The following is a 72,089-nucleotide window of genomic DNA, read 5'->3' on the forward strand; positions in this document are numbered from 1 at the left end:
TCACTCTTCATACATTCCTCATTACTTATCATGATGAAGTACACAATCTGAGCTGATAATTACCTCATATTTATTGAGAAAATAGACACTGTTAGATAGATATGTTTCAGTCTTCCTGAGACTAATTCTATAAACATATCGGTGCTTTTATTTTTTGTTCTTTACTATTTGTGTGAGAGGCATTCCTTACCTTTTTAATGATCATTTTTTCTATACGGAGACTGAATTCCCATTTTCTTTATCAAGAATTTACAATTCCATTATCCTTTTTGATCCTTTATCAATAATCTCATCTTCTTGAAGACAACATATTTTAGCATAGAAAAATACAATATAATTGCACTTCTTTACAAATAGAAAAAAAGAAGTCTCCCTGATGTCCAATAATATTACTAGAACACATCTCGATTTTCACTGTTCAGAATCATTCTCCTGGATATATACTAAGCTTTTAGCTATTATCTCTAGTTTTCTTACTCTCTCTCACACAGACTCTTTTCACTCTTTTAGTGTCTTTGTATGGATGTTATGCAAATTCTTTCTGCTATGCATATTTGTAAGAATCGGATTTTGTTGACTAACTATTCTTAAGAGTCTCTGTTTGAAGTGGAATTGAGCCAGATTAGTCTTCATGCCAAGGGTTGTTCTCTCCAGGTCTAGGCCAACCCTTCTGTTTTACTCTTTCATTAATACTTGGCATATCTGAGAGGTCATATCTCTTATGCTTCTATGAACTTACCAGGTTTAAGAAGTTCTACTGCCAACTATGAGTTCCCGCCATTTCTTCAAGGGGCAATGCCCCTCAAGTGGCACTGCCCTGCTTTACAAAGTAACACATTGTCTTTTAGAAAATGTTTTTTCATTTGTTTGTTAGCTGGTGTTTCCTCTGTTCTTTTCCTCTGAGGTCCCCTAAGCACTTTTTGCACCTGCTCTCTTCCCCCTAATCATAGAAATTTCCACTCAGCGTGATTTCTTCTTATAGAAGACAGTTTCAGAGAACTGACATTATAACCCTCTGCAATGTCTGTGATATTTGATATTTTATTCCACTTTTTTGTGGGACTTGCTGCATAATCTGATTTTCTGAATTTATTTGGCAACACATAAATAAGTTATAATGTGAGGTTTCCTCAGACTCCCATTTTTTTCTAAAAACTACATCTGTATATATACACCTATATATACACACACCTATATATATATATACAACTATATCTATATCTATATATGCCTATATATAGATATAGATATACATAGTTGTTTTGATGTCATTGGGTTGTTTGCGGGGAAAAAAATTGGGAGAAATCAGAACTAGTTGGCCACTGTTTTCAGTGGTAATGCATTTAGTATAAATTTGGACACAATCTTGCATGAGAACAGCCCAGCACTTATAAAACTTTGGAAAAGACTGTTTTGCTTTGTTGCTGTTGTTGTTGTTTCACCTAGAGAATGAGCCAAGGCTAAGAAATTTCTGTGTTTTTTTTTTAACTTTTTGAAAAATTCTTTTAAGAATGTACTTTTTCTTCCTGTTTTGCCTTTACAGTTAGTGTCCCATTTTCTGAAGGGTCTTAGTTCCAGCCCCTCTCTTTTGATAGGTCAAGGTAATGAGCCCTGTCACTGCAGTCCGTGAAACCCAAATCTCCTGGATATAGGGCCTAACAAGTGCCTCCAGGACAATGAAAATTGTAATATTGGCAAACTCCTATGTGTTTCAACTTTGCCTTTATTTTTGACCCTTAATGATATCCCTACTTTTGTGTAAGTTTGTGTATTTATTAGAGAAATGTTATTGCTGTTGTTTGAGCTTTGTGAACTATTTTTTAGCCATGTGTTGATATAATTCTCCATATTACCTAAATGAAAATCTCCATATCCTTTGAAGTCTATTTTAATCTGAATTATTCAATCTCAGTCACTGGAAATGTGACATTGTACTTTCACAATTATTAATGATTTCCATTATGTTAAATCAAATACTTAAGATATCCTCCATCCTCTTAATTGCAACTCTCTTTTTGCTAGGTGGCAGGGAGTAGGGAGAGAGCTTTATGATTTTTCTAATAAACTCATGGCCTATCCTCAGTTTCATATTAAAAATCTTCTTTAACCTAGAACTTTTAGAGCTAAGAGATAAATCACATCATTTTCTCCTTTTATTTTGTCTTTGTATACTGTTTCTAGTGGTAATCACTCATTTTCCACAATTAAAAATAACTTACTTTAATCTATATATTTGCTATATTTTCTAAAATTCTCAGAAATAATATATATTTTGTGTAGAAGGACAATATCATTTTTACAGTTTTTAAATATTTAATAAATGCCATTTTTATATTCTACCTCTAATTTTGTGCCTTTCCTTTAAGAATCTATAAATACATTACTTCTTTTATTTTCTTCAAATTTTATTATGTGCTTGCTATTGTCTGCAAAAATAAGCCAATATGGCAGTTGTTTTACCTTAAATATAAGAAAATGTATGACCAAGTCTATTGGCTCAGTGTTTTGTTCTGCTCCACTTTGGTCTCTACTGCAAGTATCTATATATTTCCCTATAGTCATTCCGTGTTTCATTTACACATGTAAGAGCAAACATAACCTAATCTCTGAGCGGCCTTAGATGCGTTCAGAATTGGAAAGGAAAACTTTTAACTAAATAGGTAAACACAACACAGGTCCTCCTCCACTTACAACGGAGTTATGTCTTGATAAAACCATCTTAAGTTGAAAATGTATTTAATGCACCTAACCTATATTCCAGCTTAGTCTAGCCTAACTTGAACATGCTCAGAACACTGACATCAGCCTACAATTGGGTAGAATAATCTAAAACAAAGCCTATTTTATAATAAAGTGTTGAATATGTGATGTAATGTATTGAATACTGTACTGAAAGTGAAAAACAGAATCACTGTATGCCTGCTTGAAGTACCAATTCTACTGAATATTTATCACTTTCCCAGCATTGTAAAGTTGAAAAATCGTAAGTTGAACCATCATAAGTCAGGGAATAGCTGTACTATTTAAAGCATATTTTGATTGTTCTTTCCCATGCTATTCTGCTTATTAAATATGTTGAAACTTGTCCTGAAGGATAAATTAACCTTATAACAGATAACAAGTTCTTTAAAGGCTATGTGTGCCCAACGAAATAAAATTAAATCATTTACTTGAGTGCAAATGGATTGTAGTTAACTTAATGTACTTAGCTTAGCTACCTGCTATGATATAGTGATCTGACACTTCCCAAAATTCAGCAATCATATAACTATCTAAATAAGAGAAACTCAAATGTGTCACATTTTTAAGGTTTGGTATTTATTCACACATAATTTATTGCCAGGGCCCTTATATCAGATTAAGTTTATTTTATGAAAAAGAAGTACATAGAAGTCTTCTCAGGAATTATATAAACACTGGAAAAGACAAATTAAAAAGGCAATGGTGTGCTCAATATTTAGCTTCCACTTATAAGTGAGACCATGTGGTATTTGGCTGTTTCTGCATTAGCTCACTCAAAATAATGGCCCCCATCTCCATCCATGTTGCTGCAAAGGACATGATTTCATTATTTTTTTTGGCTGCATAGTATTCTATGGTGTATATGTACCACATTTTCTTCATTTATTTCCCCATTGATGGGCTCCTAGGTTGATTCCATGTCTTTGCTATTATGAACAGTGCAACAATAATCATACCAGTGTATGTCTATTTTTGGAATAATGATCTATTTTCCCTTGGGTATATAATCAGCAAGGGGACTGTTGAGTCAAATGGTAGCTCTCTTTTAAGTTCATTGTGAAACCTCAATGCTTTCCACAGTAGCTGGATGAATTTACATTTTCACCAAAAGTGTATAAACGTCCGCCTTCCTCTAATGCCTTGCCATCATCTGTTGTTGTTTTTTTTAACTTTTTAATAGTAGCCATTCAGACTTGTGTAAGCTGATATCTCATTGTGGTTTTGACTTACATTTCTCTGATATGGTGACACTGAGCATTATTTCATATGTTTGTTGGCTTCTTATATGTCTTCTTTTGAGAAGTGTCTGTTCAAGTCTTTTGCTCATTTTTAATAAGGTTATTTGTTTTTTGCTTGTTTATTTGTTTAAGATTCCTATAGATTCTGAATGTATTAATGTGTTCTCACACTGCTTTAAAGAACTACATGAGACTGGGTAAATTATGAAGAAATTGACTCATAGTTCTGCAGGACATACAGGAAGCATGGCTAGGAGACCTTAGGAAACTTACAAGCGAGGTGGAAGGCAAAGAGGAAACAAATATGCCTGACCATGGCAGAACAGGAAAGAGAGAATAAAGGGAGAAGAGTTACATACTTTTAAATCGTCAGATCTCGTAAGAGCTCACTCGATATCATGAGTACAGCAAGGAGGCAATCCATCCCATTATCCAATCACCTTCTACCAGGTCCCTCCTCCAATTTGACATGAGATTTGGGTAGGGACACAAATTCAAACTATATTAATGAATATTAGGAGTTTGTAGAATGCGTAGTTTGTGAACAACCTCTTCCATTCTGTAGGTTGCCTGTTTATTCTGTCAATAATAATAGTCTGTTTATTTTTTGCTGTGCAGAAGCTCTTTAGTTTAATTAGATCCCACTTCTCTATTTTTGTTTTTATTGAAATTGCTTTGGGGACAGCCAAAAATTCTTTGCCAAGGCCAATACTGAGAAGAGTATTTACTAGGTTGTCTTTCAGGATTTTTAGCGGTTAAGGTCTTATATTAAATCTTTCATCCATCTTAAGTTAATTTTTGTATATTGCAAAAGTCCCATTTCATTTGTCTGCATATGTCTAACCAGTTATCCCAGCACATTTATTTGAATAGGGAGTCTTTTCCCCTCTGCTTCTTTTTGTTGGCCTTGTTGAAGATCAGATGGTTGTAAGTCTGCATCTTTATTTCTGCATTTTCTATTCTGTTGCATTGATCCATGTGTCTGTACCATGCTGTTTTGGTTACAGCCCTAAAGTATAGTTTGAAGTCAGGTAGTGTGATACCTCTGATTTTGTTCTTTTTTTCTTAAGATTGCTTTAGCTATTTGGGTTCTTCTTTGGTGCCATATGAATTTTTAAATAGTTTGTTCTAGTTTAGTGAAGAATAATGTTGGTACTTTGATAGAAATAACATTGAATCTATAAATTGCTTTTGGCAGTAAGACCATTTTTTAACATATTGATTTTTCCAATCCATGAGCCTTGAATATTTTTCCATTTATTTGTGTCATCTCTGATTTCATTCAGCAGAGTTTTGTAGTTATACTTACAGAGATCTTTTACCTTCTTGTTTAGCTGTGTTCCTAGGTGTTTCATTTTATTTGTGGGTCCTGAATGTGGGATTATGTTCTTGATTTGACTCTCAGACTTGACATTGTTGATGTGTAAAAACATTACTGATTTTTGTACATTGCTGATGTACTCTGAAACCTTACTAAAATCATTTATCACTTCTAGTAGCCTTTTGGCAGAATTTTTAGGGTTTTCTAGATATAGAATCATAGTGTTAGGAAAAAGAGATAGTTTGACATTTTATTTTCCTATCTATATGCCTTTTATTTCTTTCTTTTGCCTGATTGCTCTTGCTAGTATTTACAGTACTATGCTGAACAAGAGTGGTGAGAGTGGGCATCCTTGTCTTGTTCCAGTTCTCAAAGGGAATGCTTCCAGCTTTTGCCTGTTCAGTATGATGTTGGCTGTGAGTTTGTCATATACTGCTCTTATTATTTTGAGGCATGTTGCTTTGATGTCTACTCTTTCAAGGGATTTTATCATGCATGGATGTTGGATTTTATCAAAAGCTTTTTCTGTGGCTATTGAGATGATCATGTGGTTTATGCTTTTGATTCTGTTTATGTGGTGGATCACATTTATTAATTTGTGTATGTTGAAGCAGCCTTGCATCCCTAGAATAAAGCCTACTTGACTGTGGTATGTTATTAACTTTTTGATGGGCTGCTGGATTCAGTTTGCTAGCATTATTATGTTGAGGATTTTTACGTCTATGTTCATCAGGGGCATTGGCCACCTGAAGTTTCCTTTCCTCATTATGTCTCTGCCAGATTTTGGTATTAGGCTGATGTTGGCTTCACAGAATGAGTTAGGGAGGAGTCCCTCTACCTCATTTTTTTAGAATAGTTTCAGTAAGATTAATATCTAGTAGAATTTAGCTCTTTACTCATCTGGTCCAGAGCATTTTTCAGTTGGTAGGTTTTGTGTTGCTGATTCAATTTAGAGCTCCATATTGGTCTATTCAGGGTTTCAATCTCTTCTTGATTCAATCTTGAGAGACTGTATGTTTCCAGGAATTTATTAATTTCCTCTAGATTTTCCAATTTGTGTTCATAGAGTTATTCATAGTATTATCTGAGGGTCTTTTATATTTCTGTGGGATCAGTTGTAATGACATCTTTGTCATTTCTGATTGTACTTCTTTGAATATTCTCTCTCTTTTTCTTTGTTAAACTAGCTAGCAGTCAATCAATCTTGTTTATACTTTCAAAGAACCAGTGCTTCAATTCATTGATCTTTTTATGGATTTTTGCATCTCGATTTCACTTAGTTCTTCGTTCATTTTAGTTATTTTTTTTCTTCTGCTGACTTGGGGGTTGGGTGGTTCTTTTTTATTTCCTAGTTCTTTTAGGTGCAAAGTTCGATTTTGAAATTGAGATTTTTTCAAACTTTTTGATGATGGTGTTTATGGCTATACACTCTTAACACTGCTTTAACTGTATCCCAGAGATTTTTGTATTTTGTGTCCCTATTTTTATTAATTTCAAAGAATTTTTTGAATTTCTGCCTTCATTTTGATGTTCACACAGGAGTCATTCAGGAACAAGTTGTTTAATTTCAATGTATTTTTGTAGTTTCAAGAAATCTTCTTGATATAGATTTCTATTTTTATTGCACTGTGGTCCAAGTGTGTTTTGGGTATGATTTCCATTTGTTTGAATTCACTGAGACTTGCCTTATGATTGAGCATGTGGTTGATCTTAGAAAATGTTCCATTTGCAGATGAGAAGAATGTACATTCTGTAATTTTTGGGTAGAGTGTTCTATAGGTATCTATTTTGTCCAACTGGCCAAATGTTATGTTTAAACCTAGAGTTTCTGTGTTAGTTTTCTGCCTTGATGATCTGTCTAATGCTGTCAGTGGCATGTTGAAATCAGCCATTATTAGTGTTTGATTGTCTAAGTCTTATCATAAGCCAAGAAGAACTTGTTTTACAAATCTGAGTGCTGCAATATCAGATACATATATATGTAGTATAGTTAGGTCTTCTTGTTGGATTGTGCCATTCATCATGATGTAGTGATCCTCTTTGTCCTTCTTAATTTTTATTGGGTTAAAATCTGTTTTATTTGTTATAATAGCACAATCTTATTTTCTATAACTCAACTTGATTTCTCACTATGAGTCTATTCTTAAGAATAAAAAGTAAAATAGTCAACATTTACTAGATTTAAACATGCTTCTTCATTTGCCACCATTATGGTATCTTTTGAAATTTCAACTCTTCAGCAGTGGTGGTGGAAGTAGAAAGAGCGGTCCTTTATTTTTATTTTTATACATTTATCTTTCTGGTCAAATTATTTTCTAATGCTTTCGTCCTATTCTTCAGACACAGTATCTTTACCTTTGTAATTTCGTAGATGGTCTTGTATGCCTTGGGACAGCAACCAGATATTTGTCACAAGAGTCATGCTGCCGCTTAGGAGTGGTGCTGTGAAAATAACAGTGCTTGTCTGCCTGTGGACCTGTAGCTTATTTTTTATCCTCTTTATTCGCCCATGATTCTCTATTCCTTAATGTGAAGAAATATATTAATATTATGGGAAATTTGTCTTTTCCTAGACCACTGTTCTTAATCCTAGACATGCCCAATCCCTTATGATAGCAAAACCTAGAAAAGGCATGTATACTGCACTTGTTCTTTCTGTTAAGTGTGTCATACACTTACAAGAAGCTAACAGGACTTAATCATTTTTGATATATTGGAAGAGAGAAGAGAAGAATGGGACAGAAATTAGATTGCTTAATTGAGGGTATCATTTGAACTCCAAAGCCCTCCTTCTCCTCCTGAGATTGCAGAACATGTGATGAACATTCTCTGCATCTAATAGCAAAAGCTCTGTCCTTTGAAGTAATTACTAACAATGATGTAAATATGTTAAGAGGAATGGAGGAGAGGAGAAAATAAATAGTATAAAATTGCCAAATCCTTAAAAAATGTGCATAAACATGTTAGAGATATGGGAGAAACTAACAGAATAAACAAGGGGGCTAAGAAATTTTGCATGAGGGAAGTAGGATTTGGTGTTAGGTGTGAGAAAAAATTAAGATATATAAGAAATTAATAAAATTTAATAGAAAACAAGCCCAAGTAGCCCAATTTTTAAATAGAAAAAATGTTTTTTTCAAAGAAGATATACAAATAGCCAATGGGTATATGAAAAGATGCTCAACATCACTAATCACTGGGGACACGCAAATCAAAACCTCAAGGAGATAGCACCCCATACATGTTAAGCTGGCTATTATTAAAAAGCCAAAGAAGTGTTGTTGAGGCTTGGATGTGGCCAGGACATTGAGAAAAGAGAACCTTTAAATGCTGCTGGTGGTATTGTAAATTAATCTAGCCATTATTAAAACAAAACAAACCAGAAAGGAGGTTTCTGAAAAATTAAAAAATAGAACTACCACATGATCTAGATTCCACTTCTGGGTATAAATCCAAAGGAAATAAAATCACTCTCTCAAAGAGATAACTGCATTTCCATGCTCATTGCAGCATTACTCATTTTAGTGAATTTTCTAGAAAGAGATAATATAGACATTTGATCAGTCTGGCTTTTTGAACAGCCATAACTCTTTAAACATTTCTTTAGCCATCTCCATTTTACCTTCCATCTCTTCCCCTCCATCATTGACATTTTAGAAAACTTATGAATAAGAATATATTGACATTTGAGATGACTTACAAATAAGCATACTTATTTTATTCTTATATCTCTATTATGACATACTTTTAATGACTCAACATGGAACTCCATGCTCTAACATCAACTAAAGCAATCATTCAGAAAAAAATTGTATAAACAATAACAAGTGAAATATTTTAGAATAAAATAATTTTGTTTTGGAAAAAATAAAAATTTATAAAAAAATTTGTATGTAGTTTCAACTTTTACTCAAGGTTATAATTAATTCAAGTGGTACTATATTTCATATTCTTATAGAGTACAACCCAGAGGCTTGCTAATTATTTCCATCCATACCACAGAAGTTCTGATTTGGACTGCACAGTTCTTTTTGATGTTTTAAGCAAGTGTATTTTACATCCAGATTTATGAATTCTGTAGGAAAATAAGAAGCTCTAAAAATTCTGGACCAACATTTCCTCTTCAATATTTGTCACAATAAATTGGAGTTCATTAGAGGTAATCTACATCTTGTTGCCAATATTCCCACCTAATCTATTTTTCAATTCAATGTTCAAAAGAGTGACACTTAATTTTATTTTATACCTGGTTTCTATGGTCATTTTAATTTAATATGGGTATATTTATAGAGATATATAAGTCTCATATATATATTTTAAAAAGAAAAGTATTGTCATGGTAGTGCTGAATTCATACAAATGTTTCTTTGGAAATATTTTGGCATTCAAACTTTTTATCCATCATCTTAAATTAAGAATTGGGCTCCTATTAAATGATGGGTTCTATGCAGCCCCACAGCCTGATCACCTAGGCCAACCTGATCCGTGTAGTTGGAAATACCATTGATTGCTCTTTTGTTGAGCAGTATGGATGGGTTCACATGCATACCCTCTCACACAGCATAGCTAATATTAACATATAGACCAGTAGAAAAAGCCCTACCAACTCATTAGCTTCAGGTAGTCTAGTTTCAGGGAGAGAATTACAAATGTCGATTACCACAATAGTGATAACATAAGCAGTAGAAATATAAGATTTCATTTTAGATATCTATGTGTACAAGGTAAAGACTTGCAAAAGAAAATGAATTTTGCTGTCAGAGGTTTTCCTTTCTCTTTTTCTTTTTTTCTTCCTACTGTAAGTGAAAATGACATTAGGTCTTCTGAATCAGAACACATATAACCTTTGTTTTGTTTGTTTCTCTTTTTTCTTTAGAATATTTCATTTCAAAATTAATTTGTCAATTTTAAAGCAACGAAATGGGCCTACATAATGCTGCATTCTTTCTTACAATAAACAATTTAAAGTTAATTGATCTTTTAAAAAATCTAATTTAGGCACAATCTCTTGGAATTACTAGGAGATATAATAAATAGAAATACAAATAAGAATTTGTCTTTTTGAATTTGTGGTTTTTTTTGTAGACTTACAATCTAATTTCTTTTTTCTTTTTTTAGAAAGATGAGGTCTCTCTATGTTGCCCAGGATGGTTTCAACCTTCTGGGCTCAAGCAACGCTCCCAAACAGCTGAAACTAAAGGTTCTAATTTCTTTTTGACGGCAATATTGCCTTCTGTACTTACCTCTCCTCCATTTCAATCCTCACCATCAGCTCTACTTTTAGAAATGCAAACAGCTTTACAGCAACTAATATAAAGCTAGGTACTCAGTGGACACTCCATAATATTTGTTGATGATTATAAATTTGTCTTGACCAGATTGCTCAGATAATTGCTTTAAATCTCCTGTGGCAGTCAAGTTACACTGTGTGAAATTTGGCATGTCAATTAGAAACATCCTCAGATTTGCATATAGGCAGATGATGCTTTCATCAAATTAATTTAGGTCCTTCTATAAAAGACCATGACAATATTTTGAGATCCAAAATGACTAAGTATTTTAGTCATTTTGTACTAAGGACTAAAGTATTTCAATATGTTAGTGATCCTAACTATGCCATAAGCCCTTATTATGTTACATCTGTATCTGGAGTACTTTAAATATTTTCATATTTGAGAATATTAAATCAATAAATTTATGATTCCATCTGTCAGGTCTACAAGGCCTAAAATAACCTTCTAACTTCTACCAGTTATTTTATCAAAAATAGACTACCAAAGTTGGTCTATATTAATGAGATAAGTGAGTACAAAGTGTAAAGTCATACACAATTCAGTTTTCCTTCAGTGAATTTTGTTCATTCTTTAAACATATACATTATATATTTACTTTAAGATACTCCATATCTTCTGGGGATTTTTGTAGCAAATAATATAATCTGTGACATTAGGCTTTCTTATTCCTCTTAGAGACATGTTTACAATCTCTGTTCTGTTTTCCTTTTTTTGAAAACCCAAAGAGGATATTCAAGAAGGTGTAATTGCACTTTTGAAAAGCCAAGGAAACAACTGGGTATAAAGGTAATAAAATAAACATTTAAAAAACATGACTATGTCCAGACTCTCTTGATTTCACTTGCTCTTTTATTATTGTCAAACTGTCAAATATGGGATAATTTTACAAACCTTTATTAATGCTCATAGAGTGCCGTTAATCGAAATCTATTTTTTTCCCTAAGAATCCTTCAGATGTCTCCACTACCTAACTCCAAAAATTACAAGTAATTTCATGAGTTTTATTTCTCTTCTTTATTGGTTTTCTGTTGGTAAATGAGGGACTGGAGGAAGGCCACCTCGGAGATATACTTTTCCCGAGAGAACAAACCTTCTCTAGAGGTCAAATTAATTCTGTTATCAAAGCAGCCCAGCCACTGAGCAGGAATATCTGTACACTGAAACCTCACAGATTCTAAGAGGGCCATTTCAGAAGTCTAGTCACACTGAAATCATTCCTCATTCTGTCCTGAATGCAAAGGAGTACAGACCAGATCTGCATTATCCACTGGAGTGCACTCAGAGAGCCAGAATGTGCTGCTTCTGAATGAACTCATGTTTGTGCAGTACTGCATGCATTGTAAATATCAAAATATATTTGAGTATGTAAACTACCATAGAATTTGTCTGTTTATATAGCTAGCATTAATAGATTCCATGATTACATTTCCCAAAAAAACTTCATATATAGATATATCTATATATGTATGTGTATATATATATATGTATATGAAATATATATATTTCAATCTGTATTGCCTGTGTCAAAAATTTGAAAACCTTTATCTGGAAACTGGGGAAAAATATTTTCTTTATCTGACATTGCCTTTATTTGAAAGTTACTTGTTTTTAAAATATTTTTATTCTTCACTTTTTTTCTGATCTCTCTCTTTAAAAGGAAATTACTAATCTTTGTAGAATTGCAATAATGTTTAGTTTTACTGAAAAGTATTAAAACAACATCATATTAGCTGTATTTTAATCTTATATCATTGCAAACATCGGACTACTTTGATCTCTGTTTTTATTTCTATCATTCTGGTTGAGAGGGATATGTTCTAACTTTCTTGTAATTTTCTTATGAACATTCAAGGAATATCTTTCATTTGCTCTGCATTTCTCCATTAGATGCTGACTCAATTACCTGTGTCTTCCTACAGTTGTTTTTAGTTTTTGTTCATTGTAGATATAAAATCTAACAATGACATAATTCTATTTCTTTTGTAACATCCTAAAGGAAGTACTGGTCACAGCTCCACAGTCTCTTAAAAATATTAAGAGTAAATTAAAATAAAATGAAATGATACATTCATTTTATTCTACCCGTTGGTTCTTTCTGAAGCTATTACTCATCAGATATTTAATTCATGTTCATTATATGCAGCAGTTAAAGGTGATGGACTCTGGAAATGAACAAATTAGGAGTAGAGATTGCCCCCAAAACATATGGACATACTTTATTTATAAAATTAAAGGACTTATGTCCATTTTTATGCATTAGGTTCACAGAGTGAAGAGACCCGAGATCTGCCACTAATTGGATTTGTGTTTCCAGACCTTAGTATCCTCTCTAAAATGAGAGAATTGACTGGAGCATAAAGTCCATTTGCACAAGTTAATTTTTTCTATTCCTGTTATCAATATCATCCATCCACATTCTCCTTGATACTTATCTACATAGAATTTACAAAACTCATCAAATTAATTCTTAAATTAAGAATACCAATACATCATTATAGTACATATGTTTTAATGTATTTCTTGTACTAAATTACTTCTATGATTGACAGCAAAATGCTCTGTCACCAAATGCTGTCAATTCTCCCTCAAACATGTCTCTCAAATTCAGCCTTTCCTCTAAACCAACTGTCACTGCCTAGGTCTAGGTCGTCATCATTTCTCCCTTGGACTATTACAATAATAGCCTCATAACTCTCTTAACTGACTCCCCGTTCCTCCTTTACTCTAGCTCATCCCCCATATAACTGTCACAGTTATCTTTCTAAAAGTAAAATGGCTCATGCCACCTAGCTGCTGAAGAACTTTATTATATACAATATAAACTTCAAATTCTATACATTAGCACAATCTTCCCTTAACCTATTTGCCCGTTCTCATTTTATGTTCACACCTTTCCCTCTCAGCTCCCAACTTAACTGCTCGTAGTGAACTAACCTTTGAATTTTCTTGATGTTCTATCCCTTTTGGCAACCCTCTGCCTTACTTGTGCCTGTATATGGTAGAGAATAACTACTGTTTGATTGAACAAATAAATACATTAACATGCTGTTGTTTTCACTTGGTGTATGTATCCTTTAACAGAGTATGTATTACACTGTTTTCTCTCTCAATTTTCCCCAGCAAAAGAGGTTATTTTCTGTGCTTTCACAATATTTATACATTATCTTCAATGGTACTGTTTAGCATATATTGTTATTTATCTGTTTATGTACAAATCAGAAATTGCTATGGCAGATAGAATATTTTATTACTACTTTTTATTTTCACCACTTGCGAGCACAGGAAGAACTCAATAAATGTGGTTGAATCAGTAAATATATATAAATACTATAATAAATACTTTATCACATTATAACTCACACAGTAGTTTCCCATTTATAAGAAAATATAATAAATGGCTATTTCAAATATGGAATTAAAATATTTAATTTAAGGACCTTATTCTATAATGACTAATCTATTATAAAGGACAAATAGAATCAGTGCCTGCATGATATGAGAAAAAATAAATGCATGTAAATGTCTGTAAGAAACTTGTATTAAAGTAGGTCAAAACTGATTATTCTGATAATTACAGCATCAAAGTTTTCCCAGCGTTAACACTTAAGATTATCTACATAAATTTAAAATATATTTATAAAAATGTGTATTTACTTAATAAGTTTAAAAATTATAAAATTTTGACATTAGACCATTATTTTAAATAGAATAAAGGTAGGATATATTTTTTCTAGACAAGATTTAAAATTAAAGTAGCCACATCCAACATGAAATTTATCAAAATGGAATTATTTATAAAATTATTCGAGTTCATGGTTTTGAAGATGTCTTGTGTTTTAACAAAAGCTTTAGTAACTAATTCTCAATTTTACTATCTATGGCCATTTAAAAGAAATTTATCATGGTACCTCAATAGGTCACGAGTTCCTTTATAACTTATACTTAAATTATTCTTTAATTCAGAATGAAAAGTCTTTTTGAAATTATGAGTTTTACCCAAAAGAAAAAAAGGACATTTGACTAACGTTGTTTATATTAATAGTTCCTTAGCTTCTGCGTCTTGTGGCCATGAAATCATACAAATGTCAGAAATCGTATTTTACAGAGTATTTTATATAATAAAGAGTTTTATTACTTAAAAAGTCAACAAATCTTAACCTTTTAAAAAATATCCTGATATGATTTGTGGATTAAGTTTTTGTTAAAGATTACTATATATTTGGCTTTAAAGTCAAATTATTCATGCATAGCAAACTGAATAAGTCTAATAGTAGCAGCACTTTTTTAATGATTTGGGGTGTGTATGGTTTTGTTCTGCACATATTGTTACCAAGTTCAATAAGTGTTAGTAAAAATGAAAAAGAAAAATTATAGTTAATAATCTTCTGCTCACTGAATGTAATAAGCCTTTGGTGAGGGCTATGCTACATGCTGTGAGGATGACCCTCAAGTAGCTTTCAGCACAGAAAGTGAATGAAAAATAAATGTAATGCAGAGACATCAAACCACATTTTAATAAGGATTCAAATGAGAGATTATATCTAATTGGAGAGAAAGAAAGAGTTTCAGAATTAGGGGGCAAAGAAAGACCTACGAGATAAAAAGATTTCTTGAAATAAATGTGAAGAAAGAGATCATGCTAAATATAAGTAGCAGGATTAATGAGAACATGGAATGCAAATGTCTTCTTAAAGTGCCTACACTGATATAGTTTACCTACGCAGTCACTAAAGGGAAGAATTTTAAAAATCAGTGTTTTCAGTAACACTGGCTCATGCAAAGGGTATGTTCAGTTATCTAATCAAAGATATATCAAAAATGACCGTAGAACATAGGACAGGATTTCAGTTTCTTTCATTGCCTGTAAGAAAGTGAATAAGAGACATCTTCATGTATTGGTTTAGTTTGATAATGAAGTCCTTACATTTGGAATTCCTGTTGATGCTTGAATTTCTCACACTACATTAGTACCCCCTTATTCACAAAGAATATATTCCAAGATGGGGATGCCTAAAACTGTGGATACTACAAAACCCTGTATACACTATACACACATACACGTAATTTTAATTTATAAATTATACACAATAATATACTAACACCAATAACTAATAAAATTGAACAATTATAAAAATATAATTAGTTACTTAAAATGTATATATTGTTTGCTTTTGAAATATTTTGTTTAATATTTTAGGACAACAGTTGACCCATGTAAGTGAAATCATTAATAAGGGGAGAACTGCTGTTAAGTATTTGATAAGCAATCTGTTCCCTGGGGCAATTAGGTTGGATGGCATTGTATCACAATTTACTCATCTTTTATGGTATTGACTTCCTTTTCAAAACCAATATTGGAGGTATTGTTGGAGATGTTGTTCACTCTATTTTTGGGAGAGGAGAGGACTTCTTGGTAAAGAAGACAAAGGAAGTCAAGGTAATAAGGCAGGAGGAATGGAGAAATCATTTTAGTTCCTTTTCCACTTTGCCTTTAGAAACCGGATACAAGAAAAATGTGAGAAAGCAAGTAATAAATATTAGTAATAATAATAGGTGTCAGCAATTAGTTATGTGTCATCTCTCTCTCCCTCCGGTATGTTAGAAGAATAAGAAAGAATTCTCTAATAGACACAACAGTTCAATTAAGACATGGATGGCTTTGAGAACTATGGAGGTTTAATTCTCTGAAATGTGCAGTCAGAGGCTCAATAACCACATGGTAAGGATGATATGGGAGGAAGTCAAGCATTAGTTAGGTGGGCTTCATGTGTATGAACTGGCCGGTCTCAGAAGACCCCATCCTCAGAAAGGTCCTATGATTAGTTTCATGCTTTGCAGTCACTGCCTTGAATTTTTAGGGCAAGAAACTTCACTTTCATTTACAGGGGGGCATAGAAATTCTGCAGCCCAGTGCAGAGTATCAGACCACTAATATGACTAGTAGACACTTAAATATCCTTTTGATGCTGAATTCCTTTGCTACTTGGTGTTTATTTGGCAATCTAGAGTGAGAAACAGCCTTTGAATAATAATTTTAAATGAGATCTTATAGGGATTAGCAGCAAGAAATATGAAAAGATAATTAAATCAACCTGTGCTTATCGAGTTAATTATATTAACTAAATAGAGGAGTGTGACTTGGGCAAATAGGATAGTCCTAAATTCTTACATTAGAGTTAAAGACATAAATGAGATTGTTGTGGAGGAAACTAGGCAGAATAGCCAATTCATTACTGCTATGACATCAGTATAAATTGAAACATCCAAATAGGCAATTGATGATTCTAATTGTAATAACAATACAGCACATTATGGCATAGGTGAAGCAAGCAATTACTTGTGCAAATGCTGGAGGCGAGGTAGGCTGTTAGCCATGTACATGGCCCACCTGAAACAGTTAATTGTATTAGCTGTTGCTTTTTTATCTTATCAAAATTGGAACTTTTAATCTACCGCTAAATCAAATGTTTCAAAAATCTCATTTATGTATAATAAGGTATCTTAAAAGTTCAGTAAAATAAGTTACATTTTTCACTTGTTTTTCTCACATATCTTCAGCACAAATCTAAAGATCTCTGAAAGAGAAAACACTGACACAAATATTGTCTCGATCTTCCTCCTTCGATGTCTCAAATATTCTCCACTGTGGGTGTGAGGAGTTTATTTCCCCCCCGACCCTTCTAAAATCCCCATTTGTAATACAGTGAAATCTGGAAGGCCCATATGGCTCAATGCAATTTTCTCATAGAAAATTCCTGCTAATAACAATTTCTATTGAGTCCTTTGGTGAAATGCAAAGCTCCTTTATCATCAGAGGTTTAGAAACATGAATCAAAAGACGGGAGCCAAGCCATTTAAGGACTGAGGAGGATTCTACACAAATACCTTGATTTTCAGCTTTGAATTTAAACTTTTAGTTTAAATGAAGTTGCAGGACACATTTATAGCTCAAATAAAAATAATTGAATACTTATTTGTATTTGAGATGTTATGTCTCATTAAATATGTGAAGATTAAAAAAATTCGGCTTTAAGGAAGGTGTTAATATAGTCAACACATTTTTTTTTTAATGAGTAATTGTGAAATTGACTTACTGTGTTTGGGTTCTACAGAGAAACAGAACTAACAGGATCTATGTGTATATATATATGTGTGTGTGTGTGTGTGTGTGTGTGTGTGTGTGTGTGTGTGAAGGGATTGATTCAGGTAATGATTGTGGAAGCTTTGTAAGGCCAAAATCTCCCTTGAAGGCAACAGGGTAGGCTGCAGGCTGGAGACCCAGGGAAGAGTCAGAGTTCAAGTCCAAAAGCAGTCTGATGGCAGAAGTCCTTCTTTCTCAGGGGAGGTCAATCTTTTTCTATTAAGGCCTTAAATTGATTGGATGAGGCCCACCCTCCTTATGGAGGCTAAACTGCTTTACTGAAAGTTTGACAGTTTAAATACTAATCTCATCCAAAAAAATCCCTTAACAGAAACATCCAGAGTAATGTTTGATCAAACATCTGGGCACTGTGGCCCAGCTAAGTTGATACACAAAATTAACTATAGTACTTTCTTAGAGTTGTGGCTGGCACAAGTATTTAAATGGAATTAATATATATATACACATATATATATTCAAAATAAGTCAAGTCACAGCATGCATAACAATATACATATAGCAGCAGCTACATTTCTGCATAATTTACCTTCTTAGAGAACTAGATGGAGAAAATCAACAGTAATTTCTCAACTCAAAAAACGCTTTAAATTAAAGAAAAAAGTCATGTGACTGCTCCAATTCCTTTCTTTAAATTTTCTCTGAAGAAAAAAACTGATTGTTCAGATTCTGCTTTTTTGTGCCATGAAGTGAGTGCTTTTATTTCAAGAATAAGTGGGCTCATTTAACCAAGGAAAGAGAATGCAGAATTGAAGAAGAAAAAAATAAATAAACACATATCTCATTATACCAGAAAAAGAACAAATTATGTATCATTTAATAGGACACAGCCTGTAAAAAGTAACATTAAAGAATATTTAATGGTACATGTAATTGAACAAATATCAGACAAAATAACTTGAGTCCCAATTGATGAGTGTTGAATAAAATATTGTCTTTATCTAATGGTAAGAAATAGTCTTCTCGTTAAATAGCCTAAGGAAAACGTCAATGACTGCGCCTGGATTATGGAAGTGCAGTGGCCTATAGATGAGGGCCTGAGTCTTGACTCTCAATGGATAAATGCATGCAGGCTGTCTCCAGTAATTTAAATTTTTGAAAGAAACAGAAATATTATCCCCAAACACCTCACTTAACTGGTAAAGACAGGAAAGGAGCCATTAAATTTTGCTTCAAATACAAAATCATTTGATGTATGTTTTTTCAATCTAAACATATCTTAATTTAGAAGAATTACCTGATCACTACTAAAAAATAAAAATTCTAAGAAGAGTGTTATGGGGACTAAAGTGAAGGTGATTTGAATAACATTTTAGAATGCTCGTGCTAAGTGTATCTAAAAACACCAAAGTTTGCAATTTGAAAGCTCTGTGTTGCTGACAATAGAACTAGGTCTGCAGATAGAGATTAAAACAAAAAATGTTTCCCTATTAGAAAAGAGTCTTTGGTCAAATAATACAATAATCGGTTTACTAAAGCTAAGGAAATATTCCTAGATGCATCTCTATTTAAATTTCATGCAGCATAAACCATATCCAACTGTTTCTCTCTTTCATCTAAGAAGATACGTTCCAGATCAAAATGTTGACCTGCATAAGTAAATTCATTCTAGATTTATGCTGAAGCTTGGATTTACCCAGAGCAATTCATTTGAAAGACAAAACCTGAAGCATGGAGAATTACATAAGAAAATGCTTAACCGTTCAGGGTCTAAGATGTGTTATTGGAATGTGCTATTTGAGCTCTTGATTTTACTATGCTTAACTAGTTGTGAGCTGGCAGTTTACTTCACCACTTTGGGTTACTGTTGCTAGTTTCTTATAAAGTTAAGGCCTTGTATAAATCATCTCCAAAGTTCTGTAATTTATAAAAGATGACAAAAATCATGAGAGATTTTTGAGGTTCAAAACGCATTTTAATTCTAAGGAAGAGGGGTGTCAAGAAACTAAAATCATTCACGTTTGCCCAGAAGTTTTGTTCCCCAGTAGATTTGTGTCAAAAGAAAAGATTTATAAATATATGCACACCGATGTACTTTCACCAAAAGTGCTGTAATGTTTCATTTCTGAGAGGGACACAGGATGATGAAACAATTTGTTACTCTTTATAGCTTTTATATTAAAATAAAAATTATTAAAAAAAGGTCTACATATAGATTAGGCATTTGATATGAAACTGTGAAGTATGATTAAAGAGACAAATTCTGTTATGTGACATACAACTTGAATTTCTCTTTAAACATCAAACTCAGTGTTTCTGTTTACTGAAGGAAAGCCCTAAAGTTCCTCAATCAATGAAAAATATGTAAATCAAAGTGCATGATCTATTTTGAAGGGTTTTTGCTTGGATCTGAAAAACATCCTGCTGCTTTTTTTAATGAGAAGAGAATTGTGTGTTTTTTTCTTCTCCTTTTTAAAATGGAGGATTTAACTCTACAGGGTTCCCTGTAGAAAATGATATATTTTATGAACTCTGTATAATTCCATGTATGTGCTCAGCTGGAATAGGTTTAATTTCTATTGTTGCTGTGTAGGAGGTAGGACTTGAAGAGTGAGAAATGAAGCAGAAGGCAGTTTATTGTGAAATTGATGCTTAGTAGTGTAGTGATTCAGAGTGTAGCATGTGTGAGAATCACTGACTTACTGACCCATAATATATTTATTGGCAGACCTTCATGCTACTTGCACACAAATCAAGGAGAGAAGATGGTGATCTTACTCTATATTAGAAAAAAATAATATTAAAGGCAAAAAATGCCTAATTGGAATTTGGGATCCTTTGAGAATTATGTGTATATAACATTAGAAAAAGAAACATATACACACACATATACACATAAATAAATTTTGACTATCATTGCATGAATTATTGTAATTTCAGATATTTTTCTCATTTATATGCAAGAAATATGCAAGATTCTTTTTACATGTTATCCAAAAACAATAGGAAATGATACTTTTATTTATTTGTTTAATTATTTTAAATATGATTTACACATAATTGAATTCATAGATTTTAGGCTGTAAAGTTTGATGAATTTTGACAAATGCATATATGTATGTAACCAATACCCAAATTAATATAAAGACTGCCACTTTTATCACCTCAAATTCTCTTTTGCTCTTTTCTAATTAATAATCCCCCTTGCCTAGGAAACTACTGTTCTAATTTCTATCACTGTAGCTTAGTTTTTACCTGTTCTACAACTTTATATAAATACAAACCTGGACATTGCAAAAGACACATTAAAAATGTTTATTTCTGTTAACGTCTTCATAAAGTGTTGTTTTGTTCAACCAAACAAATTATCAATAGTCTTGAACTTGCAGACTCTGCTTTGTTGAGTCTATTTCATTTGTGTCATTAATTTTTTCAGTCTTTTATTCTCAAAGAGTAGCCTTTTTGGTTGTTTGAAGACAAAGCCCAAGCTCTGTACCAATCCCCTCTAATTTAGTAGATGGGAAAACACTGTGTCTTCTCCATTAAGCAGCAGCTAAAACATCAGCTCTTCTCTTTCAACATTCTGTTTTCTCCCGCCCCTGGATTCCTGGAATTCTCATCCACACATGGATACTTCATTGCTCAGCTAAGATTTGAGGTGAGGTTATACACAGATTTTGGATTCCCGTTCTATTTCTTCCTCCTTTTCAGATCACACTCAGTTTCCAAATTGAGGACTATTGGTCCCAAACTTTTGAATCCTTCACACGGTATGATTATGGCTTTCTGCTTAAGTTCTATTTTCCCCACATGTGGACTGACATGTGCCCTTAGGAGAAAACTATGTCCTTGCATGAATGACACAGTTTGCACTGCTCCTTTAGCAGATACACTCATTTAGATTTCTCTTGCTGTTGTTTGCTTCCTAGTGCCTTTGAATAGTTCTTTTAGAAAACTGCCCAGAGTTTATAATGATTTACATTTGAGGAATTATGTCTATAAAAACTATTCTACTCTTCTAGATCCAAAACTCAGGTCCTTTCATAATTTGAAATATTTATTGCTTAGAAGTGCTGTGCTAACACATGTTGTACCAAAGCCCCTATCATATGCATTTGACTAGTCATATATATATGCAATATATATATGCAATATGTATGCAAAATATATATATGCAATATATATGCAATATATATATGCTATATATACGCTATGTATATATGCAATATATATACACACTATATATATGCAATATAAATACTATATATGCAATATATATACACACTATATATATGCAATATATATACACAATATATATATGCAATATATATACACAATATATATATGCAATATATATACACAATATATATATGCAATATATATGCAATATATATGCAATATATATGCAATGTATATGCAATATATATGCAATATATATGCAATATATATGCAATGTATATGCAATATATATGCCATATATATGCAATGTATATGGTATATATATGCAATGTATATGGTATATATATGCAATATATATGACATATATATGCAATGTATATGCCATATATATGCAATATATATGGCATATATACGCAATGTATATGCCATATATATGCAATATATATGCAATATATATATGCAATGTATATGCCATATATATGCAAAATATATGCAATATATATATGCAATATATATGCCATATATATGCAATATATATGCAATATATATATGCAATATATATGCCATATATATGCAATATATATATGCAATATATATGCAATATATATATGCAATATATATGCAATACATATGCAATATATATGTGCAATATATATGCAAAATATTTGCAATATATATGCAATATATGTGCAATATATATGCGCTATATATATGCAATATATATGCAATATATACGCGCTATATATATGCAATATATATGCAATATATATATGCAATATATATGCGCTATATATATGCAATATATATGCAATATATATGCTATATATATGCAATATATATGCAATATAGATGCAATATATACATGCAATATAGATGCAATATATGTATGCAATATATATGCAATATATGTATGCAATATATATGCAATATATGTATGCAATATATATGCAATATATGTGCTATATATATGCAATATATATGCTATATATGCAATATATATATGCTATATATATGCTATATATATGCAATATATATATGCTACATATGCTATATATATGCAATATATATATGCTACATATATGCAATATATATGCTATATATATGCAATATATATGCTATATATATATGCAATATATATGCTATAGATATGCAATATATATGCTATAGATATGCAATATATATGCTATATATATATATATATGCAATATAAGCAAATAATTTATATTGGATTTCATGAAGTATCCTAATGAGACATTTGTAGGATAAGGATTTGTCAGATAATAGGGGATGGAGATTAGTTTTCAAATGTACATAGGAAGGCCTATGCAGTGGAAAAATCTTATTTCAAATAAGAAACTGCAGCCTGGACAACATGGCAAAACCCCCTCTCTACAAAACATACAAAAATTATCTGGGCACGATGGCTTGTACCTGTAATCTCAGCTACTCTGGAGGCTGAGGTAAGAGGCTTCCTTGAGCCCAGGAGGCGGAGCTTGCAGCAAGCTGAGATAATGCCACTGTACTCCAGCCTGGGTGAGAGAGAGACCTTGTTTGAAAAAAAAAAAAAGAAAAGAGAAGGAAAAGTAGGCCAGTGTGACTTGACTTGACTACAGTGAACAACAACAACAACAACAAAATGACAGAAAAAAAAATAGGCAGGGACTCACCACTTAGGATTTTGTACTAATGCTTGTAAAAATACAATTGTATACCCAAGCCTATTGAAAGTTTTAATTAAGGGACTGACATACTGACTGCAGTTGAGAGTCACATACTTTTGTAAAATGTGGCAAATCATTGGATTATTTCAAGTGCAATTGATAAAAGATTACAGGGAAACACGGAACTGGTAGAGAAGAAATTAACAGACTCAGATGCATTTTTTCAAAGAACAGTGAAAAAAAGGTGTTTTTAATTTTTAAAATGTTATTTTATTATTTAAAATCAATAGTAGCTCATAATACATTTGCAAAAAAATCCTGTTCAAGCACTTATTACATTTTTTTCTAATTTTTACATATAAATATATATATAATTTTTTTTTTAGACGGAGTCTTGCTCTGTCACCAGGCTGGAGTGCAGTGACACAATCTTGGCTCACTGCAACCTCCGACTCCCTGGTTCAAGCAATTCTCCTGCCTCAGCCTCCTGGGTAGCTGGGATTACAGGCACGTGCCACCATGCCCAGCTAATTTTTGTATTTTTAGTAGAGACAGGGTTTCTCCATGTTGGCCAGGATGGTCTTGATTTCCTGACCTTGTGATCCGCATGTCTCGGCCTCCCAAAGTGCTAGGATTATAAGCGTGAGCCACCACGCCCAGCCTCACAAATATATTTTAATTTATTAATTAACATGACATATGACACATTATTTCTTAAAAATTTACAGCTATCAAAGTAATCTTAGGGGTCATCTAGTCTAATTTTCACTCCAAATTATAATCCCTATATACATTTTTCCCACTAGTTCTCACTGATGTTACTTAAAAGAAAAAAATCTGTCCCATTGTATTAAAATGAGTCTATTTAAATCCAGAGAATTTCAGCTCCCTGAAACTTCTGACTTTTAATAATATAAAATCTGCCTTTTAACTTTTACTTCAAATTACTTAATTAATAAACTGCCAGTGACTTATTCTTGCTTCACATTCATGAAACATCTAAAATCCTAAATTATTACTATATGTTTAAACAAGGTTTAGTATTCTCCCAATGTTTTTGTATTCTGTTAACACGGCAACCTAGTATGGTATTCTACATTTCTAAGCATTCTGTCACTTCTCCTTTCGCTTTGATCCTTCTTTTGATAACTTCATACAAAGTAATATCCACTTGGCTCATCGCTTCTTAGATAATTTAAGACTCTATCTAGATATTATCACTTTAGTAACATTATTAGATGACTTTGCATTTCTTGTTAGTATGTGTTGTATTTAAACAGCAACATCTTTTTGTTTGTGGTTTCTGTCAAGTTCTTTTTTTATTTCAATCTGAACCCAAGTGATTTTTCACTTAAATTCTTCCTTAAAATTATCTATTTCTATATATGAATATATTCCCAAGAAATATTGTATTATGCCAATACCTAGTTTATTATATATGTTGATTTTGCACAGCCCTATCAATGTTAATTACAGTGTGTTCTTCAGCACTATATTCAATGATTTAGCCATGCTTGTCAGCATTTTTTCCTTAGAATATACTTGACTCTCTATTGTTGCATGTTAAAGCCATTTCACTTTTGCATTCTTAAATATAAATGAAGGAAAACTAGTTCCTTTAAACTTTAAGATTATAATTTGTTTTTATTTATTTATTTATTTTGAGACAGAGTCTCACTCTGTTGTCCAGGTGGAGTGAAGTGGCGTGATCTCAGCTCACTGCAACCTCCACCTCCTGGGTTCAAGTGATTCTCCTGCCTCAGCCTCACAAACAGCTGGGATTACAGGCAAGTGCCACCACTCCTGGCTAATTTTTGTATTTTTAGTAGAGATAGGTTTTTGCCATGTGGGCCAGGCTGGTCTGGAACTCCTGAACTCAGGTGATTTGCCTTCCTCAGCCTCCCAAAGTGCTGGGATTACAGGCTTGAGCCACTGAGCCTTGCCTAAGATTATGATTTGTGCTATTAATTTATTGAAAATAATTTTCTTTTTCAAAGTAGTTATATCACTTTCTAAATTGTTCAAATGTTTCCTCATTAGCCCTACTTTCTTTACAAACATGTATATGTATGTTCATGTAATATGTATGTATATGTAATATGTGGCATTTAAAAAGCAGGCACATAGCTTAGTTATTATGGTGGTTCCATATCTATTTTTGTGTCATCTTTGATGTTTAGAGTGACTATATGACCTGATTTGGACGATGAAATGTGTGGAGTAATGAAGTGCATCGTTTCTGGGTGAATGATTTAATAGCCAGTGTATTAGTCAATGTGTTGTCATACACCACCTACAGCTAATATGGAAACTTGTACTGACATGGAGCCCTTAATGCTTAACTGTTTTTCACTGAACAAAAAATTATTTCCTTTATATTAAAGAAATTATTTACGTAATTTAAAAATAAGTATGAATCAAATTTATATGACAGAATATGGACTATTAGCACTTTTTAAAACACAATTATCAGAACGGGGGCTTGGATATGGCATTTTATGGTGTTTGATAGTGTTTTTTTGGCTCTAATTGGAGTATTAAGTACTAATACTGTATTAATAATTGCACTTTGGGGTCATCACGATACTACAAGAGTTTTATAGATATTGCTACTAGCCTTACTGAAATCCATTTTCTCTTTTGCCTTATTATAAAAATCTTCATATTTATAGAGTAGAAACATAGCCAATTAAAGTATTCAGGTAACCAAGGTCCTAGAAAGCTGGCTACTTAACATTTTAGGATAATCATTTTTGTTATAATTTAGTAAATAATATTCATTTTACACTGAATAACACTCATTTATGAAAGTTTCTCAGGTGTTTCCTCACTGTATTTTCTCACATGTAATATGAAGCCATGATATGCCATCCTGGAGAACAAAACACGGTCATGCTTAACAGCAGGAAGACATTCTGAGAATCGTGTCAGCTAATTTTGTCTTTGTGTGAACATTATAGAGTATACTTACACACACCTAAATGGTACAATCTGCTACATACCTAGGCTACAAGGTACAGCCTATTGATCCCAGGCTGCAATCCTGGACAGCATGTTACTTTACTGAATACTGTAGGCAATTGGAACACAATGGGAAGTACTTGTGTATTTAAACATAGAAAAGACACAGTAAAAATACAGTATAAAACAAAACACGGTACACCTTTTTTTATGGTATGGGACACTTACCATGAATGGAGCTTGCAGGATAGAACTTGCTCTGGGTGAGTCAGTGAGTGAGTGGTGAGTGAATGGGAGTCCTAGGACGAGACTGTACACTCACTATAGACTTTATCAGCACTGTACACTTAGGCTACACTAAATTTCTTTAAAAAGTTTCTTTTTTCAATAATAAATTAACCTTTGCTACTATAATATTTTTACTTTATAAGCATTTTAATTTTTAACGTTTTTTGCTCCTTTGTACTAACACTTAGCTTAAAAGACAAACACATTGTTCAGCTGTGCAAAAATGTTTTATTTCTTTATATCTTCAGTCTATAAGCTTTCTTCTATTTTAAATTTTTTTAACTTTTCTGTTAAGAAGTAAAATACAAACACACCCATTAGCCTAGGCCTGCGTAGGGTCAGGATCCTCAATAGCACTGTCTTCCACTGCCACCTCTTGTCACACTGGAAGGTTCAATTGCCCACTTCAGGGGCAATAGCATGTATGGAGCTGTCATCGTCTATGATAACAATATCTTCCTCTGGAACCTCTTGAAGGACTTGCTTGAGGCTGTTCTACAGTTAACTTTCTGAAAAACTAAGTACAAGGAGTACACTCAAAAATAATGATAAAACATATGGTAAATACATAAACCGATAACATAATTATCATCATGATTAAGTATTATGTACTGTACCTAGTTGTATTTACTCTACTTGTATGTGACTGGCAGCACAGTAGGTTTGTTCACATCAGCTTCATCACAAGCCAGTGAGTAATGTGTCGTGCTATGATCTAACAATGGCTACAACATCACAAAGCAATAGGGATTTTTCAGCTCCAATTTAATCTTATGGGACCACCATCGTAAATACAAGAAGTCGGTGATTCATGCGTCATCATGCAGCTCACGACTGTGTAAGAAAAGGTTTCTGGGTAGGACTTTTGGACAAGCTATTTAAAAGAGGTCAGGCTCAGCTGCCTTTTCTCCTTGCCTCCTCCACTTTGCTCTTCATCATTTGGCCTTTTTCTGGCTTCCTGACTGGAGGACAGATGGGATAAGCAGAAGAGGAGCAGCTAGATAACCACTGCGAGGAAAAAAAAATCATACGCTAAAAATGGCAGAGAAGGATGGAGACACCACCCCTGAATGATTTTCCTTGCAATTATTATTACATGAGAAAAATAATTGCTTATATAGTTCAATTAACAAAATTGTTGAATATCTGTTACATGAAGCCAAAAGCAATGACTGACTTACTATTCTCTGCATAGTTTGGGAGAAAATCAACACTTTAAATCTATTAAATACATAATGTATCTTAAAAATAAATTGCTAAAATTAATAAAACCACAACAAACCTGTGCTTTCCACCCCTTCACCTCTCCATTCCCCTTTTCATTTTTCACCTTTTGCAAACAAAAGTTTAATCACAGGAAGTAGTTCCAGTTTAGAGCAAAGTTCAAGATTCCATAAAAACACAAACAATATTTTAATACATATTAAATAATTTAAATTTATCAATATGATACGAAGTTTCTAGCTAGAATGCACAGTGATGATAATTATGCTGTTGAATGAAAACTGGGTTGTGATACTGATTCTCAGTTTGATTAAGGCATAATATTAGGCAGTTATTTTATGTCTCTAAACTTCTGTTTCTTCATCTGTCAAATGCTAATACAATATTTATTTATTTTAAACTTTTATTTTAAGTTCAGGGGTACACGTTCACGTTTGTTATACAGGTAACTTGTGTTATGGGGGCGATTGTTGTACAGATTAGTTTATCACCCATGTATTAAGTGTAGTATTCATTAGTTACTATTTCCTTATCCTCTCGCTTTTTCTACCCTCCACCCTCTGATAGGTGCCAGTGTGTATGTGTGTATCTGTATGGTTTCATGTATCTATATGTTCTCATCATTTAGCACCCACTTATAAGTGAGAACACGTAGCATTTGATGTTCTGTCCCTGCATTAGTTTGCTAAGGATAATGGCTTCCAGCTTCATCCATGTTCCTGCAAAGGACATGATCTCATTCTTGTTTATGGCTGCATAGTATTCCATGGTGTATATGTATGTACCACATTTTCTTTATTCTGTCTACAATTATAGGGGCATTTAGGTTGATTCCATGTCTTTGCTATTGTGAATAGTGCTGCAATGAACATTCATGTGCATGTGTCTTTATGACAGAATGATTTATATTCCTTTGGGTATATACCTAGTAGTAGAATTGCTAGGTCAAATGCTATTTCCGTTTTTAGGTCTTTGAGGAATTGCCACACTGTTTTCCACAATGGTTGAACAAGCTTACACTCCTGGCAACAGTGTATAAGCATTCCTTTTACTCCACAACCTCACCAGCATCCGTTATTTTTTGACTTTTTATTAATAGTCATTCTGACAGGTGTGAAATGGTATCACATTGTGGTTTTGATTTGCATTTCTTTAATGATCAGTGATGTTGAGCTTTTTTTCATGATTGTTGGCTACATGTATGTCTTCTTTTGAAAAGTGTCTGTTCATGTTCTTTGCCCACTTTTTAATGAGGTTGTTTGCTTTTTTCTTGCTAATACAGTATTTATGTCAGAAAGTTATTATAATGATGACCATAATTCCATAATACATGCTCAGTAACTGATGTATGTTTAATATTTTTTTCTCATATGTCTTGAGGTATAGGTATTGTTAAAGAGAGAATCTTTGCTGTAGAATTGAGCTTCATCCTGGGCATAGAGGATTAATTTGATATTTGTGTAATTTACTCATTTTAGGGAGTTGACTTAATTCTTCAGAAACAAAGATTATTATTTTCCAGTGGAGGATATTAAAACTTATTTTTATTCTGAGTGTGTTTTATTTGAGTCCAATGCTACAAAAGGGTGGTACAAAAACATGGAGTATGTTTTCCTTAACTCTGAAGTCTAGAGTAGATATCAACATATGAATTTGGGGGAGGGAAAGACAAACTAAATATTTAGTCTATAAAAGTAGGATTCTTTACATGTATTAGGAACTGCTCTCTGTGCACACTGAAATGAGATTTAAAATGTGGAAAGAAAGCAGAAATTGCCTTTATTTTTAGATACCTTCTACCTGCAATATTGTCCAGATACAGGGAGTTTCTACCATGTCACTGAAGTGTCCAGTCTCTCGCTTAACAGATGTTTAGAGGCAATTTTATTGACAGCTGCAATCATTTCATATTGTAGAATCAAAAATTCAGTGGTGAATTTTTAAACTTGGAAAGTCCTGTGGTAGCTTTCTGATACCTTCTTAGTGGTGCCCCAGGTGTTCCCCTCTCTGCTGGGTCTGTTTTAAAAGATTCCGGGGACCCTTCTGGGGAGACCAAAGAAGACCATACTACAAGAACTCTCTCTCTCTCTCTGACAAATTACAATGAATTCTTAAACACCAAATTACATGAGTTAATTTTTTTGTGGTTGAAATATGTAGAGTGGTTTGGTTATCGCTACTGAACCCTCATGAAGAGTACCTGCAAACCAGAAAGATATTTCAAATTCAATTTATTTATTTATTTTAAATGTTAAGGTCTTTCTTCTTCTCCATTTTCTCTGCCCCTTCTGTTTCTAATTACTACTCCTTCAACTTCATAGTTCTGCTTTAAAAACATTGTTAAAACTAGTTTTACATTAGTTGACGCTTTAAAAAATTTTGCATCTCTGTCCCTACACTCCTAATTCTCACATGCTGACTTTACCTGTAGAAATGACTTTATCTCTAACAAAAAAACTTATCCTCACTCTAAAGTGACCCTGTCCGACATGTCCAGACACTTAGGTGAAGATCGTCATGAATTTACTGGAAGTAAATTAGAAATCCAGGAAGACTTTTATGTTAAATATTGTCCTTGGTGATGAGAAAAGCCCATTTGTATCCATGAATAATAAACAATGTTTCCTCTGACATTCTATTCTCAAAAGTTTTAAAAATGTTCTATTCAAGAAACCAGGATTTTTCTTACATATTTATGCTTATGTGCTCATTTCACTTTTGTTGGACATGGCAAGTGTTGATCAAAAGGAAGAAAGGAAAGAAAGAAAGGAATGATCAATGTAAGAAAAGAACAGAAAAAAATCTAGTGAGTAGAAAGATGGAAAAGGGTATTTTCAATTACAGAAAGAGAAATATTGAATGCGGTATAAGAATAACAAAACTGAACATGAAGAGGAGATATAGATAGATATAGATATAGATATAGATATGGATATAGATATCTATTAGCACCCAAGATGCATCTCTCCACTGCCACCTTGTAATTTGTACAGTTCCTCTTCCAAATTTTACACCGAGTAAGTCTATGCAACCAGTTGATTAAGCAGAAGTTACGCTGTGTAATTTACAGGTTAGGTTATAAACACTGAGCAGAGATTGTCATTGGGCTCTTGCTTGCTTATGCTGTCATTCTCTTTCTCTTTCTTTCATCCCTCACTCTGGGTGAGGTCAGCATCCGTGTGTTGTGTATAGCCTATTAGGAGACCCACCTAGCTGGGAACTGAAGCCTCTTTCTATCAGCCACAGGAATGGGTTTGAAAAGAGATTGCCCAGTGTCTTCAGATGACTGCAGTCACGACTGACAACTTGGTGCAACTTCATGAGAGATGCTGAGCCACAACCACCCAGCTAAGTCATGTTCACATTCCTAACCCTCAGAAACTGTGTGAAATAATAAATGTTTAAATGTTTGTTGTAAGTTCTGAAGTTTTGAAGTAATTTGTTACACAGCAATTGAGAGATAATACGTGAATATATAGATACATTGATGTGTATGTATATGTGTGTATATAAATTTACAATTAACTTTGATGAATGTTGCTGACTAAAGTTAAATATAACAATTTAAAGTCAACATTGTTTTCAGTGCATTATTGGAATAGCTTGGCAGAGTCCTTAAAGTAACCCAAAATATAAATTCCTTCTGCCATCTATTGGTGACTTGAATAACTTCCCAGATTATTTTGTAGTTTTATTCTTTTAAGGATGAGCTATATTTGAAATGTACACAGATATATTCTAAGCTCTTGAATATTAGCTGTTTAATATTGACAAAAATTTTTTATCATTCCTATTATCTCACTAGATAACCACTTATCCTAGAGAAAACATGTTTATTTTAATATAAAAAGTTTTTAAAAATCTTCTTTTTTTGCTACATTATTTCTAAGCTTAGTGTCCTTTAATAAAATATTTAATATTATGCTTTTCAAATTTTATTTTAAAAAATTTCTAAATTCTTAATAATTTACTTTCAGCAAAACTTACTTTCAGCATAGTTTTAGTGTAAAGTGCATTGCATTTTTTCACCTCATACGCTCCCCATGATATTCCCTGCTTCAACTGTCTTAACTGAGCAAAAGAAATAGGAGGCGATTAGCAATGCTCACACAACACTTTATGCAAAATTATTTTCTTTTAGAACAACTAATCTGGTGCCACCTTATAAATGTTTACATTCCACACTTTCAAATTACTGTAGGTGTTTGTTTTTCCCCATACTTTATCTCCTATATTACTTTTATTCTGTACATTATAACATTCAAAGTAATTTCAGAGTGTTAAATAATGATGATAATGAATACCTCAAAAAGAAGAAAGCAAGATATATTAGCGCAATAGAAATATATCAAATAGAAGGATAAACAGATTGATCGATTGATATATAGATCTCATTTGCAAAGATTAGAAGAAAAATTCTAAAAGCAGTAGTAAGTCCAATTCAGACAAACCAAATTTATTCTTTTGTTATACTGGTTTCTCCTGACTATAAATCGTTCTGTCCCAGTGGGCTAGTCATTATAGAAAATTAGTTAGTGTGTTACTTCCATGCTGAGTAGAATAGTTCTGTTATTAAAGCATTTTTTTCCGTAGGCAGTATATTGACACTTGCGTAATTTAAGAAAAAAAAATGAATCTCATCAAACACCTGGTATTCATTAGTGCTTTTTATCCACCTGGTATTCATTAGTACTTTTTATCCATGTATTCCTGCTCAAAATTTTGATCACTTAGTCCCTTCTGTGTAGATGACACAAACAAAGCTCTCTTAAGTGAGAATTTATTTTCATAAGCCAAGCTTACAGCGCAACACAGCACATTTATTTTCCTTTTAATGTTGAAGATGAGATAGAGTTAGTGAGGTATTTACGAAAGAGTTGATTGAAAAGAAATTTATGAGAACACAACTGACATTTTCTCATTTTTGACTTACCTTTTCTGACATCTTATGGGAACTGTGACTGAACCTGTCAAGAAGAAATTAACGAGGACTCAGGGGATAATTTCTTAATGTACAATTAGTGAGCAGTTTTCTTTTATGGCTCCTTTACAAGTAGGATAATACAGAAAATCATCTACAAAGGAAACTCTATTCTCCTGTTTATGATTAATTTTGACGTTGTTAGCAAATGTTTTCTTGTGACCATACTGACCTTACAAATTTGTGTATGAAAACCATGAAGAAAATATTTTTAAAGGGGTTATTCTAAAGTCATTAGTGGCTGAATGACACAATATTTTATAAAATTTTTCATGTTAAATCGAGATGTAAAGATAAATTACTACAGTATATATTTCATTGAAAATTGTATAGAGTAAATTTATATAAACAGAAATTAATAGTTGTTATACCTGTATATTTTGTCATACTCCTTATGTAGTTGTTCAAATTTACTACCTTTGTGATGCATATGTGCATTAAATATTTACAAACAATATTTTAGTTTACTGAATTGTTCATTATTATTGTGTTGTACTGACTAATGTATATTTAGAATTTTTTAAAATTATAGGAATTACTGTTGATTGTGGAAGCCACAACTTTATTCTAATCCATGTAAGTGTTTTCAAAGCTAATGCATCATTGTTTTGAATACATGGCCCAATAATTGCTTAGTACATGATGAGTCTATTGAACTTCGTATATTCTTCCAAAAAATGGAATCTGATGTCCTATAGAAACAGACTCAGTCAAAATAAGGAGATTGAGAGGGTCTTTGAAGCTGTATTCACACATGAGGGAATGAAATACTGCCTGTGATCTTAAAATGACAGCAAAAAAGAAAAAGACATACAAAATGGAAGAAAAAAGAAGACAACTAAAAAACACCCATATTTAGAAAGAGGCAATGAAGAAAAGATATTCCCAAAATATATTGGTATATCCTATAGCATTTTGTGAATCCTAGAGGGTAAGGATTTGTTAGGTGAGTAAAAGGACCAAAGAATGTCCTTGGAATCAGCTTAGGAACTCAGTTCTTTGGAAATGGACTGTTTCTTGGCACCTGCTTGTGCGTTCTATTCTTCATTTGTTCATTCAGTAATCAGGTATTTAGCATCTTCTGTATTCTGAAAACTGTTCTAGGCATTGAGTATTTTTCAGTGAACAAAATTAGACAAACATCTGCCTTCACTGAGCTTTCAGTTTATCCTGGTGTCTTTGATGCTGCAAGAGTTTTACTTGTCAGGTATGATTAAATGTTACACTAAGAAAAGTAATGAAGAAGAATTTCCGCAAGGGTGTAAGAGTAGAGACATTATCATCACAACAATCTACTTCTGACTGGTACTTGAAGATTCACTTCCAAATTGGTTAGCTACATGAATTGCAATATTTTGTTTTATTATTTTGGAATTTCTGATAACGCAGCTCCTTTGGTAAACTGCTTATCGATTCAGTTTGGGGTCTCTCTTGGTGTATGTCATCTTCAATCAGACTGCTTCCCAAATCACCAAATCTGATACATTTTTCTGGGTTTCTGTTGCCCATTATTTTTCTCCTGGTAAAAGCATTAATCTCAGCACAGAAGAGTAATGGCTTTCAGTATTGGAGATGTAACTTTCCTTATATAATCTTGAAAAGTTACTTTGTCCATGGTACATAAGAATTCCAACCTCAAAGTGGAGGAATCTTCACATTGGGGAAATAGAGAGAGATCCATTGCAGACATTTTGAAAAGACCTGGAGGTATATGTTCCCCTGTTGTCCAAGCCTACTCCTATGTCCCCATTTTCCTTGCCTAAGGACAAGGCCAGAAAGAGGCCAGCAAATTCCCTATTCTTTAATTTATAATTTTTTAGTTGAGATTAGAACTGTATCCCCTGAAACTAGACGTATAGGTAAACATCTCTACAGCTAAATGACTGAGACCTCTTATTGCAAAATAATACCAAATGACATGGACTGAATGTTTGTGTCCCTCCAAAATTTATATGTTGAAGCCTAATCCCTAATGCAATGGTGTTTGGAGATGGGAGCTTTGAGAAGTGATTAGGTCAGGGCCCTAATGAATGGGATTAGTGCCTTTTGAAGAAGAGACACAGAGAGCTTACGTCATCAATGGGATCAGTACATTTAAAAGAAGAGACATGTGTCTCTATCTCCTTCAGTTCTGCTCTGATCTTAGTTATTTCTTGCCTTCTGCTAGCTTTTGAATGTGTTTGCTCTTGCTTCTCTAGTTCTTTTAATTGTGATGTTAGGGTGTCAATTTTAGATCTTTCCTGCTTTCTCTTGTGGGCATTTAGTGCTATAAATTTCCCTCTACACTCTGCTTTGAATGTGTCCCAGAGATTCTTGTATGTTGTGTCTTTGCTCTCATTGGTTTCAAAGAACATCTTTATTTCTGCCTTCATTTCCTTATGTACCCAGTAGTCATTCAGGAGCAGGTTGTTCAGTTTCCATGTAGTTGAGCAGTTTTGAGTGAGTTTCTTAATCCTGAGTTCTAGTTTGATTTCACTGTGGTCTGAGAGACAGTTTGTTATAATTTCTGTTTTTTACATTTGCTGAGGAGTGCTTTACTTCCAACTATGTGGTCAATTTTGGAATAAGTGTGCTGTGGTGCTGAGAAGAATGTATATTCTGTTGATTTGGGGTGGAGAGTTCTGTAGATGTCTATTAGGTCTGCTTGGTGCAGAGCTGAGTTCAATTCCTGGATATCCTTGGTAACTTTCTGTCTTGTTGATCTGTCTAATGTTGACAGTGGGGTGTTAAAGTCTCCCATTATTATTGTGTGAGTGTCTAAGTCTCTTTCTAGGTCTCTAAGGACTTGCTTTATGAATCTGGGTGCTCCTGTATTGGGTGCATATATATTTAGGATAGTTACCTCTTCTTGTTGAATTGATCCTTTTACCATTACATAATGGCCTTCTTTGTCTCTTTTGATTTTTGTTGGTTTAAAGTCTGTTTTATCAGAGACTAAGATTGCAACCCCTGCCTTTTTTGTTTTCCATTTACTTGGTAGATCTTCCTCCATCCCTTTATTTATTTATTTTTTTTTTTAAATTTTTTTTTTTTATTATACTCTAAGTTTTAGGGTACATGTGCACATTGTGCAGGTTAGTTACATATGTATACATGTGCCATGCTGGTGCGCTGCACCCACTAACGTGTCATCTAGCATTAGGTATATCTCCCAATGCTATCCCTCCCCCCTCCCCCGACCCCACCACAGTCCCCAGAGTGTGATATTCCCCTTCCTGTGTCCATGTGATCTCATTGTTCAATTCCCACCTATGAGTGAGAATATGCGGTGTTTGGTTTTTTGTTCTTGCGATAGTTTACTGAGAATGATGGTTTCCAATTTCATCCATGTCCCTACAAAGGACATGAACTCATCATTTTTTATGGCTGCATAGTATTCCATGGTGTATATGTGCCACATTTGCTTAATCCAGTCTATCATTGTTGGACATTTGGGTTGGTTCCAAGTCTTTGCTATTGTGAATAGTGCCGCAATAAACATACGTGTGCATGTGTCTTTATAGCAGCATGATTTATAGTCCTTTGGGTATATACCCAGTAATGGGATGGCTGGGTCAAATGGTATTTCTAGTTCTAGATCCCTGAGGAATCGCCACACTGACTTCCACAATGGTTGAACTAGTTTACAGTCCCGGGCGAAGGACATGAACAGACACTTCTCAAAAGAAGACATTTATGCAGCCAAAAAACACATGAAGAAATGCTCATCATCACTGGCCATCAGAGAAATGCAAATCAAAACCACTATGAGATATCATCTCACACCAGTTAGAATGGCAATCATTAAAAAGTCAGGAAACAACAGGTGCTGGAGAGGATGTGGAGAAATAGGAACACTTTTACCATCCCTTTATTTTAAGCCTATGTGTGTCTCTGCATGTGAGATGGGTCTCCTGAATACAGCACACTGATGGGTCTTGACTCTTTATCCAATTTGCCAGTCTGTGTCTTTTAATTGGAGCATTTAGCCCATTTACATTTAAGGTTAATATTGTTATGTGTGAATTTGATCCTGTCATTATGATGTTAGCTGGTTACGTTGCTCGTTAGTTGATGCAGTTTCTTCCTAGCCTCAATGGTCTTTACAATTTGGCATGGTTTTGCAGTGGCTGGTACCGGTTGTTCCTTTCCATGTTTAGTGCTTCCTTCAGGAGCTCTTTTAGGGCAGGCCTGGTGGTGACAAAATCTCTCAGCATTTGCTTGTCTGTAAAGGATTTTATTTCTCCTTCACTTATGAAGCTTAGTTTGGCTGGATATGAAATTCTGGATAGAAAATTACTTTCTTTAAGAATTTTGAATATTGGCCCCCACTCTCTTCTGGCTTGTAGATTTTCTGCTGAGAGATCAGCTGTTAGTCTGATGGGCTTCCCTTTGTGGGTAACCCGACCTTTCTCTCTGGCTGTCCTTAACATTTTTTCCTTCATTTCAACTTTGGTAAATCTGAGGCATCATGCTACCTGACTTCAAACTATACTACAAGGCTACAGTAACCAAAACAGCATGGTACTGGTACCAAAACAGAGATATAGACCAATGGAACAGAACAGAGCCCTCAGAAATAATGCCGCATATCTATAACCATCTGATCTTTGACAAACCTGACAAAAACAAGAAATGGGGAAACGAGTCCCTATTTAAAAATGGTGCTGGGAAAACTGGCTAGCCGTATATAGAAAGCTGAAACTGGATCCCTTCCTTACACCTTATACAAAAATTAATTCAAGATGGATTAAAGACTTAAATGTTGGACCTGAAACCGTAAGAACCCTAGAAGAAAACCTAGGCAATACCATTCAGGACATAGGCATGGGCAAGGACTTCTTGTCTCAAACACCAAAAGCAATGGCAACAAAGCCAAAATTGACAAATGGGATCTAATTAAACTAAAGAGCTTCTGCACAGCAAAAGAAACTACCATCAGAGTGAACATGTAACCTACAGAATGGGAGAAAATTTTTGCAATCTACTCATTTGACAAAGGGCTAATATCCAGAATCTACAATGAACTCAAACAAATTTACAAGAAAAAAACAAACAACCCCATCAAAAAGTGGGCAAAGGATATGGACAGACGCTTCTCAAAAGAAGACATTTATGCAGCCAAAAGACACATGAAAAAATGCTCATCATCACTGGCCATCAGAGAAATACAAATCAAAACCACAGTGAGATACCACCTCACACCAGTTAGAATGGCGATCATTAAAAAGTCAGGAAACAGCAGGTGCTGGAGAGGATGTGGAGAAATAGGAACACTTTTACACTGTTGGTGGGACTGTAAACTAGTTCAACCATTGTGGAAGTCAGTGTGGCGATTCCTCAGGGATCTAGAACTAGAAATACCATTTGACTCAGCCATCCCATTACTGGGTATATACCCAAAGGATTATAAATCATGCTGCTATAAAGACACATGCACACATATGTTTATTGCAGCACTATTCACAATAGCAAAGACTTGGAACCAAGCCAAATGTGGAACTCCAAGAATGATGAGGTGCACCTGACCCAATGAGGTGATCTGCAACTTGTATCCAGGCAGAACTATATGTTTAAAGCTAGTCCTTATAGCTGGAAAAGAACAGTTATACTTCGAAGACTTCTGATTAGATTTATATTTAAACATTATCACCCACTATTGTGTCCCCTTTAGAATGTTACCAATCTCTCTATTGGATATCCTAGTTGTGATGTTTTCCTACTACATTACTCAGATAAACTTTTTTTGTTAAAGAACTCTTGTCTGTCTGAATTTTACTTTAATCCACAACTACCATTGGCATATATCAATTTAGTAGTTAATCCCATTCTTAGGCAGTATCTAGTGGGAAAACTGACAATAGAGAAGCAATTCTTTATTTCTAAAAGCTGCACAAACAATTCGCCTCTCTGGCCATTAGCAATCTGAGACTAAATGCAGAAAATGATTTCAGCAAGAGAGATACAGAATTGCTTCTTTTGTCCTAATAGCTCTGAGCTTGGTGACCCAGAAACAGGATGTCTCTGTTTTCTGTTTTATCAAGGCAAAAAGAAATAAACAACATACATGTTTACATTTGGTTGTCATCAAGTCTCTACAAAGACCTTCCTCTCCTCTGTGTTAGTCTGTTCTAGGTTCTGAAAGACAATAGGAAAGACGTTATAGCTGCTTTATACCTACAAAGAGTAAATATCTTCCCATCCCACACATTCTGCCTCCAGGTCTAAGTGCACATTTTCTTTGAGGATCTGCTTCTTTTAATCACACTTCTTAGAGAGGTGACTATGAGGGTTACATGGTAAAACAAAAGATAAAATAAAAGCACATTCTACATAGGAGTAGTGTCTGGCACGGGATACTTTCCCAGAAAACGTTAGTTCTGTACACACACACACACACACACACACACACACTCACAGACTTTTTGTTTCCTAACTTTGCATTCTAAAGCAAAATAACATGTTTCCTGTCATTAGCTTTACTTTCTTTATCTATGCTTTTAAATGTTCCATGTGGCATCTGTTTTCCTCTACTTATGTTCTCAAAATATAAAAGGTCATTTAATACTAATAAATTATATCTAGAGAGTAAAAGTAAAGACATTTGCTTTGGGTTACTAGCTCATGTTTATCCAAGTCACATTCAGATGCAGTCCCTTCTGCAAGTCATTGACATATTTAGATAAATGGGATAACACATTTCAATGAATATGGGAAAAGCCAATTCACCAGAGGCAAGAGTGAAGTATTATGGGGAAATTCATTTCCCTTGCCTTTTGCCCTTCATTAACAAAAATGAATGAGGAACTGAGATCATTAAAGAGCTGGTTGAAAATCAAAGAGCAGAATAACAGTGTTACCAATAAACAAAGTCTTAAGAATAATAACAGGATAAATAATGTAATACTCAATAGGCCTGTTTCTGCTAATCCCCATTAAAGGACGAATCTTAGCACTGAGAATTCTAGCAAGATATTTGACAGGATAAGTACTGATTGAGAGTTTAGTTAACATTTCTTTTGAGTTTAGATTTATATCTGTCTTATATCTTAAAGAACATGCTGGGAAACTACAATAAGATATGTATTCTTTCTCAGGGAGTAGACTCCAGAGAAAGGGCTTATCAGAATACTTTACAATAATACCACTTTATCTTAAATAATATAATCCTGTAAAAGCAATACATAGGGAGAAAGGACTAGTGAATATAATACACTTTGTTTCTTCAAGTCACAAGAGAATAACTTGTTTTTGTTACTTGGCTGAGATCTTTCCTGGTAAATTGCAAATCCCTCACTCTTTGTAATATTCTTTACAGGTCTACAAGAAAGGATAAAAGAATTGAAAGCTTCAATATTGTCCCTAAACCATAAAGCCTACTGAATTCCTCCTAGTAGCTTCAAGTCACCGTAATAGAAATTGTGTGACAGGTTTTAGACAGGTCTATAAATAAAATTAATGAGCAAATTTTAGCATACTTTTAAAGCATAATAAGACCTTATAAGATTGTGTTAATTGCTAAATAATCATCATATTCTGCACATGTTGTATATTTTCTATTCTTAAGTATGACTAGCCGATGTTTCTGTTCAAGTTCCCTAGTATTAATAAATATGTCTATAGAGTTTGGAAATAAAGATAATCTTTAAAAAAGAAACAAGTAGCAACACATAATAGAGGAAATTAGTTATTTTGGTAAGTTACCCTCCTAATGCTTGTAAGTGTGTTATTGGGTAGTTTAGTAAAACAGCAAATAAACATACATGCAATAATCAGAGTGACTGAACAAAGTATGAAAAATTAAATGAAGTCAAAACAGTTTTTTTAAATAAGATTATTTGATGAAAAACAATTTTAAAAAGAGTATATTATCTACATATAATACAGAAAATGAAGGACCTAAAACCCACGCACTTAGCAAAATTTTTCTCACTTTTCAGGGAAAAGAGTGAGAAATAGGCAGTTGAGTAATTAGAGGCTGAGCACTCCATAATGCGGGAGGGAGAGTCCATCAATCTCTTTGAAAACCTGGGCAGAGTTATTATCTCTTCAACTACCACATCCTTTTCACGTCATCTACTTAGAGTGATTAGAATTCCTAAGCAACAGGATGCTAGAATTGATGGTTTCTAATTTGTCCAAAGGGTCTTTGCTGAACACCTACTATAGGGCAGGCAGAGATGACATAAAAAGTAATCAAAATTAATCCATGTTATTTCAAATGATTTCTTTAAAATTTAATTTTATGATTTATCGGACCAGTAGTCCTACATTTAAAGCTTTAATTAATTAATTTTCATAATTATTAAACATAAACCGTATAACTGGAGTTCTGTACCTAGTAAGTACAAGTAAGTTTATGCCAGATTGGCTTTTTCCACACATACAAACTAAAAATGGACAAAATAAAAAATACCAAAAGCAAATAAAAAATGAACACATGCTGGCAAAATGTGGAAGGAAAATGACCCTTGGTAGAAAAAAAAATGCATGAGTTAACTTTCCTATATGTATTGACCTTCAGCTTCAGAATGGGCTGGAGTTGGCACTGCGTCTACAGAAAGCCCAGATTATGTTTGACTTGAAGAAATACAGGACTTTTTTTTTTTTTTTTTTTTTTTTTTTTTTTTTTTTTTTGAGATGGAGTCTCGCTCTGTGGCCCAGGCTGGAGTGCAGTGGCGCGATCTTGGCTCACTGCAAGCTCCACCTCTGGGGTTCACGCCATTCTCCTGCCTCAGCCTCCCAAGTAGCTGTGACTACAGGTGCCTGCCACCACGCCCAGCTAATTTTTTGTATTTTTAGTAGAAACGGTGTTTCACCGTGTTGGCCAGGAAGGTCTCTATCCCCTGACTTCGTGATCCGCCCGCCTCGGCCTCCAAAAGTGCTGGGATTACAGGCGTGAACCACTGCGCCTGGTCGGAAATACAGGGCACATTTAGGGAAAACCACAGCCATTGGAAAATGTGATAGGTTGGGTGGGGAGGGGAATTCTATCAAGCAGAGAGCAAGGATAAGTACCCCTAATAAACCCTGTCATTTTTTCCTTTTGACTCCAAAATCACACTTAACAGCCCAGGTAAAATTTAAAAACAAAAACAAAAACTTGAGATCTGAGGTGCCATCCTCAAAATGCCAGAATTATTTATAGAAATATAAAAAAACTATAGTCCTCACAAAATAATATTCACAGTGTTCAGGATACAAACCAACATTGCTTAATAAATAAAGAAATATAAAAAGTGCCACATTCTAAAAAGAAAAGATAATAAAGGGGAAACCAATCTGAGATCATGTAAATAGCAGACTATGATATTAAAATAGCTGTTATAATGATCTTCAATGAGCTAAAAAATTTCTAGCAATAAATGAAACTATAGAAAATCTTAGCAGGGAAACATAAACTACCAAAAATAGAAACCCTAATATTAACGAAAAATATATGTTAATTAAAATGATGGGATAACTTGAGAGTGTAATAGTGATAAAATAGAAAAATCAATAAACTTGGAAGTGATAGTAAATATACCTCTGATTGGATTGTTATGTTTCCATTTTCATGCTCTTCAAAATATATTATAATTTCTCTTGTGTTTTGTTTTTGATTTATGGATTATTTTAAAAAGTATTATTTAATTTCAAAACATTGGAGATTTTCCAGATCTCTTTATGTTATTGATTTTTAATTTAGAGAACATACTTTATATAATTTTAAATTCACCTAATTTCATATGTGTTAATTTTATTGCCTAAATGTGGTCCATTTTGGCGAATGTCATTGTGGACTGAAAAAAACAAAAAAAGTATTCTATTACTGGTCAGAGGGTCCTATAGTTTTTGATTAGGTGTATTTGTTTGATAGTGTTGTTGAAGGTTCCTATATACTTTCTTTTTTTTGTATCCACTTGTGTTAACAATTACACATGTAATTGGGTAAAGAGTGTTGAAATACCTAATTACAATTATGGAGATATCTGTTTCTCATTCTGATAAAAAAAAGTTGAAATATCCAATTATAATTATGAAGATATCTATCATTTCAGTTTTATTAGTTTTTTTCACATTTTAAAGCCTCAATACCTGCATATATAGGCTTGTTATGTTGTTATGTTTCTTTGATTAATTGATCACTTTATTATTATGAACGATGTTTCTTAATCTCAGTATTTCTTGTATTGATGTCAATTTTATTTAGTGTTTGTATAATCACTCCAGATCTCTTTTGATTAGAGTTTGGTTAGTATTTGCATGTATATCTTTTACCATTCTTTCACTACTAGTCTGTGTATATAGGTATATTTAAAGAGGGTTTCATGTTGAAAGCAATAGTAGGTTCTTAAATTTTTATTTAATATTATAATCTCTTGTTTTTTGTTGAGGCATTTAGACCATTTACATTTGTTATAATTAAGAAGAAAGCTAAATGCAGTGGTTCACACCTGTAATCCCAGTACTTTTTGGAGACTGTGGCAGGAGGATTTCTTGAGGCCAGGTTTTCAAGACCAGCCTGAGCAACGGAGAAAGACCCTGTCTCTACAAAAAATTTAAAATTAGCTGAATTTGGTGTGCGTGCCTGTAGTCTTAGCTACTCAGGAGGCTAAGACAGGAGGATTGCTTGAGCCCAGGAGTTTGAGGTTGCATTGATCTATGATCATACTCCTGCACTCCAGACTGGGTGACAGAGAAAGAAGAAAGTAGTGTTTAAGTCTAATATCTACCTGTTTGTGTTTCATTTGGTCCATTTGCCCTTTCCTGTTTTTTTCTCTATTCCTTAGCATTATTTTGGGTTAATTGAGTTTGACTGTGATCCAATTTTATTAATTACCTTATTACCTTTTATTTTTCACTCTTTTTTTTATTTTTAGTGATTCAACTGAGGTTTAAAATATGCATCTTTAATAATCATCGTCTTTATTCAAATAATATGATAGCATTTTACCTTACAATAAAATTTCATTATCTACCTCTTTTCCTTTATAATATTGTTGTCATTCATTTCCCCCCTATATATGCTGTAAATCAGACAAGGCATCATTATTATTTTTATGTTAAAGAGCTAATTTTCACAAGATGAAAAAGCAAGACATGAATTTCTTTTCTACATATCCACATATTTGCCCACATATTCATAATTTTCAGCACTTATATGTGTAGGTGTGAATTTCCATTCGGTATTATTTCCTCCCACCTTTCCAGTGTTTCTTAACATTTTTCATAATGCATTCCTGTTTTTAATGAGTTATCTCAGCTTTGGTTTAAACTTAAAAAAAGCTGTTATTTATACTTAATTATTTCAAGACTTTTTTCTTCTTTGGACAAAAATATCTACACTGGAGAAATTCTTGGCACTCTCTCAGCATGCCACTCTCAACACCAGTGAGGTCTTCAGCGTTAGCCAGTGAGTGATAACTTCATAGTCCTATGCTTAGCGTCTGCTTCCCTGGTCTACTCCTGGTAACAATATAAGGTTAGGTTTACTGGAAGCAGTGCATTTACTTTGTGAGCACTCTCAGAAGGCAGTGTCATGGGGTGGGTAACAGTAAAAACGGAGTCTCAACTGGAGATTTTTTGGTGTCTGGTCCCATTGCGAGACTCCACAACACAAAATGCCCCACAGATTTAGTGTCGCCTTGAAGCAATGGAGCTGGCATAATAGCTCCATGTCAGTTACTTCTTGGCTGAGGTTGGAGGGTAGGTGACAATGTGAGTGATGTGGGTGATTGGGAATAGCCTCCAGGAAGACGGAGTCCCTCTTTGGTTGAAGAAAATTCTCCGGAGAATGGGTCAACCGTGGATGAGTGTGGCTCCTGTATAAAAATCTGTGTACGACTTTTCAGGCCCTACTATATGTAATTAAAAAGGATTTATGTGGCAAGCTTCATGGGAAAAAATCACCCTCCCAGCAAGAGCCTTGGTGCACAGCCAATGCATCACACTCTCTGAGTCAGGGACTCAGGCCCCTCTGGCTGGTCATGCACTCACATATACATGCAGTCTTCGTCCAGAGGCCTTCAATCCTTGGTCTCTTTAAGTGGGGCCCTTTGCCAAGATCTTCAAACACTTTTGCTGAGGCTGCTTTATCTGGGAAAGTAGAAAGAGACTTTGCAGACATTTTTCCCCACTCTGCCTCAATACTCAGTGCAGTTTCACCAGTAGATATTTTGTTTACATCTCCCCCATGTCTAAGGTCCCTAAAAATTCAAGAGCTTTTGGTTCAGGGCTCCCTCAATAAAGATATGAAATTGCACATCTGCCCTGACCTCTGTACCATGAACATTTTCAAGGAGGAAAATGAAACAGAAGTCAACACTTTCTCCAGTTTAGACTCTTGCTTATTCCATTGCAGTAAATGATTAAAAGTTTTACTGTCACTTCCATTTTTGGCTTGTTGCTTGAACTGGGTCTTCTGCCACCTAGAAGCTCAGTTCCCTCATCAGCTCAGATGAGCAGCTGACAGTGGGTAGAGCCACCAGCAGCTGGAGGGGATCTGAGTGTGATACTTGGAGCATCTACTATAACCACTTTCTGTTGTGTTTATTCACTCTAGTTTACTCTTCATATTTTAAACATTAATTTCTTCATTTTTAACTGATATACAATAATTTTGTATGAAGTATAATGTGATCTATGTATACATTGTAGAAAGATTCAGTGAAGCTAATTAACATATTCATCACCTCACCAACTTTTTTTTTTGCAGTGGGAACTTTAAAAACCTATTCTCGCAATTTTGTAATTGCAATACATTATTATTAATGTGGTCACTATGCAGCACAAGAGATAACTAAAATATATTCCTCCAGTCTAACTAAAACTTTGCATCCTTTGATCAATATGTTTCTTTTCCCAATCCCTTCTTATCCCCCAGCCTTTGGGAACCATCTTTCTACTCTCTGTTTCTATGAGACAAACTTTTTCAAATTCCACAGATGTTTGTGAGATCATAAAATATTTATCTTTCTGTGCCTGGCTTATTTCACTTGCCTTAATGGTCCTCCAGGTATATCCATGTTGTCACAAATGACAGGGTTTTTTATTTTTTAAGGCTGTATAGTATTCCCTTGTGTCTATATACCACATTTTCATGATCCATTCATTTGTTGATGGTCATGGTGATGTTTCTGTTTTTGTTTGTTTGTTTGTTTGTTGTTGGCTACTGTGAAAAATGCGAGAATGAATATGGAAATGCAGATATCTATTTGTGGTACCGATTTCATTTTCTTTGGATATATACACAGTAGCAAGATTGCTGGATCATATGGTAATTCTACTTTTACTTTTTTGTAGAACCTCCATACAACTTTTCATAGTGGCTATCCTAATTTATATTCCCACCAACAGTGTGCGAGGGTTCCCATTTCTCCACATTCTCACCAAAATTGGTTATCATTTTTCTTTCCGAATATAGCCATTCTAACAGGAGTAAATTATGTCTCATTGTGGTTTTAATTTAATTTTCATAATGGTTAGTGATGTTGAGCACTTTTTAATTAATTAATTATTTATTTTTATTATTATTATACTTTAAGTTCTGGGATACATGTGTAGAACGTGCAGGTTTATTACGTACATATGCATGTGCCATGGTGGCTTGCTGCACCCATCAACACGTCATCTACATTAGGTATTTCTACTAATGCTATTCCTCCCCTTATCCCCACCCCCTGATAAGCTCCAGTGTGTGATGGTCCCCTCCCTGTGCCCATATGTTCTCACTGTTCAGATCCCACTTATGAGTGAGAACATCCAGTGTTTGGTTTTCTGTTCCTGTGTTAGTTTGCTGGGAATGATGGTTTCCAGCTTCATCTATGTCCCTGCAAAGGACATAAACTCATTCTTTTGTATGGCTGCATAGTATTCCACAGGGTATATGTGCCACATTTTCTTTATCCAGTCTAACATTGATGGGCATTTGGTTTGGTACCAAGTTTTTGCTATTGTAAATAGTGCTGCAATAAACATATGTGTGCATGTGTCTTTATAGTAGAATAATTTATAATCCTTTGGGTATATACTCATTAATGGGATTCCTGGGTCAAATGGTATTTCTGGTTCTAGATCCTTGAGGAATCGCCACACCGTCTTCCACAATGGTTGAACTAATTTACACTCCCACCAACAGTATAAAGCATTCCTATTTCTCCACATCCTCTCCAGCATCTGTTGTTTCCTGAATTTTTAATGATTGCCATTTTAACCAGCACGAAATGGTATCTCATTGTGGTTTTGACTTGCATTTCTCTAATGAACAGTGATGAGCTTTTTTTCATATGCTTGTTGGCCGCATAAATGTCTTCTTTTGAAAAGTGTCTGTTCATATCCTTTGCCCACTTTTTGATGGTTTTTTTTCTTGTAAATTTAAGTTCTTTGTAGATTCTGAATATTACCAATTTGTCAGATGGATCTATTGCAAAAATTTTCCCTCATTCTGTAGGTTGGCTGTTTACTCTGATGATAGTTTCTTTTGCTATGCAGAAACACTTTGGTTTAATTAGATTTCATTTGTCTATTTTAGCTTTTATTAAATTGCTTTTGGTGTTTTAGTCATGAAGTCTTTGCCCATGCCTATGTCTTGAATGGTGTTGCTTGGTTTTCTTCTAGGCTTTTTATGGTTTTAGGACTTATCTTTAAATCTTCAATCCATCTTGAGTTAATTTTTGTATAAGGTGTAAGGAAGGGGTCCAGTTTCAGTTTTCTGCATATAGCTAGCCAGTTTTTCCAACACCATTTGTTAAATAGGGAATCCTTTCCCCATTGCTTGTTTTTGTCAGGTTTGTCAAAGATTAGATGGTTGTAGATGTATGGTGTTATTTCTGAGGCCTCTCTTCTGTTCCATTGGTCTATATGTCTGTTTTGGTACCAGTACCATGCTGTTTTTATTACTGTATCCTTGTAGTATAGTTTGAGGTCAGGTAGTGTTATGCCTCCAGCGTTGTTCTTTTTGCTTAGGATTGTCTTGGATACACGGGCTCTTTTTTTGGTTCCATATGAAATTTAAAGTAGTTTCTTTTAATTCTGTGGAAAAGGCAATGGTAGCTTGATTGGAATATCATTGAATCTATAAAATACTTTGGGCAGTATGACCATTTTCACAATATTGATTCTTCCTATCCATGACCATGGAATATTCTTCAATTTCTTTGTGTCCTCACTTATTTCCTTGAGCAGTGGTTTGCAGTTCTCCTTAAAGAGGTCCTTCACATCCCTTATAAGTTGTATTCCTAGGTATTTTATTCCCTTTGTAGTTATTGTGAATGGGAGTTTGCTCAGGATTTGGCTCTCTGTTTGTCTATTATTGGTGTATAGGAATGCTTGTGATTTTTGCACATCAATTTTGTATCCTGAGACTTTGCTGAAGCTCCTTATCAGCTTAAGGAGTTTTTGGGCTGAGATGATGGGGTTTTCTAAATATATAATCATGTCATCTGCAAACAGAGACAATTTGATTTCCTCTCTTCCTATTTGAATTCCCTTTATTTCTTTCTCTTGCCTGATTGCCCTGGCCAGAACTTCCAATACTATGTTGAATAGGAGTGGTGAGAGAGGGCATCCTTGTTTTGTGCCGGTTTTCAAAGGGTATACATCCAGCATTTGCCCATTCAGTATGATATTGGCTGTGAGTTTGTCATAAATAGCTCTTACTATTTTGAGATATGTTCCATCAATACCTAGTTTATTGAGTGTTTTTAGCATAAAGAGGTGTTGAATTTTATTGAAGGCCTTTTCTTCATCTATTGAGATAATCATGTGGGTTTTGTCATTAGCTCTGTTTATGTGATGGATTACATTTATTGATTTGCATATGTTGAACCAGACTTGCAGCCCAGGGATGAAGCCGACTTGATTGTGGTGGATTAACTTTTTAACGTGCTGCTGGATTTGGTTTGCCAGTATTTTATTGAGGATTTTTGCGTCAATGTTCATCAGGGATATTGGCCTGAAATTTCCTTTTTTTGTTGTGTCTCTGTCAGGTTTTGGGATCAGGATGATGCTGGCCTCATAAAATGAGTTAGTTAGGAGTCTCTCTTTTTCTCTTCTTTCGAATACTTTCAGAAGGAATGATACCAGCTCCTCTTTGTACTTCTGGTAGAAATCAGCTGTGAATCCATCTGGTCCTGGGAGGATTTTACTTTAGGGATACTTTTATTCTATTTCATTCAGTTTATCTAATTTTATAATACGCTTTTCTGAAATTCAAGAGGAATACTTTTATATCTCATACTTTTACAGAAAAAAGTTTATATTATTTTAGGAGGGAGGTTAGTTAGAATAACTTTTTGAGCTTCATAATCCTAAAGTTTCCTCTTTGATTATTTACATAAAGTGTTAAAAAATATGGCTACTTTTGGCTTTGTCTCCCTGCTCACAACTACAATATGAACTTCCTTTCTCTGAACTCCTATTATTCTTGTACTGCTCAATGTGACTTCTATTGCCCACTAATTTTACTCAGTAGTAGTGTTGCCTAGGGAGAGAATGTTATTGGTCTGTTATGAGAAGTCATGTGATGAAGGTATCTCAAGACTCTTCAGAATGTCTTCAGTAGCTCATATTTCCCTGAGAATTTTTGTATGCAAACTCTTCCCAGTTTCAGCTGCTATTAACAACTTGCCTTGCCACCAATTCCAGTGAATGTTTGTTGGCTATTTTGTAGTTTTCCTCTTTTCAGATCCCCTGACTCTTTCCTCAGATTTCTTCCAAATGGATTCTCATGCTATGCAAATCTGGTAGCTCTCAGAAGTTTGTCTTCACTTTTTGATTTTCTGGGGAAATGTTATCACTTATCTTTTTTGTAAATGTCATGGAGTATTAGTTTCACTACCCTAGTTACTCTGTCAGCTTTTATGGGGAATTTGGAGTAATTTAAAAATACTGCGTCTCTTCCCAGGGTTTTCTTATATCTTTTTTAAGCCCTGAGAGTAAAACAAAATACACTGAGGGCGTTAACAGGCCAATGTTCATAGCTTAATTTTCCAAAATTAAAAGTCAATATCCATGGACAGCAAAAGTGAAAATAAACACACGGGGCTATATCAAACTAAAAAGCTTTTTTGCAGCAAAGGAACAATCAAAAGAGTAAAGACACAAACTATGGAATGGCAAAAACTGTTTGCAAACCGTACATCTAATAAGGGGTTAATATCCAAATAATGTAAGGAACTCAAACAGCTCAATAATAAGAAAACAAATAACAATGATTCATCAAAGTAGAAGAAAAGACATTTTCCCAAAGAAGAAATACAAATGACCAACAGGCATAGAAAAATTTGCTCAACATCATTAGTCATCAGGAAAATGCAAATTAAAATCAGGATATATGACCTTACTCCTGTTAGAATAGCTATTACCAAAAAGACAATTGATAACAAATGTTGGTGAGAATGTGGAGAAGAAGGAACCCTTGTACACTGTCAATGGGAATGAAAATTAGGACAACCATTATGAAAAACTGTATGAAATTTCCTAAAAAAACTAAACGTAGAACTACCATGTGAGGTGGCAAATCCACTACCAGTTTTATATCCAAAGGAAATGAAATCAGTACCTCAAAAATATATCTGTATTCCCATGTTCATTTCAGCATTACTTACAGTAGTCAAGATATTGAATCAACATAAGTGTCCATCAACACATAAATGCATAAAGACAAAGTACATACACACAATTAAACACTGTTCACCCATAAAAAAAAGAAAATCCTGTCATCTGCAATGACATGGACATACCTGGTGGACATTATGCTAAGTGAAATAAGCCAGGCACAGAAAAATAAACACTTTATGATCTCCCTTGTATGTGGAATCTAAACAATCAAACTCATAGAAGCAGACAGTGGAATAGTGGTCACAGAAGCTGCGGTATATTGGCAATGGGGAGGTGATAGTCAAAAGGTACAAAATTTCAGGTACTTAGAAGGAGTCAGTTCAAGAGATCTATTGTACAATAAGGTGACCATGGTTAATAATAATGAATTGTATTATTGGAAATTGCTAAGGAGTGTAATTTAAGTGTTCTTACAAAGGTTAATAAGAATGTGTGGCAATCTATACGTTAATTAGCTCAATTTAGTCATTCCAAAATGTGTACATTTTCAAAACATCATATGCACTCTCTCTATATGTGTATACACACACACACACACACACAATATTTGTCAACTTAAAAATATATGAATAAATTTTAGAAAAAGATTTTAGAAAAAAATTTAAATTTTCTAATTTTAGAAAAAAAAGGGAAGGGGAATTTCATAAGTTCCAAATTTCATAATTTCAAATATAAGAATCTAATATAAGATAAAAGTGGTATCACACATCAGAGTGGAAAAGATGTACAATTCAATAAGAAGGCTACTGGATTGCCATCTGAAAAATAAAATAAAATTGGATTAAAATGTTAATATTTACCACTGGAACTCTATGGATATAATAGGTACATATACTTCAAAAAATTGTGCATATATATATGCCTGAGACATCTGTACATTGCTTAGTTTATTGCACTCTTCTTGAAAAAGGCAGACATTCTCTACTCTAATTCCAAATCCAATTTCTGTCCATGCAACCAGTGTTTGAGAACGATACATTTATTTTTGTTTCTCAAATGCACCCCAATCTCTCTTATCTTCAGGCCTTGTCATGTGTTGCTTCCTCTGTCTGAGGTATCATAATATCCCCCTTTGCTAAGATTCTCCTATAAAATACAGGATGGCCAGTTCAATTCAGACAAATAATAAATATTTTCAGTATAAAAATACCAGTAAAAGGGCTCACTCCTGTAATCCCAGCACTTTGGTAGGCCGAGGCAGGCGGATCATGAGGTCAGGAGATCGAGACCATACTGGCTAACACGGTGAAACCCCGTCTCTACTAAAAAAAAAAAAAAAAAAAATTAGCCGGGCGTGGTGGTGGGCACCAGTAGTCCCAGCTACTGGGGAGGCTGAGGCAGGAGCATGGCGTGAACCTGGGAGGCGGAGCTTGCAGTGAGCCCAGATCGCACCACTGCACTCCAGATTGCGCCACTGCACTCCAGGCAACAGAGCGAGATTCTGTCTCAAAAATAAATAAATAAATATATAAAAATAAATAATAAAAACCAATAAAATATTTTGGATAAACTGATTCTTAACATTTACTTTTTTTGCCTGAAATTCAAATTTAACTGAGCAACCTGCATTGCCATTGCTATATTTGGCAAACTGTCTCTTTTCCTTATCCCTGAAAATGGCTTTAAAACCCAGCTTACAACTCACTCACTCTCAAAGAGGTCTCACTTATGTATAACTTAAACTCCTAATGTATACCAAAAACACAGCAGGATAGTTTTACTGAATAAATCTGAATATGTTTATATAGATATATTTTTTTGTAAAAAAAAACAAGATTTTGAATATACAGCCTTATAAATTTGATAAGGAATAATGCAGTGTCTCATATAACATCTTATAAAATAGGCTTTAATTTTAAACAGTTTTTAAAATAACCACATTTACTTTTTAATTAAGGTAGAAACATAATGTTTGTTATGTTTTGTACCAGAGCTGAACACAGTCAAATCTAAAGGCAATTTTCCTTGGTAAGACAATTATTACTTTTCGCCAACTGACATATTTTAATATATGTATACCTGATGTCTTACACGTTATGTTTTCACAAGTATTTATTCTCATTCATAAGCAGAAAATGGCCATGAACTCTATAAGACATTGTCTAATAGCTAATGCAATGAGAACAGAGTAGCACCACAAATATCGATATTGGCAAGATATTACTATTCTATAATTCTTTTAGAGTAATCAATGATGTTTAGGTTGCTTACATTTTAATTGGATAATATTTTTCTATCATAGCAGAAAATGTTAAAGGTGCAACTATTTCTTTAAAAGTAAGGCCTAGCCAGTTATCCCTGAAGCTTGAGTTTTTAATAAGCTTATTTTCCCTTATGCACACTATACCATCAACATATTTACACACAGATAAAAGAAAATGTAGGCTGGGCCTGGTGGCTTACGCTTGTAATCCTAGCACTTTCGGAGGCCAAGGCCGGCAGATCTCTTGAAGTTGGGAGTTTGAGACCAGGCTGGCCAACATGGTGAAACCCATCTCTACTAAAAATACAAAAATTAGTTGGGCATGGTGGCGCACACTTGTAATCCCAGCTACTTGGGAGGTTGAGGCCCTAGAATCTCTGAAACCCAGAAGGCAGAGGTTGCAGTGAGCCGAGATGGTGCCACTGCACTCCAGCCTGGGCGACAGACCAAGGCTGCCTCTCAAAAAAAAAGAAAGAAAAAGAGAGAGAGAGAGGAAGACTTATATTAAGCCAAAAAAAAAAAAAAAAAAAAAAAAACTAAGAAAAATCCAAGTCTTTTAAATGTTGACTTTTAATTTTTATTTTATTTTTTTATTTTTTGAGATGGAGTCTCACTCTGTTGCTCAGGCTGGAGTGCAGTGGCACAATCTCGGCTCACTGCAACCTCTGCCTCCCAGGTTCAAGCGATTCTCCTGCCTCAGCCTCCCCGGTAGCTGGGACTTGGCACGTGCCACCATGCATGGCTAATTTTTTGTATTTTTAGTAGAGACGGGGTCTCACTGTATTAGCCAGGATGGTCTCGGTCTCCTGACCTCGTGATCCACCCGCCTCAGACTCCCAAAATGTTGGGATTACAGGCGTGAGCCACTGCGCCTGGCCCTCAAGTTCGTTTTTAATTCTGCTTTCCAAACACTTTTTCCGAAAGAGAAAAGCTACGAGCTGAGTAATGTTACAAAAAGTTGTTACATGACGTTGGCTGTGAAATAAAGTATCTTGATTGTATCCAGATAACAATGCTAAGTTTAGGAGGAAAAAAACCCAGCAAAATAAATTCTGCTAAAATGTTTCTGAGTTTGATTTTCCACCTACTGTTGAATAGAGAATATTATTATTTTTTTTAAGTTCGCAGTTTTTGGGGAAGATTGCTCTAATGCTCAAAAGGAATTCCAGAATAAGATATATAACTACTTGTTCTTCCATGGGATAAATGATACTGTCAAATTATGAAGAAATCACCACTCAATATTTGAAAGAAAAAACATGTTGTGCTTATTGCTTACTATAGTGAATAGAGATATGCTGGTCAGGTATAGCCTCTCTAAAAAGAGCAAGCTGCTGGATTTATACCAGAATTTTTGGAAGCTTAAAAGTCAGGGATTGGTGACCTTTCAGAAGTTTAAGTAGGTTGACATTCGCTGCCAAAATGTGATTACTCCAACAAAATTGTTCTCAATTGGTTGACACTCAGAATTGTGTTTATGGGAGTGAGTCCATATAAATTGCTTGGCTTTCTGAAATGAAAGCTGTTAATGATTGGTTTTCCTGCAAAAAAAGAAAAAAAAGTCATCATCAATCAATTGGATGGGTTAAAATTCAATTCAAGTGATTACTTGATAAATGTGCCATAGCCTTTTTTAAGAGCCTGTTTTATTATTAATAATAATTATTATTATTCCCAGTATCCCCTTTGGTTTTCATGTAGCCAAAGCTGCAGGAGAGACTATCGGGGACTGCCCATATTCTTGAAACGACATTTCATTTACTGATATCTAATTTTCAAGTTGAGTATGAATCAGTGTGATTGCATCATGGTTTTGCCTTTGAATCAGTTTTTGGGTCATTTGTTAAGACAATGTCTATCTAGAAAACATTTACGACTTTGGACAAGTATGAAATAATTCTAAGGAAAACAAGCCTAACTACAAGCATTATAAGGAGAGAAGACAAGACATTTTGGAACAATGACCTAAGACTTTCCTTGCCTAACAGAGAAAGTAAGTCCCCAAGATGTGCTGTCTTATCTAGCCAGGTTTTCTTTTTCTGTTAGCTTAAATATAGATTATTTTCATATTTCCTGTTCACATGAATTATCAGCAATGGCACAGACTCTCTTTCAGAGGAAAAAAAAAAAAAACCCAAGACTAATCCACTGTTTATAACTACTTAAGAGGCTTAAATTGGTTTATGCTGTTTCTAGAACTTGGGCTGTATCATTTACTATGTGAGCCGAAGTAATGGATGGACAAGTTATAGATGACCACTTCAAATCCTCCAACACTTATAGAATCATTATCCTTAGAAGTTTGTTTCACTCAGTGATACCCATAGTTTAGACAGGGTGATAGTCTTTCAGACCCTTAGTAATGAGACATTATCTACTCAGGGTAGAGGAAAGTCATTCACTTAGAATAGTCCTGCTAGTCACATAAAATAATTAGCCATGGGTCTGAGTCATCATTGAGTCATTGAAAAGCTTTATTTATTTTTTTATTTTTTTAGACGGAGTCTTGCTTTGTCACCAGGCTCGAGTGCAGTGGTGCGATTTCGGCTCACTGCAACCTCTGCCTCCTGGGGTCAAGCGATTCTTCTGCCTCAATTTCCCAAGTACCTGGGACTACAGGCATGCGCCACCATGTTGGGCTAATTTTTGTATCTTTAGTAGAGACGGGATTTCACCATATTGTCCAGGCTGGTCTCTAACTCCCGATCTCGTGATCCGCCCACCTCGGCCTCCCAAAGTGCTGGGATTACAGGCCTGAGCCACCGCGCCCGGCAGAAAAGCTTTATTTCTATACAGGAGAGAGACCACAGAAAGTAGGCAGGAGGTGTTACTATCTTTAGTGCAGTTGCCGGTGTGCTGTCTCTGGGCCTTGCCATGACAGTGGTGATCACATCTGTCTTCATTTATGTATCATTTACCAAGATTATCATTATTGGTAATGTTAGGGTAACTTCCTATCAATTTATAGGAGTAACTTGGGATTTAAGATGGCTCATTCTTTGGGGGAATCTACTTACAATTACAGAAACAGCATCTACTTAATACTTGTTGGCAGACTGATTATTTAAGGTTGCTTTGTTTCACCTTATTGACTAAAATTTTGTAAACCAAGTTCTCTAAAAAAAAAAAAAAAATAGGAATTTATCAGTCTAGACTCAATCAGGAGACAGAATCACACAATATTTACACAGGGGAAGTTTAATGTAAATAATTATATAGCTGAGCACAGTGGCTCATGCCTGTAATCTCAGCACTTTGGGAGGCTGAGGCAGGCAAATCACTTGAGGTCAGGAGTTTGAGACTAGCCTGGCCAACATGGTGAAACCCTGTTTCTACTAAAAATACAAAAATTAGCCGGGCATGGTGGCAGGCACCTGTAATCCTAGCTACTTGGGAAGCTGAGGCTGGAGAATAACTTGAACTCAGGAGGCGGAGGTTGCACTGAGCTGAGATCATGCCATTGCACTCCAGCCTGGGCAACACAGTGAGACTAAGTCTCAAAAATAAATAATAATTATTATAAAGCATAGAATAGGAGGGTAAATGAAAAGATAGGCAGATGTGGTATAAAGTACCCTGGGGTAATGGAGAGCACCCATAGAAGGACAAACAGAGAAAAGTAGACCTTCACCAGGATCGGGGCCAGATCTTGTTGGGGATGTAGTTGCAGCCCACAAGAAGGGTAATTTCCTGAGGCTGCATCAGAGCTGTTCCACAGTCACCTTGCAAGCTGGAATCACTCTCTAGCATCTAGGTGAACAAAGAGAAGAGTGAGCAGAGGATCAGAGCTATGCGGTGAGAGGTGTGGAATGCACAGTCACAGCAAGATGATCATTGTAATGAGGCCAGGGAAGCAAGATCACAAAGGGATGGTGCACTCTGTTCCAATGCCACACATGACGTATCACTCATGGACCATGCAGCAGGACCGAGAAAAAAAAAAAAACAAAGGAATTGTTTTAAACATTTTCATGGACAAATACTCATATTGTCCATCAAAATGTTTGCATTTATTTGATATGCTTTACTGTATTATTATTGTATTAACACCATAAAGCACATCAAATATTTTTTGAATGTCTGTGTTTGTATTTTATAAAGAAAAATATTCCTGTCCAATCATAAAAGTATTCTTCAGTATTTTTTCCAATATCTTTGTAGTCTAGATTTTCACATATATTTCTTTAATCTATCCACAGGTATCATTTTTTTGAGTAAATAAATACCTAATACAATTTCATCTTTTTTCCCATGCAGATCATTCATTAAAGCAGAAATAACATTTACTTTTCCCATCGATAAGTAATGCTACACATGCCAAGTATCAAGTTGCAAATTTATGGAAGTATTCTGTATCTGAGTTATTTGCAGTGTTTCATTGATCTATTTTTTATTCCTGTACAAATAACTCCTTGTGCATTCACCACACTGTTTAAATTACTGTCATTTTCATATGTCTTGATATTTGATTCAACAAGTTCTTACTTTGTCCTCTATAATTATCTCTACTATTCTAGGCAATTAGTTTTTTTATACATATTTTTAATCTAGGTCTATGAAAATCTTTAGAAATATTGATTAGAAATTAATTTAAATTGTGAAATATATTAAAGAGAGTACTGATATATCAGTGTTAGTGAGTTTTTGAATTATAATTATGCCTTTCCATTTAATTATATTTCTTTTCCTAACATTCATTAAAATTTTATAATTTTTCTTAAAAAAATTATAAAAAGTTTTTCTAAAAAAATTATAAAAAGTTTTCACAATTTGTTAGAGTGATGTTTAGATGTCTAGTTTTTGGTTGCTTTTAAGATTCTATTTTCGTAAAATTTACACATGCTCTTCTTTGCTGGTATAAATAAATACAATAATTCTGTATACATTGATCATAAATCCAAAAACTTGTGGTACCCTTTTTAGTGGTAGAATTTTTTTCTGTATGTTTCCATTATGATAACCACAACAATCATGCATAGTTTTGTTATTTTTAAAGTTTTTGGAAACTTATTCATTTTTTACCTATTTGAAAATGTTTAACCTTTGGTGATTAGCCAATTTCATAATAAATGAGTTTCTAATATAGTATGTTTTATATTAACTTAAAGCCTCTATTGTCTGTCAGCTAAATTATCCCTTCCTTATCTGCTCTGTGATAATGGACCTTAAGTATTTCCTCTCTACAGTGAGCCTGATGTTTTATTTTGTTAGTTGAGGGTACAGGAGGAACATTACAGGCAAAAGAGGACTTTCTTTTGTAGTACCATATGAATTTTATATGCTTTTTACTATTTCTGTAAAAAATGACTTTAAATTTTTGATAGGAATTACATTAAATATATATGGCACTTTGGGTTGTATGGACATTTTAGCAAAATTAATTCTTCCAATCTGTAAACTTGAGGTATTTTTCCACTTACTTGTGTCTTCCTCAATTTCTTTCATCAGTGTTTCATAGTTTTTAGTGTGCAGATCTTTCAACTCCATGGTAAAATTTATTTTCAAATATTTTATTGATTTGGATGCTGTTCTAAATGTGATAATTTTCCTGATTTTCTTTTCAGCTAATTCATTGTTAGTGTATAGAAATGTTACTAATTTATTATGTTGATTTAGTATTCTGAAACTTTACAGAATCCATTTATTAATTTTAAAATTTGTGTTTTTGTGTGTGTGTGGTGTTTAGGACAATTACTTTGCATTATTCATAAAAGTCAACTCAAAATGAATGAAAGACTTAAATTGGAGATCTGGAACTACAAAACTTCTAGAGGAAAACACAGAGGAAATCTTCTTGACTTGTTCTTCACAGTAATAATTGCGTATGACACCAAAAGCACAGGCAACTAAAAATAAATAAATAAACAAGGAGAAGTACATCAAACTAAAAAGCTTTTATATAGTGAAGGTGATTTGGTTTGGCTATGTCCCCACCAAAATCTCTTCTTGAATTATAGTTCCCATAATCCCCACGTGTCATGGGAGGGACCCAATGGGAAGTAAATTAATCATGGGGTCTGTTACCCTCGTGCTGGTCTTGTAATAGTGAGTTCTCTGGAGATTTGATGGTTTTATAAGGGGCTTTCCCCCTTTTGCTTGGCACTTCTCCTTGATGCCACCACGTGAAGAAAGATATGTTTGTTTCCCCTTCTGCCATAATTGTAAGTTTCCTGAGGCCCCACCAGCCAGGTGGAACTGTGAGTCTATTAAACCTCTTTCCTTTATAAATTACCCAGTCTCATGCATGTCTTTATTAGCAGCATGAGAATGAACTAATACAGTAAATTGGTACTGCAGAGAGTGGGGTGCTGCTATAAAAATACCCAAAAGTGTGGAAGCAACTTTGGAACTGGGTAACAGGCAGAGGCTGGAACAGTTTGGAGGGCTCAGAAGAAGATAGGAAAATGTGCAAAAGTATGGAATTTCCTAGACAGTTAGAGGGCTCAGAAGACAGGAAGATGGAAGAAAGACTGGAACTTCCTAGAGATTTGTTGAGTGGCTTTGACCAAAATGCTGATAGTGATATGGACAATAAGGTCCAGGCTGAGGTAGTCTCAGATGGGGCTGAGGAACTTGTTGGGAACTGGAGTAAAGGTCACTCTAGCTATAAGTCTTTAGCAGAGAGACTATTAGCTTTTCGTCCCTGCCCTAGAGATCTGTGGAACTTTAATTTTGAGAGAGATGATTTATGGTACCTAGTGGTAGAAATTTCTAAGCAGCAAAACTTTCAAGAGGAAACAGGGCATAAAAGTTTGAAAAATTTGCAGCCTGATGATACAATAGAAAAGAAAGACCCATTTTCTGGGAAGAAATTTCACCCTGCTGCAAAAATTGGCCTATATAACAAGGAGTCAAATGCTAATCACCAAGACAATGGGGAAAATATCTCCAGGGTATGTCAGAGACCTTCATGGCAGCCACTCCCATCACAGGCCTGGAGGCCTAGGAGGGAATAATGGTTTCATGGGCCCAGCCCAAGGCCCCCCTGCTCTTTGCGACCTTGGGACATGGTGCCCTGCATTCCAGCTGCTTCAGCTGCCATCCATGACTAAAAAGGGTCAGCATACAGCTCAGGGTATTGATTCAGAGGGTGCAATCCCTGAGCCTTGGCAGCTTACACATGGTGTTGGGTCTGTGAGTGCACAGAAGTCAAGAATGAAGGTTTGGGAACCTCTACCTAGATTTCAGAAGATGTATGGAAACACCTGGATGTCCAGGCAGAAGTTTGCTGCAGGGGCTGGAATTCATGGAGAATCTCTGCTACGGCAGTGTAGAAGGAAAATGTGGGGTTGGAGCCCCCAAATAGAGTCCCTACTAGGGCACTGCCTAATGGAGCTGTGAGAAGAGGGCCACCATTATCCAGACCCCAGAATGGTAGATCTACCAACAGCTTGCACCATGTGCCTGGAAAAGTCACAGACACTCAACTCCAGCCCTTGAAAGCAGCCAGGAGAGTGGCTGTAGCCTGCAAAGCCAAAAGGGTGGAGCTGCTCAAGGCTGTGGGAATCCACCTCTTGCATCAGCGTGATCTGGATGTGAGACATGAAGACAAATAAGATCATGTGGGAACTTTAAGGTTTAATGACTGCCTTAGTGGATTTTGAAGTTGCATGCTCCCTGTAGCCCCTTTGTTTTGGCCAATTTCTCCCATTTGGAGTGGATGTATTTGCCCAATTCGTGTACCCCTGTTGTATCTAGGAAGTAACTAACTTGCTTTTGATTTCGCAGGCTCATAGGCAGAAGGGGCTTGAATTGTCTGAGATGAAAACTTGGACTTGGACTTTTGGGTTAGTGCTGGAATAAGTTGAGATTTTGGGCAACTGTTGGAAAGGGATGATTATGTTTTGCAACATAAGGACATGAGATTTGACAGGGGTCAAGTGTGGAATAATATGGTTTGGCTGTGTCCCCTCCCAAATCTCATCTTGAATTGTAGGTCCCATAATCCCCACATGTCATGGTAGAGACCTGGTGGGAGGTAATGTAATCATGGGAGTGGTTACCCTCATGCTGTTCTCATGATAGTGAGTAGGTTCTCAGGAGATCTAATTGTTTTATAAGGGGTTTTTACCCCTTTTACTTGGCACTTCTCCTTGCTGCTGCCATGTAAAGAAGGATGTGGTTGCTTCCCCTTCCTCCATGATTGTAAGTTTCCTGAGGCCTCCCCAGCCATGCAGAACTATGAGTCAATTAAACCTCTTTCCTTTGTAAATCACCCAGTCTTGGATATGTCTTTATTAGCAGCATGAAAACTGATTAATACATAAGGAACCAATCAACAAAATGAAAAGGTTACCTATAGACTGGGAGAAAATATTTGCAAACTGTATGTCTATTAAGGGGCTGACATTTAAAATGTATAGGGAACTCACACAACTCAACAGCAAGAAAACAAATATACAAACAAAACCCTAATTAAAGAATAGATCAAATGAATAAGCATTTTTACAATGAAAACAGACAAATGGCCAATGAGTATATGAAATGGTGTTCAACATCACTAATCATTAGAAAAATGCAAATTAAAACCACAATGAGGTATCACCTCACACTTGTTAGAATGGCTATCATCAAAAAGATGATTATCAAGAAAGTAACAATCACTGATGAGGATTAGAGAAAAACAATTCATTGTACATTGTTGGTGTGAATGTAAATTGGTAAAGCTATTATATGAAATAATGTTATGGTGGTTCCTCAAAAAATTAAAAATAGAATTACCATATGATCCAGCATTCTCATTTCTGGATATGTATCCAAAGGAAAGAAAATTAATACCTTGAAGAGATATCTGCACTGCGATGTTCATTGCAGCTTTGGTCACAATAGTAAAGATATGGAAACAATCCAAGTGCCTATGAATGGATTAACAGATAAGGAAATCATATATAAAATACATATAAAGAAATCATATTAATATAATTTGGCTGTCTCTCCACCAAAATCTCATCTTAAATTGTAGCTTCCATAATTCCCACATGTCATGAGAAGGACCCAGTGGGAGGTAATTGAATCATGGGGGCAGGTCTTTCCCATGCTGTTCTCATGATAGTGAATAAGTCTCATGAGATCTGATGGTTTTATAAAGGGGCCTTCCCCTGCACATGCCCTGTTGCCCGCTGCCAGGTAAGATGCTCCTCATTCACCTTTAGCCATGATTATAAGGCCTCCCTAGCCACGTGGAACCATGAGTCGATTAAACCTCTTTCCTTATAAATTACCCAGTCTCATGTATATCTTTATTAGCAGCATGAGAACCAACTAATACAGTTAATTGGTAACAGGAGTAGGGTGCTGCTGTAAAGATACCTGAGAATGTCTGAGCGACTTTGGAACTGGGTAACAGACAGAGGTTAAAACTGTTTGGAGGGCTCAGAACAAGATAGGATAATGTGGAGAAGTTTGGAACTTCCTAGAGACTTGGAGATCTCAAAAGACAGATGTGGGAATGTTTGGAGCTTCCTAGAGACTTGTTGAATGTCTTTGACCAAAATGCTGATAGTGATATGGACAATAAAATTCAACCTGAGGTGGTCTCAGATGGGGTTGAGGAACTTGTTGGGAACTAAAGTAAAGGTCACTCTTGCTATGTAAAGATGCTGGCAGAATTTTGCTCCTGGCCTAGAGATCTGTGGAACTTTGAACTTGAGAGAGATGATTTGGGGTACCTGGTGGAATAAATTTCTAAGTGGCAAAGCATTTGAGAGGTGATAGATCATAAAAGTTTGGAAAATTTGCAGCCTGACAATGCAGTAAAAAAGAAAAAAAAACATTTTTTAGGAAGAAATTCAAGCATGTTGCCAAAATTTGCATAAGTAACGAGCAGTCAAATGCTAATCACCAAGGTAACAGGGAAAACATCTCCAGGTTGTGTCAGAGACCTTTGTGGCAGCCCCTTTCATCACAGGCCTGAAGGCCTAAGAGGGAGAAATGGTTTCATGGGCTCAGCCCAGGGCCCCCCTGCTTTATGCAGCCTCCAAACACGGTGCCCTGCATCCCAGCCTGCTTCAGCTCCCAGCCATGAATAAAAGGGGCCAACATACAGCTCAGGCTATTGACTCAGAGGGTGCAAGCCCCAAGCCTTGGTGGGTTATGTGTGGTGTTGGGCCTTTGGGTGCACAGAAGTCAAGAATGGAGGTTTGGGAACCTCCACCCAGATTTCAGAGTATATATGGAAACACTTGGATGTCCAGGCAGACGTTTGCTGCAGGGGTGGGGCTTTCATGGAGAACCTCTGCTAGGGCAGTATAGAAGGGAAATGTGGATGGAAGCCCCCAAACAGATTCCCAACTGGGGCACTGCCTAGCAGAGCTGTGAGAGGAGGTCACCAACCTCTAGACTCCAGAATGGTAGATCCATTGACAGCTTGAACCATCTGCCTGGAAAAGCCACAGACACTCAACACTAGCCCATGAAAGCAGCCAGGAGGGGAGTGATACCCTGCAAAGCCACAGGGGTGGAGCTTCTCAAGGCCATGGGAGTCTATCTCTTCCATCAGCGTGACCTGGATGTGAGAAATGGAGTCAAAGGAAATCACGTTGGAACTTTAAGGTTTAATGACTGCCTTAATGGATTTTGAAGTTGCATGGGCCCTGTAGCCCCTTTGTTTTGGCCAATTTCTCCCATACGGAATGGCTGTATTTACCCAATGTCTGTACTCCCACTGTATCTGGGAAGTAAGTTACTGGTTTTTTGTTTTGTTTTGTTTTGTTTTTTACAGGCTCATAGGTGGAAGAAACTTGCTTTGTCTCAGATGAAACTTTGGACTTGGACTTCTGAGTAAATTTGGAATGAATTAAGACTTTGGGGGACTGTTGGGAAGGCATTATTGTGTTTCTGAAATGTGAGGACATAAAATTTGGGAGGGGCCGCAGTTGAATGATATGATTTGGTTGTGTTCTCACCCAAATCTCATGTTGAATTGTAGCTCCCATAATACCTACATATCGTGAGAGGGACCTGGTAGGAGGTAATTGAATCATGGGGGTGGGTCTTTCAGTGCTGTTCTTATGGTAGTGAATAAGTCTCATGAGATATGGTGGTGTTGTAAGGGACAGTTGCCTTGCACATACCCTCTTGTCTGTTTCCATGTAAGATGCTTGGCCGGGCACGGTGGCTCACATCTGTAATCCCAGCACTTTGGGAGGCCGAGGTGGGCAGATCACGAGGCCAGGAGATTGATAGCATCCTGGCTAACATGGTGCAACCCCAGCTCTCCTAAAAATCCAAAAAAAAAAAAAATTATCCGGACGTGGTGGCAGGCACCTTTAGTCCCAGCTACTTGGGAGGCTGAGGCAGGAGAATGGCATGAACCTGGGAGGCAGAGCTTGCAGTGAGCAGAGATCGCACCACTGCACCCCAGCGCTGGTGACAGAGCGAGACTCCATCTCAAAAAAAAAAAAAAAAAAGATGCTCCTCATTCACCTTCAGCCATCATTGTGAGGCCTCCCCAGCCATGTGGAACTGTGAGTCAATTAAACCTCTTTCCTTTATAAATGACCCAGTCTTGTGTATGTATATATTAGCAGCATGAGAACAGACTAATACATATATATAAATGTATAAAGAAATAATACATATATAATATACATATATTGTATATTACATATATTGTCATTCTATATTACATACTATATAGCATATATATTATATATAAAATATGTGTGTATTGTATATGTGTATATATACATATAATAGAATATTATTTAGCCTTTACAAAGAAGGAGATCCTGCCATTTATGACAACCTGGATGATCCAGGAAGACATTGTGCTAGATGAAATAAGCCAGAAATGGAAGGAAAACTACTTCCTGATCTCATTTGCATGTGGACTCCATAAAAGTTGGACTCACGGAAGCAAAGTAAAAAGGTGGTTAGCAGGGGACGGGAGGAAAGGGAAATGGGGCAGTGTTTGTCAAGGGTACAAGGTTGCAGTTATGTAGGACAAATAAGTCTAGATATGTAAGGTGCAGTGTGATGACTGCAATTAATAATACTGTATTGCATATTGAAATTTGCTAAGGAGTAGATTTTAGTTGCTCCCACCACACACACACACGCGCGCACACACACACACACACACACACACACACACATACACGTTAACTGTGTGAGGAGATGGATATGTTAATGTGCTTGACTGTAGTAATCATGTCTTTATAAAATAATTTTTAATAAGAAAAATCTCCATTCAAATTGTCTTTCTTTTTTTTAGAGATGATGTTTTGTTACCCAGGCTGGAGTGCCATGGTGTGATCTCAGCTCACTGCCACCTAGAATTCCAGGGCTCAAGCGATCCTCCCACCTCAGCTTCCTGACTAGCTGGGACTACAGGTGTGAGCGACTACACCTGGCTGATTTTTACATTTTTTATAGAAATGGGGTTTCACCATCTTGCCCAGGCTGGTCTCAAACTCCTGGCCTCAAATGATCCTCTTGCCTCAGCCTCTCAGAGTGCTGGGATTATAGACATGAGCCACCATGCCTGGCCAGTAATCATTTCACTATGTATATGTATATCAACATATCATGTTACATACCTCACATATATACAGTATTCATTATTTTAATGTTTAAAAACCATAATATAAGCATATTATTTTAAAGTAAGTTAACATAGTTTAATTCATCTAAAATCAACAGGGCTTCATTAATAAGACAACAAAGAGTATTAATAACACTGGTTAACTAAATAGCAACTAATTCTGCTAAAAGTAGGGAGTTAATCTTGTTTTTTACTTGTTGAACCATTCAATATGACAATTTATATTTTTTCCTCAGCTCTAAGAAACTTGAAATAATTATTTCTTTTTTTTTTTTTTTTACTCCATTTTGTCGTTTGCCATTTTCTGGGATTTTAGTAAGAAAATATTAACCTTTCTGAATTAATCTTCCATTTTCTTACATGTTCTCAAAATAAGATCGCCACACAGGCAAATAGGATACATCAAGTGATGGGCCTTAATTTGGGTGCACAGACAAGAAATTAGAAGGTCGTCACTATGCATGCTCTGTAATGCAAAATACAGGGGGCTTTATTTTGGGTCATCAAAACCTGCACTACAATTTATAGTTCTGCCCCCAAAGGGGTTTCATTTTAAAAATAGAACATGCAGATAAAATGCTTGACTACATGTTGCCCTGCATTTTTAGAGCTGGGGAGGAGTTCCGGGCTGGTTTTCCTATCAGTGACTCCTTAACTAATTGTCCTCTGTCTTGCCTCGCTCTGCATAGCTCTGTGACTACAGTGTCTCTTGTGTCCTCAGAGAGGCTGACCTCCTCACCCCCAGAGAGGCTGCCCTCCTCGCCCCAACGACCTACAGCCTCTTCCCACGTGAGAAGGTTGTGCACTCTCAGCATTGTTTCTTCTCTTCACAAAACTTCCATCTACTGCTCATGACCCAAGTTCCTCCATAGTACCTTTACATTGGTGAGCCCTTATCTTGATCTTTCTGACCAGTAGCTGTTTTTCTAATTGAAAATTTGATAAAATTCTGGAAAGGGTAATAAATGGGTGTGCTTATATTTCATAATGAGCAGGAAGTACATATTCATTTCACATCTTCTCGATACTGTTATGCCCACTTGGCTTAGTATCATGGGTGGTCATGTAAAGAGTTTTTGCAATCAGTATTATTCATTTAGAAATTAGGTTGGAATATTTAATAAAAATATGTTGACCACTTCAGTATTTTTGTATAAAGGCAGTGTTCACATTGCACGGTAGTGCAGAACCATAAAAGTAGTCATGCAAGTTTAAAATGTACAAGGCTATTTTAATCAACATTGGGAAAATGTACATCAGGTTTGCTTTCACTAAGTTCCTCTGGTTGTATATCTGAAGTCTTGTCATTGAGACAATGTGAACGTTTCCAAGTTAAGTTATTTCTTCTATAAGTCAATTTATGCTTGATTTGGATTTCATTTCATTCATCACTTTTTGTTTCTTTACTGCACTTTTATTTTTGTTGGCTGATTCTCTCTTTCAATTATCCATTTTGGTAAAATATCTCATGCATTTATCACTGGAAGACTATGAGAACTAAGAGGGAGCATCTTCTTGGTTAAAGCTATAGCTCACACTTGTGAATAAGAAAAGGAGTGTCAATGATCTCTTTATTTAAAAAGTATGTTCTTTTCACTTTTCTGCTCTCAATCATTTACAAAAAGCCTAGAGAAACTGAATTTATTAACAAATGACAAGATAGCATGCCCTCTCTCCATATATATATATGTTCGTGTGTGTGTTTTAGTACAAGAATATATATTTGAGACGAGTTATTTGTATTCAAATGTATTTTTTAGGATTGTAATCTAATATTTAACTTTAAAATATCTGCTTTTCTAAATTTTCCTTCATGATTAACCCCCCAAAAATTGTGTGGGGTGAAGCTGTTTCTGGTATTGTGTGGGATAAAACTGTTTCTGGTATTGTGTGGGATAAAACTGTTTCTGGTATTTCTTCATGTAACCACATGATGGCAGCAAAGGATAAGAGCACAGGCATACAGCCATTGCGCAATAAAAAGCAAAAACACAGTTATAGAATAAGTACACAATTACGGAACGGTCCCAACGTAGAAAACTAATTTATATTATATAAGCCCTCAGAAACATTCAGCTTATTATTAAAATGTAAAAGTCTTGCTATTTCTAATTCTAATGGGTGAATAATATAGCCACCAGTGGTTATTTTGTTGACTATTTAATCACCTTCTTAACCATACGTTTGGATTGTAGTTTCCCATTCTTAGTTATCTAAATTATCATTTTCAACTTTTCTCCACCTAAAAGTTTATTTCTTCCACTTATTATCATTGTAGTCATGAACACAAAGACATATGTATACATATATGTATACACACACACACACACACACACACACACACACACACACACACAGAGCTTATGAATTTTATCTTCCTATTTGTGCTGCCTTCAATTACTTTTAAAACACATTTTATTTCTTTCCATAAGTTGTACACTCACATTTGTGACCTAGATGCCAGACTCTGTGGCTACTACAAAGAAGGTCAGGAACTTTAAGTGCTCCTGTCCGCTGTCAATATCACAGCTGCCCAACACCATGAAGTTAGTGACAGAAATGGAGGGCTGGAATCCAGCCACGGCAAACATGCACACATGAGAAAGTCCACCCTTCAATCAGGGAAAAAAATGGCCTCCAGTGACTTTCTGCCTTCAAAAACTTGTAGGACTATATTAAACTATGGAATTTAAATTCATTCAGACTATAATGGCAAGCCAGACATGGCCATGTAATTTTATCATTCCAATCCCTAAAAAGGGATGGGGACAGGAATGGCAGAAATTGATTCTCATTGTCAATAACAAGAATCCACGATTCCCTTTAAGGATGTTCTCAATATCCTTAAACCTTTTCTACTAATTATTAAAACCCATGATTTTGTTATTGCAAAAAATATCGTGATAACTTTCAGTTTTTGGTGATTAAGAATAAAGTTTCTTTTAGGAAGTCAATTCCACTCCTGACTTTTTAATACTATAAAAAGATCTAAGCAAGTAAGCAAATATGTACGCAAGTATTTTGCGCTGCTGTTTATAATAGTAAAGTACTGAAAAATCCCAAAAATTCATCAATTCAGAATTGGTTAAATAAACTCATGGTACAGCTATGAGTACATGATACAGCTATTCTTCATTCAAAAGAATGAAAAATTCTATATATTGCCAATGAAAGATGGTTAAAATATATTAAATGAACAATAAAGCTAATGTAATACATTATGATTATAATTTTTGTGAAAAATTCAGCATATATACATATTAAAATAATCTGAAAGAACAACAAAAAATAAAGCTTCTGGTAAATCAAACTATATAATTAACAAACTTCACAGAAGGTTAGTTTGAATTACATCCTCAATGTGGACTGTCAATAAGAATAAAATGTGCTATATACGTGTTTGTGACTATACCATAATTTGTTCATAAAATTCAATATATTTTACTCATAAAATTCAAATCAATGTCCTTTCCTACATTACTTTATATATTAAAGGATGCTCATTTTTCTACCTCAGTAATGTTAAATTCCCTTGAAAATGGAAATTTGAATATGCAATTTATAAATTAATATACTGTGAAAATGATTAGAAGTGGCTAAGCAATTTTAACCTAGTATTAGCAGGATGTGAAGTAAATCAGATAGATAAGGGGAACTGGTTCTTTAAAACCACATATTGGCATCATTTTTAAAAAGGTGATGCCTCATTAAACCTAGTCCCAGTGCCAACAGGACAACAAACATTTGTTTATTTTGAGACTCTTGGAGTCCTTGGTGAAAATCAGTATTATCAAATTTGATAGAATTATATTTAGAATTCATTAGAAATGCTTTGAGTAGCCCTTTATCCACTAGAGGCAGTATAATAAAATCTTGGGTTTGTATTATACTTGGGCTCTCTGGGTCAAATACCAACTCCACCTCAAGGGCTATGGGACTGTCAACATATCGCTTGTTTACACCTCAGTTTACTCCTGTGTTACAGATTCTTCCAGACATAAATCTTAGAAAACAGTACAGTTTATACACACAATAAACATGTGTGACCCTCATTGTTAAAATATATGTATAGTATCCTAGGCACCTAGGCACCAATCAGTACTTATCAATCAAACCATTCTAGTCATAGTGTGAATTTGTGGGGCATGATTATTTTACTGAAGCTATAACATGAATAAGTATATTTCAAAGTTTACAATCATAGTCACCTTAATTTGTAGACATGGGGATGATGTTTTGAACTAATGTTGTGTTCCATGCTAGACATTAGGGGTTTATGTATGTTCATGATGAAATATAAATCTAAGAGTAAATATAATAAATTTGGGGCACAAATTTTAATCCTTCAAATCATAGGATTAAAATCCTTCCAGTTATAGGATAACTGTTTATAGCTAGATGTTTTTCATCATTTTTTTACTCAAATTATATTTACTGAACTAATTCTCCGTGGAGGGTGTGCAGGAGTTGAGTGCTAAGGGAATTGCAGGAATAATTAAAGTATAATTATTTATATTCAAGCATGAACTTTTGTAAAGTGAATATTAAGTCCCCTTCTCAATGTCAGTAGTCTTTGCATGGTGCACTATCTGTTTATGTACTTGGGGTCAATAAATCATCTAGGTAAGAGGCCAAGCACAAAGCCTCTGATATGGTAGCTTAGCAGATAACTGGGAGATATTTCAAAAAAACCTCTGTTGTTTAAATTGCTATAAAAATAATTTTTAAGTCACAGCCTAATAATAAAAGAATGCTTTCATAATCAATGAAAAATCAAGTGCCTAATGCATTTTTTAAAATTAGTCTTAATGTTGTCTTTCTTTAAATTTCTCAAAGTAAAATAAAAACAGGAAAAAAAAATTTCCTCTCTCCCACCCCTCCAGGGGATGGCGGAGTGCGAGGGGGTTGGGAGGGCGAGCGTGGAGAGGTGCAATGGGCAGGGCCCATTTGGTGGCAAGAAATCAAGATCCAGTTCACAATGGCTTATCCAGTGAAAAGGTAAATCACTGGATTCTCCTAACTCAAAAGTCAAAGCTGTCTGGCTTTAAGCACAACTAGACCCAATTATCCAATTATTAAAATATGTTTCAAATCTACACCTTTTCAACTTTGGACATCGTTTTCCCCTATAGGCTTTTTTTAAGATACACTTTCCCCAGTGTTACATTTTGTTTTGTCTCCATGAATGTAAATATATTTTTAGTTTCCCAGCCTGGTTTTCCTGGGTTTGGCTTGAATCATCGCCTCTCTGTGAACCAACTCCTGCAATCCTAAGTATCTCCACTGGATCACATAACTAGGTTTAGAATTAGGAGGTGAAACCAAAGCGATCTAAATCACACTGCCTGAAAGTGAGAAATAGTTGGTTCTTCACATGAAAATAAGCACTTGCACTCCCCAGTAGAAGAGGAAAGCATTGTCGATCCGGTAAAAAGAACTGTGGATAAGAGGCAATTCTCAAATTGGAAATCTAATTTATATATTTGCCCAGGCATGAGGGAAGGGAGAGTGGATTGCAATCTCTTGCATATGTATGATTTTATATTTTGACCATGTGGTTAGACAATCATCTGCTAGGAGTGATTCTTAAATAACGACAACACGAACATAATTGTCATCATAATGCCACATCATATCCACAGGCCTTGGAACAAAGAAGAGTTATTGGCTATATTTGAAAGAATAATGCTTAGATTGTCTACCCAAGGTATTGCATTTATAAATGATGTGTATTTTACACCATGATGTGGGAGGCGGGTAGAAAACTTAAACACTATGACTGAACATTTAAGGAGTGGAGAGTTATGTTCCTCTTCCTTGAGGGCAGAGTATCTACTTATTTGAAATTCTTCTGCATGGGAGAATCACCTATTCTCTTCATTTATTTATTTATTCAATCATTTATTTATGTAAGTATTGGCTCATGAATATTTATTTTATATTTAGATGTATAATCCAGTACTACTTTATTTTTATATTTTTGCTCAAATTGTCCCAGCTTTGGCCATTAGAGGCTCTTTTAATTGCATCCTGTGTCACTTTGACATACTCTCATCATTGTGTGTGTGTGTGTGTGTGTGTGTGTGTGTATGTGTGTGTGTATGTGCATGTGTGTTTGTGTGCTTTGGGCACCTATCTTTTGATGCTACAAGGTGTTCCAGTGAAGGAGTAAAATTACTGGAGAATGGTATGAAAAACCAAGATCTGGACACTAGGTGTGCTCGTTGCTACTGGGGTGTCATTGTTTCCAGAGATGCTCAATTAATAGAGCAGGAAATACAGATATATACTATCCTATGACTACATATATATAGTAAATATTTCTACATATGGCCATTGTATCTATATTAAACTAAATATGAGGTCATTTTGATGTCTTCAACTCTAATCCTTCATCAGAAATCATATGACTATCAGTGTGTGAATCTCTTTCTGGTCCATCTAGTTTGTTCCACAGATCTCTCTGTCTATTCTATGTCAATAACACATTGCCTTGTTTACTGTCTCTCTATAAAAAGAGGCATTAAAAATGTTCCAACTGTGCTCTTCTTCTTGATTGTGTTGGTTATTCTAAGGCTTTTGACTTTCCATGAAAAATTTAGGATCAGTTTGTCAATATCTACCAAATACCTTCCTTGGATTTTGATTAGAATTTTCTTGAATCTATAGATCAATTGGGACAAATTGACATCTTAACAATATTGAGTCTTCCAATTTGTGACCACAAAATATCTTTTCATTTATTTAGAGCTTCTTTTTTTCTTTCATTACATT

At 34.8% G+C, this 72,089-nt stretch overlaps 2 long non-coding RNA genes across 2 annotated transcripts; one reads left to right on the forward strand and one right to left on the reverse strand.

Annotated features, from left to right (window-relative positions):
- Positions 1–26,991: 26,991 nt before the first annotated feature.
- On the reverse strand, positions 26,992–27,655 carry LOC124900803 (uncharacterized). Its single transcript, XR_007058352.1, has 2 exons — positions 27,401–27,655; positions 26,992–27,300 (listed from the first exon to the last, which is right to left on the reverse strand). It is a non-coding gene; the product is annotated as an uncharacterized LOC124900803 (long non-coding RNA).
- On the forward strand, positions 27,534–31,425 carry LOC124900804 (uncharacterized). Its single transcript, XR_007058353.1, has 2 exons — positions 27,534–27,621; positions 31,248–31,425. It is a non-coding gene; the product is annotated as an uncharacterized LOC124900804 (long non-coding RNA).
- Positions 31,426–72,089: the final 40,664 nt, after the last annotated feature.

The sequence above is a fragment of the Homo sapiens genome, chromosome 4, assembly GCF_000001405.40.
Source record: "Homo sapiens chromosome 4, GRCh38.p14 Primary Assembly".
Lineage (NCBI taxonomy): Eukaryota > Metazoa > Chordata > Mammalia > Primates > Hominidae > Homo > Homo sapiens.